This window comes from Euleptes europaea, chromosome 8 (assembly GCF_029931775.1).
Source record: "Euleptes europaea isolate rEulEur1 chromosome 8, rEulEur1.hap1, whole genome shotgun sequence".
NCBI classification, from domain to species: Eukaryota; Metazoa; Chordata; class Lepidosauria; order Squamata; family Sphaerodactylidae; genus Euleptes; species Euleptes europaea.
Genome location: NC_079319.1, coordinates 56,985,977 through 57,054,807, shown reverse-complemented (window position 1 = coordinate 57,054,807; position 68,831 = coordinate 56,985,977). Strand labels below are relative to the sequence as shown.

The window sequence follows — 68,831 nt, the reverse complement described above, 5'->3', positions numbered from 1 at the left end:
TGAACTGATCTCTGTCGTCTGGAGATCAGTTGTAACAGCAGGAGATCTCCTGCCACTACCTGGAGGTTGAACCGAAGAAAAACGAGGCTCTGTGCTGTATGGTAACGTTAAAAAACAAAACCAGCACACAAATCTCAATGCAATGCAATTATATTAAAAGTGCAAGGTGACAAGTGAATACTTAGCTCTAAGATAACGACGAACAATATATATACAATATATACGCAAATATACAAAATGGACTGATGGATTCTTCTTTCCAAGGCAAGTGCACTTTAGATCATATTGTATTGCAGAATTGTCAGTTGCCCATCCCGGCAGCAAAGGGATTCTCTCCAAGAACGACCTAAAAGAGGATCCCATCCCCCCCCCACCCCAAATCCTGGAACAAGCCTATCAAAAGAACCCCTCACCGCGTCTCTCGTTTTTCTGGAGTTTCCTCTCTCTCCCCCCCCCCTCGCCCCGTGACTTGGGACGGCTTAGTTCGTCCCCCCCCCCTCCTGCGCTGCTACAAAGGCCTGGAGCGCTCCAAGTTCCCCACAGGCGGGGGCGCCCCTCTTACTCTGCACCGCAGGCGGCCCCGGGGCCCCGGATTCGGCTCGTGCGACGACCACGGCGGCGGGACCTCGGGCGGCCGCTCGGCTCAGCGGGGGGCGGGCGGGCGAGCGACAGGCACCTTAAAGGGGCAGGCCCCGGCGCCGGCCTCGCACGCAGCTCCGACCCAAGAGGGAGGCGGCAAAGGAAAGGAAGGGGGAAAGGGGAAAAAAAAGATGGCCAAGCCGTCTCCTCCTTCCTGGCCTCGCGTGCACCTCGAGGCGTCTGGCGGGGCGCGCCTACGCGGCCTCTTTCCTTAGGCTCGCCGTGTGTTACATGCCTGGCTCCTGCATTTTAATATTTGGAGGCGGGAAAGCGGGGAGGGAAGGGCCGAGGGAAGGGCCTGCCCGCTCGTGGGGCTTTTTGCATCGGATCTGCCGCTCTCGAGATGCACATTTCCCCGTCCGAATGGTGGGAACTCTGCAATGGGGGCTTACTGTGTTGAGAATTTGGATGGGGGAAATATTCATCTAGCGCTGGTTCCCAACCGGGGGGGGGGGTCCGCGAGAACTAAATCAAGGTCCGCGAAACAAAGTTATAAACCCATAGTAAATCATTATTTTCAATTAAAAGTTCTCTTATTATAATATATATATATATTCACATATTATTCTAAGTTTGATGTTTAACTAACAGTTATGATGCAAGTTCATTTTCCAATTCTCGGAATTTTTAGTTTGAACCTTGGGGTCCCTGCACCGAACAAAAAAGTCCGGGTGGTCCCTGGTCAAAAAAAGGTTGGCCAATCCAAGGCGAAACCTCCCACGCCGTTGACATCGGCTCCCAAACTCCTGCTTGACTTCAGCAGCGGCTTGGAACAGCACCTTTTGCCTCCAGGGCGAGGCCGGGGAAGGTGGCCCCTTTCCCCCCTTAGAGGCTGCGGGAGAGATGCCCGGGACTCTACGCCTTAGGGTGCAGCCCAGTCGGGCCCCTTTGCGGGAATGCGCCTGCTTTCGCACACCTTTGGCAAATCAATGGCCGGGGAAGACATGCTTTAGCGCGGTGGTTCCCAAACGTTTCGGGCCACCGCCCCCTTGGTTCCACAAACTCAACCCCAGCGCCCCCTACCCTATCCTATGAAAAGCCTTATTCAAAATAGGGGTTTGCAAGACTCACTAAAGAAGGAAATAATAAAATTTCAAAACCGTAACCGTTAATTGCACATCTATTCAAAATCAAATTAAAACTTTTTAGTCGGAATTTATTCAACCAAACTGATGACCTTGATCCAGTGGTACCAGTTCTTCAAATTCTGATAGTTTCCGCCAAATTTGCCAGCATGGGGCCATAACTTGATCTATTGTAAATTAGTGAACAACACAGTTGAAGGGGCCCACCTCTAGCGCCCCCTGCTGCCCCCTTGCTTTTTAGTGCCTCCCTAGGTAATCCTCCCCCCCGGGGGTGGTACGACCCACTTTGGGAACCTCAGCTTTAGGGTGTGAAATATGCGGGACTTTAAATGCCGTTCTGTACCCTACTTTTGTGTTGTCCAGCATCTAACGAGATGGGACAGTACAAAAGATCTCCCATGTCGTTAGACTCCGGACAACACAAAACTATGGTATATAAGCGGAGTTTAAAATCCTGCATGTTTCACACACTAAAGCATGTATTCACCTTTCGTACCCAGGATCACGCCTTAGTGCATTATAGGATTCGACTTTACCATTTACACGAGGGAGGCCCGCAGCAGAATTCTGAGGTGTAGATAAGATTGTCAACGCTGGGCTGGGAAATTCCTGGAGATTTGGGAGGGGAGGCTGAGGAGGGTGGGGTTTAGGGAGGACCCTCTGTGGGGTATAGAGTCCAAATAATCCTTTTCTCCCTAACTAGTAGTCTGGAGATCAGTAATAATTCTGGGAGTCTCCATATGGGCAAACCGTGGTGTAGAATGGGCAGTTTCCAGGGCCTCTTAACAGCATTATAGGCCCCTGGGCAAACCAGTCCACTGGGGGCCCTACCTGCATAACCACTCACAGGATTAAAAATGTAAATGGTCGATAAAATTAAAGATATAGTTATTGGTGATTCCATAATGAACAAGTCCTTTCTTACATTATACTTCAGTATTTATTCTTAATCCAAACCCAAGTTAATATTAATATTGTCCATATTTAGTAAAACACATGCTAAATATGCATTTTCCAAAAACAAATATTTATAGTTTAGTATAGTATTTATTTATTCATTGACAGCAAGTCACAACATATATAGATTAGCATGGGGCCCCTATGCTCGTGGGGCCTCCAGGCAACTGCCCAGCGTGCCCATGTGTTAAGACAGCCCTGGCCATTTCATAAGAACATAAGAAAGGCCCTGCTAGATCAGACCAAGGCCCATCAAGTCCAGCAGTCTGTTCACACAGTGGCCAAACAGGTTTCTCTAGGAAGCCACAAACAAGACGACTGCAGCAGCACCATCCTGCCTGTGTTCCACCGCACCCAATATAATAGGCATGCTCCTCTGATACTAGAGAGAATAGGTATGCAGCATGACTAGTATCCATTCTAACTAATAGCCACGAATGCCCCTCTCCTCCATGAATATGTCTACTCCCCTCTTAAAGCCCTCCAAGCTGGCAGCCATCACCACATCCCCACATTTCAGGTGGGGAAGTCACATTCTTAATGCCTCCCCTATTAATAGACTCCCTGCAAATAAAAATCGAAACCGTCAAGAAGAAATGCCATTCACATGCTGTACATGTTTATCACTTACAGGGAATTATTAAAGTACAGGAACTTTGGAAAATGTAATCCCCAGCCTGCAGTCTGAATGGCATGGTCCCGTATATCGGTTTCCCACCTCTTCCACCTCATTCACCAGCTTATTCTAGACCAGGCTTTACACATCCACAAACAAGGATTAGGGTTCCACAAACATGGGTTCCAACATTGTTTGTGCGTGTGTACTCCTCCTCTAACTACCTTTCTGCAGAAGAAATAACCCACAACATTAAATGAACTTGACTGGGTAATTTTGCCCTTTCAGATGGATAGCTGAGTTGTAGCAAAACAAAAGAGAACCCACTGGCATTTTAACGACTAACAACGTTTATTTTAGCATGAGCTTTTATAAGTTAGAGCTCAGTTCTTCAAATGCAATGGAAAGAAAGAAAAATTCTCTTAAATTTATCCAAAGAATTAAGTTGGGTACGGGGGAAAGAGGAAGAGTTTATTATTTATTTATTTATTTATTTATTTATTTAAAACATTTCAATGCTGGCTTCCCACTTGATCAGGGTCCCCAAGGAGGCAAATACAAAAACATTAAAACATTTGAACAATTAAAAAAAAACCAGTGTTGCACTTACCTGTAACTGTTGTTCGTCCAGTGGTCTTCTGTGCAGGCACACATGGGTATTGCGCTTGCGCAGGCCAGCCACGGAGACGATTAGTCAGCTTTTTGGAAGAGTTCAGCTCCCGAGGAGCGCTCCCTCCCCCTCCGTACGTGGCTGAGCCCAACGGTTTTTCCCACCCAAACGTCACGTGAAAGGAGGGGCAGGGAGCACTCTTCCCTCAGTTCTCCAATCGCCGCCACGGGGAGTCCATGACTGATGCGGAACAGCCCACAGCGGGGAGAGGAGGGAGGGATGTGTGCCTGCGCAGAAGACCACTGGACGAACAACCGTTACAGGTAAGTGCAACACTGTTTTTCGTCTTCGTGGCTTCTGTGCAGTCCCACATGGGAGAATAGTAAGCTCACATAATAAGTGGAGGTGGATGAGAGCTGTTCACTTAAATAACGATTGTAATACTGCTCTTCCCACAGATGACTCAGCCCTGGAATCCACATCCATAGCATAATGTCGAATAAAAGTTGATGGTGTAGACCAAGCAGCTGCTTTGCAAATGTCCAGGATGTTAAGGTGTGACGAGAACGCAGCTGAGGTGGCTTGTTGAATGGGCATGAACCTGGATGGGACACTGTACCCCCGCCTCTCCGTATGCGATTCTTACAGCAGAAGTTACCCATCTAGATAATGATTGGGTGGAAACCATTTTCCCTTTATGAGGACCTTTAAAGCAAATAAAAAGATTATTGTCTTGTCTAAATGTCTGAACTCTGTTCAAATAAAATAACAAAGCTCTCCGAACCTGTCAGATTAGTTTGACAGGTGCAGGTTAGATCAATATCCCTTGCTAGAGGGACTGGAGGATGGGTGAGCTGCATGGTGTAGTGGTTTGGAGCGGTGGACTCTAATTTGGAGAACCGAGTTTGATTCCCCACTCCTCCATGAGTGGCGGACGCTAATCTGATGAACCGGGCTGGTTTCCCCACATGAAGCCTGCTGGGTGACCTTGTTAGTCACAGCTCTCTTAGAGCTCTCTCAGCCCCACCTACCTAACAGGGTGTCTGTTGTGGGGAGGGGAAAGGAAGGTGATTGTAGGCCAGTTTGATTCTTCCTTAAGCGGTAGAGAAAGTCGGCATATAAAACCCAACTCTTCTTCTAAGGATAGAAGAAAAGGGCCTGGAAAATCATGTGGATGCAGCTATCACTATAGTTAATTATTTGTTTTATCTTATAAGTGTATGTGTGTGTGTTTGGTAGAGTAGCACACAGAGCATAGTCATGTTGCTCTTTGTATTTCTGATCATTGCAATTGTGGCTCACTGCAAGCCACAGATTGAGTACCACCAATCTAGGTTATGGTGTTTTAACTGTTTTTTTAATGAGCTGCCTTGATGGTATGTCATACCTAATGGAAGTGTATCAGTGCCTTAAATAAAATATTGAATATGCATCCATGCCGCCCAGCACAATGAATATTTATTCAGAACTAAGTTCCACTGTGTTCAAGGGGTTCTAAGTATGCATAGGATTGAAGTTTTTGCTGTTCAGCAAAATTAATAATTTTGGTTGCGCTGTTAAGGCCTACAAAAATAAGAGGAAAAGAACTCTGCCCGTCAAATGAGTAGTGAGTCTTAAGGCCCTTTGGCTGAAGTGACTGTCCACCGCAGTATCAACCCTGGAAAGAAAGGTGGTTCATGGGTTACTTGCCCTTCTAGGGGAACACTATATCACCAGAAGAACCGTTTGTTACTTGGAGTTAGAGTTTTCTTCTGGTGATATAGGGTTCCCTTGTGCCAGCAGCAACAGTGTCAATACAGAGATTTTCTATTGCCCAGTCTCTTTAATCAAGGCTTAATGGTATGTTATTTACCAGGTGGTGACATTTACTTCTTTGCCATAAAGAGCTTCAGCTGCAAATTTCCACACATAAAACCTCTATCTATTATAAGGACAGGATGTTTTTCTCCAGGCCTGTTGCCAATCCTAAACTATACAGAAACTTATAAGGCTCCTCCCTAAAGCCAATCAGCCTGAACAGCAATGGATTTGTTTTGAAATCTGACTGCCCTTCATAATGAGTGAGGAAAATAATCAGAGGGTGTGGGAGAGAAGTGCAGGTTAGCTCCTGTGGCTTCTGTTCCCAGTTTTCTAGTTGTGGTATGTGTGCCTCAAGCCCCATCAGTCTTGGACATAATGATATCCCAAAATACAAGGCCAATTTTGGTAATGTCTTATTTCTTCTGTCTATTCTGTTATATTCCACCAAGAGGAGTCAGAACAGGTTCTGAACTTCTGCCGTTTCTTCTCTGTCATGAATGCTGCTTCTATGTCAGGAAACACAGCACACAACACCTATCATAGCAAGTACCATGTGAGGATTACACATGCATTCATTTTGAGATATGCATGCACTGGGAAGCCACAGCCAAGCTATCTATGTACATGCAGTGAAAATACAGACAATGACCACGTAAGGGTTTTGTGCTTTTCCCTACATGCCAGTGCTGTGCAGCATTGTGACAGAAAGATCAGGTAAAATGTACAGCACAGATTTGAGTGTAAACAAGTCCAAGAGGGTGCCTTTATGGCTAAATGCCAGCGTCACAGATGCCAGATTTTTACTTGGTTTTAATTTCCGCAATCCTAATCCTATTGTTTATTGTATGTCCCATCCAATTGATTGCATTGATTTCCACTGTTTAATTTGCCTTGAGTGTCAGTGAGAAAGACAACCTATAAATAAATAAAATCAATGATAGAAAACAAACGAAGCCTTCCAGAAAAAGGGAAGAATAAAAAACAGCACAGGCTTAGGAAGTACAAGTGTAAATGGATAAAGGAATTTGAGGAGCAAATCGCTAAAGGAATAATAACCAACATTTCTTTAGAGACATCATGAACGCATGACAATCCAGGGAGATATACCTTAGACAAAAAAGCATTTTTCTCCTGGTATCTACTAACTAGGACTCACATGAATGGCAACGTATTAGCCACTTCCTGGGGCCCTAAAATACATCATCATACTTGTATCATGCTCATCTTCACAGGAAATCAGAATGGGCACAGATAACCAGAACCAATGGGTTTAAATTAAATCAAAAGAGTTTCTGTCTAGACATTAGGTAGAATTTTCTAACAATTAGAGTGATTCCTCAGTGGAAGAGGCTTCCTCGCAAGGTGGTAAACTCTCCTTCCCTGGAGGTTTTTAAGCAGAGGCTAGATGGCCATCTGTCAGCAATGCTGATTCTATGACCGTAGGCAGATCATGAGAGGGAGGACATCTTGGCCATCTTATGGGCATGGAGTAGGGGTCGTGTTGTGTGTGTGGGGGAGGTAGTTGTGAATCTCTTGCATTGTGCAGGGGGTTGGACTATATGACCCTGGTCGTCCCTTCCAACTCTATGATTCTATGAATTTTTTTACTCATTTTGTCATAATAATCCTGTGAGTGATAGGTAGAGTGATAGATTAGGTAGAGTGATAATGATTGGCCCAAGGTCATGCAGTGATTTTCGTGACCATGGGGAGGGGGATCTGATCTGAATTTTAATTCAAGTCCAATGTTCTATCCCATAGTTCTTCAGTACACATATTCCATACCATAATGGCAAAAAATTTGTTAGTATAATACGAACATATTAGTAGTTGTTTAAAAATTATAAGAAAAGTGCTCAGAATGTACAAGGACTATCTTATAAATGGAACTTTCAAATATTTATTTGTCAAATTGTATAAAACTTCAAGGATGAAAATTTCACCATCACAAGGATTCAACCATTTGTTAGCATGACCAATAGAATTTATTACACATTGTATTTACAACTATGTACATATGCTTTAATAGGTAGATATTAAAATAGACAATGTACAATTTAACAATTTTTCATCGAGTGGCATTTGGAAGGGGTGGGGTGGGGTAGAATAGGCTCATTTTGAGACCAGCATGTAAGAGCAGGTTTATAATCCTTAAATTTTTAAACAAAAATATTCTCAGCATAGTAAGTTACAGGCATGGAGTTACAGTAGCGGAGCAATAAATGTTTCTGGGAAGTCAAGGTGAAATCCATTAAGCACTTCTGCAACATACACTGAAATGGACACTCATGCAAATTCCTCTGAATGGAGTTTGTGCAGATGCAGTGCTTGGTGGATTGGCAACCACATGTTGCTATCGTTTAGGTACCACACACTAAGGAAAGCTTGAACTGAACTAGCATGCAATACTGCTCAGTTTCAAACCTTTACAGTGATGGTGATGAAACAAGCAGCTAAATCAAACACATGCCTTTTAAAAGAAAGTTGCCTACACACTACACATAAGGAACAACAAATTTGGTCCAATAAAACATTAGACAAAACAGTTTTACAATTAAAATATCTATCTTTATACAGGATTGAACATTAAATACAAGAATATTTACATTTGCGCAATATGTATAAAATAAGTTATTTTAAAAAATGAAAAAAAATTACATCTTTTTCCAAAAAGAAAACTGTACAGTTAACCTATAAATTATATAAGATGAATAGACTCACTTCCCACATCCCCACAAGCTTGTTGTGATTTCTTTCACAGGTTGATGTTTTTTCTGCAGGAGTTTGTTCAATAATAAAAATCATTAAAGTAGACTTTAAATAACAAGTACTTTTCAGTGGCTCTCTTGTAACAGCTGCCAGCGCTGTTAAATCTTCAGTGAAATATTGTTGTTGTATATAAATAGATCTGCTGGGAAGGAAGATGCCTTTTGGGCTTTAGAAACTAAAGTAAATACCATTTATTACTAAATGGTATGCATTTACAATATTGAATGTGATTTTGTGAAACATTCTGAAGGAATACACGGAATACAGGAAAAGACTGTATTCCATATTATTCCTATATTTTAAACAAGTAATTACATTTATGCCCAAACCTTAGGCAGAAAGTCAAGAGATGCTAATTGTCATATAGGTGTCAATTCAAAGTCATCATTAACATCTACAAGAGGTACATAGAACTCCTGAATTTCATAAATGCTGATGGATTTGTAAGTTGCAGGATCAAGTTCCTGTAGTTTAAGCTGCCATTCCAGTCTCTGTACAGCATTTAAAGCTGCTGCTTCGTGTTGCTGCCTCATCAACAGACATGTCTATTGCAAAATAAAGAGATGAATATTCAGTTATTCTTACCTATTTCAATGTGAACTACACACTTCATTCTCTAAAGCAGGGCTGTCCAACTTGGCAGTCCATGAGCTAATCAGACCCATAAGATCTTTTTGTCTGGCTCCTTTGACGGACTATTCTAAGATGTCCTAAGATCTGGAAGAAGCTAAATAATTTAGAAATTATTATATTTGGTTAATTCTCAGTAACTACTTATACTAATTAATGTTCATTTCCCAAATATAATAATTTCTACATTGTTTCCCATGATTTTATTCCAGACCCAATTAGATATTTCCTGAAATTGCACCTTAGTTAATGAGGCCCGAGGTAATTATGTACAATGGATGCTCCTCTTTTCACCAGATTTACAAGGCTGAACATGCCTGTGTTAAAGATCTACTTATTACTTACTTGTTTATTACTTACACATCTAATTAACTGTATTTATTTATTTATTTTTATACATTTTTATTATTTTTATAATAAAAAATAAATAAAAACAAAATCATAATGCAAAAAGAAAAACAACATAAAAATACAAAATCACAAAAAGAGACTTTTACAACCAATAAAATTACAATACATAATATAATTTGTAGAATATATAGTGCCCTAATCCACCACCCACCTCAACAGTGTACCCACCACCGTTGGACTTCTGGAGAGGCGTTTTAACAGTGTTTAAACAATCAGTTATTATTTCTAATTTATACCAAAAAATATTAATCTATAATTCATTAAATATACTTATAAAATTCATTTTCGCCGATTTATCCCAATATACGGCGGCTTTTAACCATATTTTTTTAAACTCATCCATATCTTTACCATGTAAAGAATCTGTAAGTTTAGCCATCTGCATATACATCCATAATTTTTCTCTCCAATCTTTAATTGAAGATTTGTTTGCTTCCAGTTTTTAGCAATTATAATTCTTGCTGCCGCAAAACTATATTGACATATTCACCAGATTTACAAGGCTGAACATGCCTGTGTTAAAGATCTACTTATTACTTACTTGCTTATTACTTACACATCTAATTCACTGTATTTAGACCTGATATTTAGCATTCATAGCAATGACAAGATCAAAGAATTCCTAAAGTGTTTGTAAGTGCTAAAGTGCATGCATCAGGGTTTATCTGTATTTCCCCTTGCTTCCTGCAACCCCTTTTAGTAAGAGTCTGCATCAACAGACTTCATACAGTTAGGTGTAAATTCACATAAAGTTACATGTGCTTAGATCCCACTGAAAACAACGAGATTAAATGGATTTACATTTCTCTAGACCAGCGGTTCCCAAACTGTGTTCCGTAAAGAGATTGGAAAGAAAAATCATTCAGTTTAGTATATAGGTGCTATGTGAAAATTAGTGCTCCGTGGTGACTTTCTCTCCTAAAAGTGCTCCATGACTCAAAAAGTTTGGGAACCGCTGCTCTAGACTATGTTCTTGGCTGCTATGCTGAGAACAGCTGGTCTTGAACTCTGGCAATGTTCTGGCGGGCACAAAGCACACTAGTGATTCTGAGCTCCAATGGAATACTGAGGGGCAATTCCATTGATAAAATGGGCATGCACTCACAGAGCTGGTCCTGGTAATGCATGAAACTGAAAAACCCAATCCTGAATAGGAGCTTTATGTATGCACTACAGCTCCACACCATTTAAAAAAAGCTTTTAAAATAAGATATACATATTCATTTACATTTGAATCTGTTATAGTCCATTGATCGGGCAGAAATGTGACAAGGGGCTGAGAGTTTATTGTAGTTTTCTGGTGTAGGTAACTTTGGAAAAAGGTACAATAAACACACTTACCTTTAATTTGTCAAATTTATCATCCACATCCTGTAGCCATGACATAAACTGTCTTGCATTAAATCGATCTCTAACAGATGTTTTCCCATCATCAGTCTGTAACAAAAAAACCCTCAAACATATTAGAAATTATAAGCAACATTAATTGTATGGCAATAATATCCCATGTGCCTGCTACAAAACTTTCCTTTGATTTCTAAACATTTTGGAATTATAAAAAACAAAATGGATTTTTATAATTCCTTCCAAGAAGAATATTTTGAACAAGAACCTGCAATTTTAGAAAGTGAACTGAAAGCTGCACTCAAAACAATTGAGATAAAAAATCACCAAGGGTAGAAAGAATTATCACAAACACAAACCTTTATTGGCATAATTACGATGCCATAATCATAAATCCATATAAAACACACTTAAAGCATAAGAATTATCAATAGAGCTATTTCAAGCTGCAGAAACAAAGTCTGTCAAATTTTAACAATATGCCAACAAATATGGAAAACGCTCAATCTATATTCCAATTCTGAAAAAAGGAGATGTCAAAGACTGCAGCAACTGTCAGACCATCACATAAATTTCTCATGTGACTAAAATGATGCTCAAAATGTTACAACAAAGACTGTTACCATAGATTGAATGAGAAATGCCAGATATTCAAGCTGGATTCAGGAAAGGAAGTGGCACTAGAGATCATATTTCAAATTTACATTAGTTACTGGAGCATACAAGAGAATTTCAGAAGAAACAGCTTGTGTTTCATAGATTACAGCAAAGCTTTTGGTTATGTGGATCATAAAAAGCTAAGGTTGGTTTTAAAAGAAATGATTGTTTTGATGTCCAGAGTACAGATTGCTCAAGAGGCTACAGTTAGGCCAGAATATGGGGAAACAAAATGGTTTCCAACTGGCAAAGGTGTCAGACAAGGATGTATTTTATATCCCTATCTGTTCACTCTATATGCAGAACATATCATAAGGAAAACTGGATTAGATATAGATGAAGGTGGAGTGAAAACTGTGGGAAGGAACATTAACAATTTGAAATATACAGATGACAGAACATTACTGGCAGAAAATAGTCAAGAAATTGAAACGACTCCTGATGAAGCAGAAAGCGCCAAAGCAGGATTACAGCTGAACATCAAGACAAAAATAATGACTAATGGGGAATTGCACAAATTTAATGTTAATAATGGAGTTACTGTTAATGCCAATAAAGGTTCTGTTTTCTGTTTTCTTCTGTTAATAATGGAGACTGAAATGGTTACAGATTTTCTAGTTCTTGGCTCAATCATCAACCAAAACGGAGACTGCAACCAAGAAATCAGAAGGAGACTGAGACTGGGAAGGGCAGCCATGAGGGAGCTAGAAAAGATCTTTTAAGTGTAAGGATGTGTTGCTGGAGACCAAGATCAAGATAATTAATATTACAATATTCCCTATTACTATGTATGGGTGTGAAAGTTGGACAGTAAAGAAAGCAGACAAGAAGATAGTTGGTTCATTTGAAATGTGGTGTTGGAGGAGTGTTTTAGGGATACCACAGACCACCAAAAAGACAAATCAAGCCTACACTCTCTCTTGAAGCTAAAATGACCATACTGAGGCTATCGTACTTTGGTCACATTATGAGAAGGCAAGAGTCATTTGTCTTCTCATAAAGACAATAAATGCTAGGAAAAATTGAAGTCAGCAGGAAAAGAGGAAGACTCAACATGAGATGGATTGATTCTATAAAAGAACCCATGACCCTCTGTTTGCAAGATCTGAGCAAGGCTGTTAACGTTAGGACATTTTGGAGTTAATTCATAGGGTTGCCATAAGTTGGAAGCACCTTGATGGAACTTAACACACATACATGTCCATAGATCTCATGTCATGTAATTTCACAGAGTGATCCTAATAATATGGGAAAGGGGGAAATATATGTATCCATTTTTCTACACTGTATATAATAGCATAAATCTCGACAAGCTCCCGCCCCCAGGCCCCCAAAGGTTTTAAGTTTCTCCTCATAGACTGTTCAATCACAATTTGATAATTTTGACTGCCCTCTTTGGTACTTAAATGATATCCTTTCTGAGATGGGGCAACCAGAGCTGAACAGAGTATTCCAAATGTGGCCATATCATAATTATTTAATTAAAGTATTTCAATACCAGAGTTTTCTTTTCGATTGCTTTTGTAACAATCCCAGCATGAAACATGGCACCCTGCCATAACACTGTTCAATGAGTTGGCACTTCAATGAGCTATTCAGCACAAACACAATACTTTTTTCCTGGCTAATTACAGCGGTTCACACCATGTCAGTTTACATGTTAAGTTAGAAATTTTTGCACTGATGTGCATCACTTAGTCACACTAAACCTCATTTGTCATATTATCACCCATTCATCTACTCCAGATAAATCCTCTGGAGCTCCGCACAGTCTGCTTGAATTTTCAGCACACTAAATAATGAACACCCACAAACTTGGCTACCTCACTATCTTTGACTCCATATAGTTTATGAATTATTCGAATGGCGCCAGTCCCAATACAGGTCCTTGGTAGAATTCAACCGCTTATTTTCCTCATCACAAGAGTTGCTGTTTATTTCTACCTTCTGTTTCCTATTCTTTAATCAAAGTTAAAATCCATAAAAGGACTGTCCCTGTTATCCTTGCAAAGGGGTAGCCATGTTATTATTATAGCAAAATAAAACATTAAGTCCAATGGCACCTTAAAGACTAAGAACATTTATTTCAGTACGAGCTTTCATGAGATCAGGCTCACTTTTTCACATATATGGGCAAATCATATTGAGAATTCTTACAGGGCAGGGAACAGCTAAGGCAGAGAGCCTTGGTATGAATTCCACCATGTATTTTTCAAATGTAAATGTAAGGGGAAAAGGGAAGAGCTGAGCTAGAAAGGTTAGGTGTCAATTCTAGTCACAGATCAGCAGAATTAGCAGTTACACATAATGGATGGTAAGAAGCCCTATACTGGCTTGTTTCAATCCAAGTGATGATGAGGAGGAGAAGAGTTGGTTTTTATATGCCGGCTTTCTCTACCACTTAAGGAAGAATCAAACCAGCTTACAATCACCTTCCCTCCCCCTCCCCACACCCTGTGAGGCAGGTGGGGTTGAGAGAGCTCTAAGAGAGCTGTGACTAGCCCAAGGTCACCCAGCTGGCTAAGTGTGTAGGGGTGGGGAATCAAATGCAGTTCTCCAGATTAGAGTCCACTGCTCCAAACCACCATTCTTAACCACTACACCATGCTGGTTAATGCTCTCAAGAACTCCAAAAGGTTTGTGAGGCAGGACTTCCTTTTGCAAAAGCCATGATGAATCCTCCTCAACCAGACAGTTCTTCCAGATGCTCACAATTCTCCCTGAGCCTTTTTTAAAACCAGCATTATGTTGGCTACCTTCCAGTCCTCAGGAAATGACCTATTTTAGTTAAGATTGCAGATGTTAGTAGACACCAACAATTCTACATTTTAACACCTTAAGAACTCTAATGTATGCAATCCAGACCTAGTGATTTTTCAATTAGACCCAGATCATATATTTAATATGTATACTCTATTCTTGCAGCATTCAGGGCACCTTACAACCAGTTATATAGCAATTAAAACACAGTAATGATATCAAAAAAGAGAAACACGTCATAATTAATTACAAAAGATCTGTGAAGCTGGACAGTATGGCACGCTCTACAAAAAATTAATGAGGTAGGAGCTCTTTTGTCCTTTCTCCAGTTGCCATTCTGCAAAGAGAGGGCCACAAACATTAATTATAGCTATACAGTTAAGCTGAATAAAGGACACTAGGGTTGTTGAGAGGATCTAAATTGGCACATGTGCATATATGAGAGAGACATTATGGTGTGACCTGTAAGTCCAAAGCCACAAAAGGTTATATATGGAAAAATCAGCAATGTGAACTGAACCTTGGAGCATACTGGAAACCAGTGTAATAGCTTCAAGATCAGCTGAATATAATAGCTTCAAGATCAGCTGAATATGTATACATTGTCCAGCCAATAGGCAGGTAGCTACATCTTGCATCAACTGGAGCTATAAAGTTGTCTTGTAAGGAAGTTCCACAGAGCACACTGTTACAGTGGCAGGAATCTGTGTAGAGAGATCAGTTGAGTCTAAGGGAACATAGGCTATGAGCCAAATGCATACGGAAGGTATTCATAATAACATTACTATCTTCTCCATTAATCATTTTTCCTTTGACATCAGTTATCCAAATCGCAACACCAAAAAGAATAATTGGAATAATTTTTAAGTTGAAAACCTGAATAGCCCCTGGGATATATTTGCCACCTTTGGTATGGAAGCAATTGACAATAGCTCCAGCCCCCGGTTTAATTTTGTTGGACACTGCTTTTTGATGGGCATTCCAATTTAGATTATGGGGAAAAAGAATGCCAAGATAAACAAACTCCTTAACTTGGTCAACCTCAAAGCCATACCCAGCGAAAAGGAGGCATTTTTCTCCTCTTAGAGAAGATCATAATCTTAGATTTGTGATGGTTTATTTTAAGAGCTTCCCTAGAACAGTACTCAGAAAAGGTTTGTAAGGATCTTTTCAAACCAATTCTTGTGCGGGACATCTCCATTAATTAAATAGGATCTAATCATACCCTTGAGATTTTAACATGAGTGGAGAGGATTGACCATATTCCATCCAACAACAGGCAGCTCAGTTCCCTCTATGGTATCAGTACCGTCAACCAGAATCACTTGTTCTGCCTAGATTTAATTTCAGCTTGATCTTCCTAATCCACAAGTACTGCATTCAAGCACAGATTCAGGTAAAACATGACTGCTTCTGGATGCTTAGTCAATGACAGCTAAACTTTAGTGCCATCTGCCAACCTCAAAGATTTTACATCATTTACGTGACCTCACTTACACATTATCTTGCATTGGAAATAACACAAAATTCCTGGAGAAGCCCCACGAAGTATGTGCCAGTGAATTGACTCTACCTTCCCAATGGAAACTTTGAAATCAGTTAGACAAATAATATCTGAACTGATCAGTAGGCCATTCCCTAAACGCCTATCAAATGCTCTAGTTGGTCTAAACAGATGAAATGTTCAATCATATTGAAGGCAAGTAAAAAAAAAAATCTATCATATCAAGTAGGGAACAATTTCTCGTGTTTATCTCAAGATGCAGGTTTCCACCAGCACAATTAAAGCTGTCTTTGTTCAATAACCATATGAACATAGATTGAAAGGGATCAAGGAAAGACGGATAATTCACAAGTACCTACCACTGTCTGCTTGATCATCTTGCCCAACAATGGGAAGCTAAAGATAGAATACTTGACCAAGCCTCCTTTAACCAAGGCTTTTTCTTTCTGTAAAGCATTAACTACTATTTCTTTTAGAGCCTGGAGAAATTTCCTTCAAGCAATGGAATGTTAATAACCCTGCTGAACAAGTGCCTCAAATATTTAATGTATTTAAGCAACTGTAATGAATAAGGATTTTATTTGCACGTTGGTAGCCTTCATAATCCAAAGCAACCCGTCCACATCAGTCAGAGTGAGCAATCCAAAATAATCCATGTAACTGCAACAAACAAGTACCATTCTAACTTCTCAAATGCCACAAAGTATTCTAGAATCTCATGGGATCTATAAGTCTCAAAGGGTGCACCATCATAAATAATCTTTTTTCAAAGGGAGAAAGATACATCACACTAAGACTTGAGTACATACATTATGATCTGACCATAACAGCATCAACTGAATTTTACCAGCTAGACAGCCAGTTTCCTGTTCTGTGAGAAAGGCAAATGAGCACCTGCCTCTATATATGTACAAAGCCCAATACAATGGGGGACTATTCGATGGTTGCCATGGAGGCCATGAAGTCCTGGACATGATCCAAGAAGGCTCACAAGCATGGTTGTTGAAATCTCCCAGAATTATAAATCTAGGAGTTGCCAATACTAGGTCCAAGTTCATCTCCACCAGTTCAGCAAGTGAACTGGTTTGTGTGGAAGATTTCCCAGGCAGGTGGTTGTTAAAATGTGCTCTTCTGTGCTTTTTTGGGGAGTATATTTTCTTCGTTTGGGGGAGTATATTATAAATTGTTTTAAGTTAGCACACAAAGGTAGGATTCAAAATGTGATGGAACGTGCTGCCAAGTTGCAGCTAATTTATGGCAACCCCTTACGGTTTTCAAGGCAAGAGACAAACAGAGGTGGTTTGCCTTTGCCTGCCTCTGTGTACCAACCCTGGACTTCTTTGGTCATCTCCCATCCAAGTACTAACCAGGGCTCACCCTGCTTAGCTTCTGAGATATGATGAGATCATCTATCCTGGGCAGGTCTGGGCAGGATTAAGAATATATAATAAACACAAGCAATAAGGAAGACATTACAAAAAGCAGTGAATATGTGCACACACTTCCCATACCCCCACCCACTTTCCCCCTTGGTACAAGTTATTCATGCTTTAGAAGGGTAGGACTGGGTGAGGATATGAGGCACAGATACACAGATATTCCACCTCCCTGTTGTACTGCCTATGTGGCCATGCATGTGCACACACACACACACAAGTGGAGTGAAGCATACACAGGGATCTATTAGAAGAAATTTTATACTAACAGATTCTGCACTTGTGGTGAACTTTACTGGGCTCTTTAATTTTTTTATTACCACTTTTAAAAAGAGAAAGAACAGATTATATAAACACAAAAGGGGTAATTCCAAATAAACTGGTACAAGTCTTAAACTGACATCTACTCAAAACTGTCACAGAATAAACTGAAGAACAGTGACTAACAGAACAATAGTAAACAGGTCTACACAGAATCTTACTCAGGGCTACTCAACGGGGCTTTCTCCCACCCCTTTCTTACTTGGGTGTCCATGGGCACATTGTACACTTCAGCATCCAGCAGTACTGTGCATGCACTGAATGGCAAAGTCTGATTAGCTAGTGTTCTTGCAGCTCGATAATGGACACGCAGAACTTCTTGCTCATTGGAAACAATAAGCTTTTCCTAGGTAAACAAAAACAAAACATGTAGACTTAAATATTATCTAACTAACACAACCATTTGCTGATTCAATCTTGCCTATCTGAAGTATGCTGATTTTGGAGACACAATCTCTCTCTATGAATTGGTAATAAAGCATGGCACAATTCAATAATTTTTATATAGAAAATTCTGTGAAATTTTGCTTCAGGAAATAAAATTTACAAAGATTCTTTAGAACAGTGACTAATTTTTTTAATTAAACATAAAAGGATATTTAGTATTTAAGTAATAATGTTTCAACTATTTTACAACAATCTTAAATATTAATTAGAACATAAGAACATAAGAATTTGTATAAAAGATACAATTTTGGAAATCCACTTTTTATAAAGGTTCTTAAGTATTTTTGCTAAATACCTGTGCAGATTTTTATGACTTGTCAAATCAGATACAAAGAAGTCAAATATATATGTTTGTTTACTAATGTTAGGAAGTTTGGTGTAACTGCTCTGCTAATACAAATCACAGGGAATTAAAATGGGCTTTTCACAGCTGAATCCTCTAAGGGTTAGAATTAAGTTAGAAATCACTTTAATATCAACCCTTTGGAATTATGGATTTAGTCTTAGACTACCTGAGACTCAATATCTGCGGAAACACAAAGAAGCCCCATATAAATATGCCTTATAGTGACAGATGCAACTTCCACACAAATTCTTTACTGCCAGCCATGCCATTATGTCACTGACACCATGCAAAGTAGACAAGGCACAAGACAGAATATTTAAATAACAAAAAGCACAAAATTTCAGAATCCATCAGTTCCTGTCAACATGAACTTCATGCAGAATTCTATATATCTTAATTTCTAAGAACCATTAATTAATGCAATTCTACAGTTCAAAACGTATTCAATATAAACCTTAAAGTATACAGTTGCTTTTCATTTTTTTCACACCATATCCTCTGAAATGTTCTGTGGATTTTAACTTACTTAAATATATTTTTCTAGTTTGTACACTATGATGGTACTTAGGCACTTGTCGTTTTTAAGGTTTAAGTTCTTTAACCTCTTATTACAGTGCCAAGTTAATTCTACCATACTGTCAACTGAGGAAATGTTTTATTTTCTTATCATTTCAATATGTAATTTCTTTTTTCACCCTTTCTTCACCTTTCAAATTATAAAACTTTAGAAGTAGAACTTCTCAATCTTTATTTTGTAGCATAGAAAGTCAAATATATTAATCAAGGTTTTGTAGTAGACTTACCCTTTCAATACTGTGTTGTAAACGAAGTTTCATCCTTACAACCTCTTGTTGTCGAAAGAGCTCTTTAAGTGGATCTGACAGGGAAGGAGGTGGCGTGATCTGTTGAAGGAATACCCATGAAACAACCATTTTAATAACAGACATGGTATATGGATATGAGCAAAAATATTATTAAATCTTCTCTAGTTGAACATCAGCATTTACAAGAATAACAACATACACAGTCTTGAAATACTGGAATCACTCTTCCTTCCTCCAACAATTTTTTTAAATTTGCGGCTAATATGCCAGATAAAACAGAAACTGACCATACAGAGTAGATGTTTACAACCAAGGCCAACAAAATTAGGAATCACCCAACAACAGAAGTGCTGTTCTACCTGCACAAATGTTGTTGCATTAATGGAATAGCACTTTTGGCTACAACCCAATGAATTTGAAAGTGATTTCTAATAGACCCTTTTGTTAAAAAGTTTAGTCCAAATAGGTGCACTTTGGGATTTCTGTTTAACACTTTTTGAATAGCAATATTACTGAAGTATTAGGCAGAGAACTTTCTGGATGTTGTTTGTGCACAGATGATATCACACAAATTCTGAATGGACGACATTAAAAGCTCCAACACCAACATTACTACTGTAGCTTATAGAGTAACATAACAGAATACAAATTAGCTTTACTTTAAAACAAACAAAAAATAACAGGAAATAAATTAATATGCTGTTCAATAAAATTAATCACAGTACAACAATGCTCATTCTGTACTAGGAAAACATGACTTTAAAACGTTAACCTCCTTTTAAGATCTGCTGTACAATTATACAACCTGAACTAGGACCAACTCACAAAGTCCCCATGGTGGACACATGGATGTCATGAGGATTCTGGGTAAGAGATGCACCTAGAAGTCCGTGGTGGGAGTTTATGTTCCAGGCATGCACTGGACCATGGAATGCAATTAAAAGAGGCTTCAGCCTCCCCAACCCCCAAAGGAAAATACTGGCCTTTCTAAGGCCATTTTAGGTCAGGGAAAATGGGAGGGAGGGGATGCTGAACTCTCTTGAGTTCCATAGTCTTGCACATGCCTGGTAATTAAGCTCCCAGATGGGAACTCCCAGAACACATCTGTACAAATTCCATACGGGGGACATGTAGACTTTATAATATGTGAATTGGTCCCAGAGACCTTCATGGGATCAAGGATGAAATATATATACAACCAGTGGAACTATTAGCTTTAGCGAACAAATCTAAATTGTTAGTTTAAAGCAAATATGAATTACTGTTTACTTGTTCCCTTTCTCCGTATTTCTCTCTCTAGGCTCTTTGCCCCAAAGTTTCCTTTTATTCTTTGATATCTTCATGGTCTTGACCACACAGCTTTTCCTGTCTCTAGGAGTTCTGATATAGTTTAATTCCAAACAAACTAGGCCTCACAGAAGTTTCTAGTGAACATTTAATGTCACGTTAGATTCTCCCAGCGGTCAAAATATTCATTAACATTTCATACACCAGTGTAGCACATTATAGTATATTTTGCCTTTTCATTTTTGTGGTTAGTTTTGCCAATCTGTCTTCTACAGATAGGGTGATGGTGATAGCCAATTTAATTCATGGGGTGAGTTCAGTAGATGAATTTGCATTTTATAAAATACAGTCTGAAGAACCTGCATATCCTACAAAACTAAGATTCAAGATTACAACAGAATGTCATAGAACAAGAAATACTAAGGTTGTAAGGACGTCTCTTCTTATTTTACTGGCCTGTTCTCTCACTATATTGTTCAACAAATATTATTCCCTACCAATACACCTCACAAGTTTGTTGCTTTTTTTTTTTTAAACACAGAATGGAGTGGGGCATGGGGAGAGAGGTGAACAACTTTCAAAAGAAATTCCTAATATTAAGAAGTTCTCAAAGCACTTTTTTTGCTATACTTCAAGCCTAGCACCACAAATGAAAAAAAGACAGAAATGTATACCAGCAAACTTGACCACAGGGTCAACTATCAGTCTTGTCAAGTTGCTGCCTCCTGGCCACTCTTACTGCTTCCTCCTGCTGTTCAACTGTGGAAAAGTAACAGGGCTCCATGTAGTCAGATGCCTGTGGCAGGAAGAGGCATGTCGCCTGACTTCCTGCACAAAGTGAGAAATTTGCCTATTCTGCTCACACAAATCAGCAGACTAGAGAAATAGAAGAAGAGGCTTGAGAGAAACCTGTCTTCACGTGGCTTCAAAAATGAGGAAGTGTTGCAGCATCCTATCACCTCAGGCACCTACCTGTGGAGTATTTGATTAACTTTTTCCAGCTGTTAGAACAGTGGCAGCAGCAGCAAGAGGACAAAGGACAGAACTAGCACTGGATTAATTGGAAGTAGCACCTGCTTTTCAACTGTGATACCACTGAGATTTCACTTTTTATTTTATGTCAGTCTTTTCCCAAAAGCCTACGGAGAACATGTTGTCCTAGTAATGCTTAAACCATGTAAGGCAGGGTTCCCTAATGTGGCACTTGCCAGTACTTCCCTTGGTACCTGCTGAGCTTTTCAAAAAGTAAGTGGGGCCAGTGTAAGATAGGGTTTTGTTAGTAAATGATGTAATTCAAATGAAAGGATTTTTCCACTGGAGGAACAATAAGCATCTGGGCTTTCCTTAGTCAGTGTGTGGTTCCATTCCCACTTCAGTCTTTCCTTCCCAGGTGGTGTGAGGAGGGAAGTATTTGGCTCCTCCTCCCATGGCAGCCATTTTGGGGTTGCCCTCACCACCTCGTCTCAAAATTCAAAAGGTGTCCACAGGCTCAAAAAAGGTGGGGAAATCTAATGCAAGCAATGGGACTGAACTGATAAAAGCATGAGATTGTTTGCTTACAGATTTTTTTGGGGGGGGGTAGGAGACCAAGACTACATTACTTGTGTCTATCTTCTTGGGCTTTCTCTATACTGTTACCATGTCATATTACATGCACTTTGCTTTTTATTTGTTAAAAAGTAGAAGACGTACAGGTATCTCCCTGCAGCAAGGCTATTCTATCCCTTCTCTCATCTATTACATGAAGAATGAATATTGCACTACTATAACAGAAAAGTGAATATACACAGTTAACAAACAAAAGGTTGAACACCATTATGTATATACAGGCATTTAAAAGGTTAGCAAGGACATTAAAGTTTATTATAAATATTTAGTCACTTACAGTTGGAATGCATATCTTGCTTAAGGGGTTGCCATCTAGGAGGTACGATCCATTGAAGGTCACATATTCATCATAATACTGAGGTGCTTGAGGAATCACACTACACAGTAATTTACGTTTCTCTTCTATTCTCTTCCTTATGTGCAAGTATTCAAAGTATGGATTTGCTCTTTCTGAACTGTATGGCTGAATCTCTTCTAGTTTTAGAGCATCTACAATAGCTGCCAAAGATTGATGAGTTTTTTCTTTAGCCTGTATCAATGACGGATTCACTTGAACAGGCTGAGGTACACGTGATAGCTTTCTTTTCCGTGGATGGTGTGTCTGAGCATCGTCTTCCTCAGTTAATCTGATCCTGCCTTTTGTAGAAGCAGAAGAGTCAGAATCCCTTTCTGATATCTGGGAGCAACTAATAATATTCTGCTTACTCTGATTAGCAAGCATATTTGCTCTGTTCCTTGTAATTCTCTGAGGAATTTCATACTGTTCTGCTTTATGGTCTTCCATTGTGTCTTCCACTTCTGACTTAATGGTTGGACTATACTTATGCACTTCGTGCGAAGTTAACTGTGCATGGCTTTCCAAACAAGGCAAAAGGCACTGTTGCAAGTTTTCTTCAGCTGCATTGCTTTCTGTGCTATCTATATTAAAAAGTTTTCCATTAGAATCATTTGTAATCCCTTTCAGTGCTCTGGCATTTAGCTCTTGAAGATCTAGGTCATCTTTATTATTAGTCATATGGGATGAAGAAATATTGTCACTTTGGGCCCTAAGATCAATCATGCTACTACCAAGTTCATCAGCTTGTGATGTCTTATAAATGAGTTTACTGACTACAGACGAACTAGCATTAAGGTGCAGGCGAGGGTCATTTGCAGTAAAATCCTTCTCAAAATTTTGTAAAGTATCCTTAGTGAAACATTCAGGATACACAGTGATGAGCACATCTGCCTTTTTATTGTTTGAGAGAAACAAAGCTTTTTCTACCTTCTTTTTACCATTACTGTCTACATCTAAGGTAGAACTGGTATTTTGAATGGCACTTTGTTGGTGTTTAATAATTAGAGGCTCTTGGCTGGTACTATCTGGTAAAGACGCATTCTTTGACATATAAAGAGTTTCTGTGATTTGTTGACTCCGAGATAAGAAGGATGACTGAACAGAGAAAAATGCTGCTTCCTCATGCGATACAGGATTTGCTATGTTTTCAGCATGATGAAGAAAAGGTTCTGAGCTTTTCTGCTCTTTTGAGGCTTTTTCTTCAGAATTACGAATGGCTGGAAAAGTTGTATCTTGTTCAAAGCCAGCAAAATTTGAACAGCTGCATTCACTGTTTAATGAATTATATCTTTCCAAAGGCACATCCCATGATTTACTTGATAGAGTCATAGTGTTCTGGCTACCCTGCTCCAAAACCATGTTACTTTCTCCTGATGGGCTTGACTGAGTAACATTTTTAATAACTGCTTCTGATGCAATATGCTTGTTGTCAGTATTTCGAGCTGGTGATGAAACAGCACTGGAATACAAGTCTGATGTATCATTTTGGAAATCCTTTTCAACCAAATTACAGCATGGGGATTCATGTTTAGGAGAAGAGCTACTATGACTCTGAACTGAGGACATAACACTGTGGTTATTTTCTTCTGTAATTCGGGACTGCTTTGAATGGTCATAAACAGCTGGCATACTGCATCTTCTTACTTCTACAACTGGCCTGCAGTCATTTAGAACAAATTTAACATCTTCAACAGATGCTGATCTAACATAAGCTGGTGGAAGCCTGTTTTGAAAAGGTGTTTTATTGCGTTCTGGCAACTCCGGTAAATTATCAGTCTCATGATGAGCTGGTGATTTGGAACTAGGTAAAAAGGGTGAGTGTGAGAAAGACATTTGAGAATCTGATCCTTCAAGCATAAAGTCTGAATCATACTCAGTTATGGGTCTTGGCGGAGTCACTATAGTTTGACAAGAATCCTCTGAGCTTGCTACTGAAATCATGGACATGGATCTGGATGTTAGGCCCATCTTTTCACTTTCTGATCTTGGGGATCTACTTAAGCTGTTGTCTGGTAGTAATACTGGTTTTCCACCAGCACTATTTTTTACATCAACAGACTGTGACCTATTACTTGTAGACTCTTTCAGTTGCTTTTCTTTCATACAATCTGACAATTCTGAGCTTTTCGAACGAATAAGCTCTTTGTTTTTTGTTTCAGTAAGTGGGTGTTTCATTTTTTCTTTATCTTTTATTTTGTTAAGTTCTGAACAGGATCGATTCTTCAGTCTTTCTTTTTCTTTTTGTTTTATTTTTTCTTTGTGTTTCCTATGCCACTGTTCAATTTCCAGATCTTTAAGGCTAAGCATTCTTTCAAAGCTTGTCTGCATCAAATCATCATTTAATAATCTCTTTTCTTTAGGCCGAGCATCTTTAGGTGCTGATGCAGGTTTACACTTAAGCTTTTCAGTTTCAAGCTTTAGCTTAATGAGGTTATTTTGCTGTACTTTCTCTTTGTGTTTGTCGCGTTCTTTATATCTGTCTATATCTTTATCTTTTTTATCTTTCTCTCTTCCATCTGGAGTTTTCAGCAATTCATCTTTTGGCTTCTCTTTCAAAGACAATGTTTTTTCAATACTGCATCTCCTCTCTTCTGGTATATGCCTTATATTTGAAACCGTTAAGCTATCCCGCTCTCTGGGTTTTTCTTTTTTTTCAGTCTCCTTTTCCTTTTCTTTGTTTTTACCTTTTTCCAGCTTTGAATATTCACCTTCCTTTTCAGAAAGCTTTCCTTTCCTTTCAATACAAGGTTTTTCTTTGCATTCAGACAGGTGTCTATCATTTTTTTCTCTGTCATGCTTTTTTTCAACCTTCTCCTTGTTTTTTTCTTTGTCATCAAACTTTTTAACAGTATTAAAGCTTTTTAATTTGTCATTTTCTTTGTGAGTTTTTTCTGTTGGCTTTTCTTTTGCCTTTTCTAAATTTTCACTCTGCTCTTTTTCTGACTTATGCTCATATTTCATTTTCTTCTCCTTGTCTAAATTTTTTCTGTCTACTTTTTCAGAAGCAGAATTTCGTTTTTCTAGTTTCTCTCTCTGTTCCTTGATGTTTTTTTCCTGTTTTTCAATGTCTATTTCTTTTTCTCCCAAAGAAACACCTGTTGTTCCATCTCTAATACTTAAACTAAACAATTCTGTTTCTTTGTCTATGGATATACCTTCTTTTTCTTCTTTTATATCTCTTACTTTTTCATCCTTATCATTTTCTTTTTTATTTTTATCCTTCTCTTCTTTAAAGTTTCTGTCTTTCTGAAAGTTTCTCTCTTTCACCAAAGCTTTTTCCAACTTTGATTTTCTCTCTGAGAGTTGAGAGTCATGGTCCATGCATGACATATCTTCTGTCTCATCACTTTTAAAAAAGTTCTCTTTCCAAAATTCTCTATCAAACTCCATGTTCCTTGGGACATCCTTAGAATTCTCCCTGTGTTTATGTTTTTCCTTCTCCCCATCCTGTTCTTTTTTGTGCTTGTCCTTTTCCCTTTCTTTGTGTTTCAATTTATGCTTCTTCAGAGTTTTTCCTTCCTTGTCAATCTTTTTCATCAGACTTTCAGAGCTTTCAAAAGATAGGCTGTTATCTTCCTCTTTAAATTTAGGACTAGATTTTTCACCAAATTCTGAAATAAATTCTTTTTGATGCTTACTTTTGTCTTTGTGCTTGTAGGGTTTGCCACTAGAACTTTCCAATAGATACTCAGAGTCTGTATTTTGATCATATCGAACTAGTTCAGATTGCGATGATACATCTGATCCTCCTGGGGATAAACATGTTTTAACATTTTCTTGTTTAAGCGGTGTTGTCTGCTTTTCAATTAACCCACAGGGATGCTTCGGAGATCTGCCAGCATTAATGTGGAATAAGTGCAGTGAAGAATCTTCTTTTGGGCTGAAAGACTTTCTGAAGTTTTCCTCTTCTCTGGTTTTGTCTAAAGATTCTAATACAGAAGCTACTCTTGAATTTTCTTTTTCCAGCTTCAGTTGTTGATTCTCCTTATTCTTGCTCTGATTTTTTAGTTTTCTTTTCACTTTTCCTTTTTGTTTATATTCACTGAAACTATATTCTTTTTTTACCTTTGTATCAGAATTTGAAGTTTCTGTGACAGAACAAGGAGCTGAAATGATCTTTTTGTCTTGAAGAATATCTTCATCTGAACTCTCAGAACTTGAATATAAAACTCTGGAGGACTTCTGTTTTTTATTTTTGAATGATTTTGGAAATGTTATCTTTTCCTGGTTCATAAATAAGTTGCTCTGGTCTACCTCTGATTCATCTTCTTTTCTCAAATCCCTCCTGGGAATATGCCTCTCATCGATCATTTTCTTAACTTCATCTTCATCATCATCTTTAAACTCATATTCGTCAAGAGCAGATGAAACTGGTGCCTTATTAGGAAGGTGCTTGCTGTCGTTTACAGATTCCTTCTCTGTCTCAGAATCCATATTCCCATCTACACTAGAAGGATTTATAGAAGGTGTCTCCTCAAGCTCTAAAATAAAAAATGAAACATGTTTATTGTCTGCTAAGTATTAATTTTCTTAGTATTTATGACAATTGTGGAGAACCCATATTTAAGTTTTATCCATCTTTAAGTACTTGTTTTTATTTTGATTAGTCCAAATCATTGTGGAACATAATACGACAAAAAAGAGAGAGATTTGAATCTTGTGGCAGAAAGTTACTTTTATCAAGTGTAGAAAAAACATAGTATTCAAGAGCATTGAGAAGCTATGGAAATAAATTTATTGGCCTACTCTGTATTTATTGTAATAAAAATACCATGTTTACAGATTTATTTTAGGAGGAAAAACCTGTCTCATCTTGCTAATTTTCTATTATCTTGACAACACCCCTGGATTTCAATCATTAACAAAAATTATAAACTCAGATTTCTGCTTTTCCTTCTGGTAGCTACTGTTTATTTAATTACATTATTTATAGCCCACCTTTCTCACTTGGACTCAAGGTGGTTATTAAAAGTGAATCCCCCAAATTTTCAATGCCGTTATTGGCTACTTCGTCTCATTCTTACTGCTGTTATTTTCTAAGTTTGCTGGAGACTGGCTTTTAGAGATTATTTTAGTGTTTAGAACAGTTTTATGTATCTATTTATGATGCTGTGAATCACCTTGGACATATGTATGGAGAGGTGGTATATAGATATTTTAAACAATAAAGCATCAATAATGGCAGTACAGAGCTGAATTGCTCAAGTATGAAACATCACATATTAGAACACCAACTTTCTTGCTCTGTATACAGAATTAAAACAAACAAAACAAAAACTCAACACACAGCAATGATAATGGGTAAAGTTTAAAAGTTAAAAGGAGATAGTACTGCAGAGCAATTATACTGTAGCCACAAGAGAAATATAATAGCAATGATGCAGTGTGAATGCAATCAAGTCGCTATTGGGAAAACAGTGAAAGTCTTCCATTTTAAAAATAGAACTACAGTTATATGATAGTACAGGATGTAAAAACAAGATTACTATTTACTTAGCAAATCTGTATGCTGCTTCTCCAGAACCTGCTCAAGCAGCTCACAATTAAAACAAACAGCACAAGACAATGGAACCAACACACCACAAGCCAATACAACCAACAAAACACCACAAGCCAAGTCATGTCACACTATCAAAATTGCAAGTGGAAAAAAATGGGTCACCCATGGAGAATGTAATATGTCACTAAATAATATAGTATAAAATATATTCATTAGAATAACGTAGAAAAGCCCACAAGTTCCTTGCCATATCAACTCTTTTGGTTCTTCGCCTATCCTCAACAAGACCTTTATTTTAATCTCCCAGCATATATACTGTCATAATGTATTGTGTTAAACAGAACATGTTTGATGAACAGGAGAGAAGATAGGGAGAAAAAGTTCCAATCAATTCTTCTAATCCTCCCATCAATCACAGTTCAGTGTCTAAAACTGAAATTTGTTTGAAGGGTTCCCAAACTAGGAAGCTTTCAATTGCAATCTGTATACAAGGAAAGGAATAAAGGGAACAAGAGATGAAACGCGGGAGCACAGCAAATAAGCTATGCTCATGCTTGTCCAAGCAAAGGTCTGTCATGACTAGAGATATGAAGGCCTGGGGAAAAACTGGAAAAAAATGGGGAAAATGTTTTTTGAGGGTGGGGTGGGGAGTACTGAAAGAAACTCGTATGACATATTTTCTCTTTTAGAATGAGGGAAGTGCTTTTACAGACAAGGGGGCCATGCTGTAAATATATACAGGTTTTAAATACAAGATGCATTTCTGCATCTAATCTTCACGAGAGGAGCATGCAGGGCTTACATTGCTTCTCAACAGTTGTATGCCTTCTGACTTGATGTGGTTGACCTTTGAACCTCTCCCTCAAACCACTGTGACACATTTACCCACAGACTGCATAACAAGTACTTTATTGCCCTACCTTGCAAGAAGGAGAAAAAGGATCAGAAGGAGATGGGGCAGAAACTGCAACCAAAGCCTCAGAGGAAAACTGAAAGTTTCACTGAGAAAGCTCTCTCCAACCAGATAGCAAAACTAAGGTACATGTTCTGAGACAGCATAGGGCACACCAGCTTGTAGTTTTCTCTCAAGTATAAGGTATATTTATAATTTTGCTGAGGAATTTATAAATTTAAATTCCATAAATGTATCAAATATTGCAATTTTATACGCTAACTATATAATAAATGTTGCACTTTGTTGTTAAAGCAGGTTTGATAGATTAGTCTAGGTTTGATAGGACAGTAAGTACTGCAGTTGTATGCCTTCTGACTTGATGTGGTTGACCTTTGCACCTCTCCCTCAAACCACTGTGACACATTTACCCACAGACTGCATAACAATTCTCCCCCCAAACAGGAAAAGTCCCGGGGGATTTTCCACGGCTTCAAAATTTCTGGAAATTTTATATCTTTAGTGCGCTGGGGTGGAAAGAGGGGCAATAAGATGGGAAGTATATCAGAAAAACACTGTCCCTTCCTTACAATGCTAGATCTGCCTTTACAAGGAATAGGAGCGTAAGCATTGGTTTATCCCCCATTTCCTGTGAGAGATGGCCAAGCTGCCTAATATGAAGGCAGTGGGCAGATTTCTACGTCTTCTGAGTAACTCCAGTATCTAGATTAAAATAAAGTTTTGTGCCTTTCAACTGAATCTCAATTTGTAGCCTAGTTACTTTACGCTATGAAGCGCAACAGAACAACAAAAACCAAACTAGCCTCATCTTTACGGCCTTAGCCGCAGTTCTGTTTCTCAGTTACTCTAGAAAAGTTGTCTTCAATCCATCGATTGTGACCTTCGGATCTGTCAGGTTGTGAGCCTCTAGAGACAGGGATTTTTGTTAAAGGAACCGCTACTGAGAAGAAGGATGTCAAGGTTAGATCACTTGGTGGCACAGTGGATTCTCCATGACTATGACGCTTAGCTTGTTCCTCAATATGGTATCCCTCCTGGAGCTCAAATTGTATTCCCTCTGCCTGGCTCTCTTGGATTGCTTGTCCCAGTCCTGACCGTGAAGCTGGTGAGGTCTTGAGTCTGGCTTTCCCTCTTCCTGTCAAGTGATACTGATGTCACATAACTTTCTTTCATGTGCTTACAATTCAGTAGGTCCATGCTGCTGCCTAGCAGTTAAAACCATGTCCAAGTCTGGAAAGAATGAAGACCTCTGCTCTAAAGGGTGTCAGGATAGTTTAAACAGGCTCTTAACACATTTGTGAGATGCATTTATTTATTTTATTTAGGTATTCATATCCAGCTTTTCTCCTCAATGCAGACCCAAAACAGATTACAACATTGTTCACACCTGCTTTTTAGCTACATAAATGCAAACAAAAATTGATTTCTGACCTGAGCAACCATCTTCATCATCAGAAATAGGAACTTCCCTTTTCAATAACATCTCCAATTCTTCTGTATCTGCTACATCAACTGGTCTCTCTCCATGCTTATTTGCCTGAAATGGATTTCCACCATGTCGGAGCAAGAGCTTCACAATCTGAAACATCAGTTATGTAAATTTGCTTTTATATGGTTTTTGGCTCTACAAATACAATCTCAGGAAATGAACAGATTGACAGTTACATTGTAAGCTTCTGCAGGCAGGGACTTGCCTATTTTTTATCCCACTGATTCCAGAATACTAGTACTGTGTTCTAATCTATTATTGCCTTTGTGAATTATCACTGTGCATCTTGTACACCCTTAAGCTTTGCATAGTAAGCACAGACTGTACCATTTACATTTCATTGTCTTTTGATCTCACTACTTGTATTTTTCCCTGTATCCCTATATAACTTTCCAAAAGGTGATAAACTTCATGGAACTGATTAAAGGGACTCTAGTCCATAAAAACCTATGCCTTAAACAAATCTGAATGGGGTTCGTCCTACAAATCCATTCCACTGGTGCATTCCCCCAGTGCAAGAGAATTCCATTGACAAAAGAGCTTATTTAGTTGGTGGAACATTCTCACAAAAGGTCCCACTGATTTAACTGCAATAGTTCTAAAACACTTTGTGAATTATACCTAAAACAAGTAAAAAAGTATGCATTACAAAGACATACAACTCTCGTAATGTAAGACTATGCACACTGTTTATGTTGAGCTAGCTTTGATTGCTAGGCGTATTAATGAAGGGTTGGGGGCTACATGAAGAGTACATACTTTTCTGTGTCCACTGCTTGCAGAATCATGGAGAGGTGTATCATCATCCAGTCCTTGAGTGTTCACATCTGCCCCTGCTGCTATCAAAACCTTAGCAACTTCATAGTAACCAGCATTGCATGCTTCGTGGAGTGGTGTCCAACCTATAGTAAAGGAAATCAGGCTTTAGTTTTTTGTTTTACTTACAGTATTGTAATCTGTGTCAAACTTTCTGTATTGTATAAAAATAAATTTAACAAAACACAGAACTACTAGGTTTTATTATGAAATTTTAATTTAAAAAATAACTATTAACCATTAAAAAACTTAACAAGGATAACAGTTCACAGAAAACACTAATTTTCACCCCATCTCCAAAGACTGAGCTACACTTTCAATCTTCAGTTTATATGAAGCTATTTTTTTGTGCCTGCAAACAGAGGCAATTCAAATACCACCACAGAATGCACTACTGAGTGGTTTGGTTTTAACAACTTCAGTTCTATGAATGTTGAGGCCTTGTGACATACACCATGGCAGGTTCAAGTTAATAAGCAAGAGGCAACTGTTTAACATGTTTCTAAGGGCTACAGACAAATCAGGAAATGGTTTAGCTACACATTTGTTCTATAAACTGATGATAAATACTCATTCAAGGTTTGTATAACATATGTTTATGAGATAATGTTTGTTCACCATGTTTAACATTCTACAGTAATCAACAAGATGGGATGAATCCAGCAACTGTCAATGAAAGGCTGTGCTGATGAAAGCTGTCAGAAGGAGGATATGCCAATTTCCTTCCTTCTGCTTCCTCAGTACATCCTGCCAATCCACGTGGCTATTTAATCCATACAAGTCCTTTGACTCTGGGAATCAATTCTCCCACCTTCAGAAAGGACTGCTGGGGGAAAGGAAACGAGGGAAAGACACACAATCCCTGAGCCTATGGGTCAGTGGATCCAGTCCAATGGATAAATACGTATTTTGCCCAACAAAATATGTTCCCTTAAGATACATGGCTTTCAGTTTGCAAGACACAACAAACACTGTTAATGATGTGACATTTTTGGAGATCACTCATTCATAGGGTTGCTGTAAGCTGGAAGCATCTTGATGGCACTTAACACACACACACACACAATACACTTTAGATTCTTTCACACATGATCCTACCCAATTCCTTCTCTACAATCACTGAGATACTTTTAATTGTTTTTTGAACTAGCAAAATAAGTACTTTTAAGTAAATTCTGCTGACATTTACGGGATGTACTTTCAGCCAAATGCACTTCTGATTCAAGTGCAAATATACTGAACTGTTTCTCAAGTACACTGAAAATTAAAGGAAAATTTGGAGCTTCAGACAACTGATAAATTCAGAACAAATAATTTAACTATTAAAATTAAAGACCAGGCAGTGGCGGCATTCAGATGTCACAAAAAAAGATTCTAAATTATGGTTTGATTAAATTCTAATTTGCTGGCAGGTGCTAAACTAGCATCACAAGCCACAGTTTGTACTGTAATTGTTGGTAGTAATGTCAGAATCCTGAAATTCCAGTTTGTTCAGTAGCACCCTGTTATATACGAACAAAGGAACAGATTTTTTTGTACTCTCCAGCTGCATTCAGTTCTCATCAATGGCACTTTCCCCAAGACACTTCCTACCTCCTGCCTCTGCTTGCCCATCCACCATGCCAGTGATGACTAATGAAATTGGAACAGGCTTTTAAGACTTCAGCCTCTCCAGAGGAGAAATTGAAAAAGCAGCAGGTAAGGATCTAGCTTAATCACATGATTTGATTCAATTTACTAATATATACAATGAAAACTGCTCCACACAAAATACGGTTTCCAGTCAAACTAAACAAACTACATTCTGCCATTCTCTTGAATCCACAGAGAACACTTCCCCTTCAACCCCTTCTCCCTTAATATCACAGTATGAGACAAAATTGCTACCCCTGGGTTGGGAAATGGATCCCAAGTCCGCCCTCTAGAGTAGCCAGGAGATCTCCTGGAAGATATCCCATCCCACCTGAGCGATTGCAATCCTAGTGAGAGATTTATGTTCATATTATCCTCCAATGCTTTTATCTGAGAGAAAACAAGGTAGAGAACTAGCAAAAGAGGGAAAGGGAATGAAGGTTCTAAAAAGTGGTGTTAGAACAAAAAAGGAATTCAATTAAGAAACTAGACAAAAGGGGGAGGGGAAAACTGAGGCTGTAATTCTAAGCACACTTACTAGGAAGAAAGCCCCACTGAACTCAGTGGAATTCACCTGTGATATAAGAAATCAAGGGGGAAATTTAAAGCACAGCTGGGCATTCTGAAAGATCAACATGGATATACATTAACTGAACAAGACGAAATAAAGAAAATATGGGAACAGTACACTGAAGAACTATACAGGAAAGATGAAAGGACAACAGAAATTAAATTATTTCAAAGAAGAATCTTTTGAAGAACCTGCAGGTTTTGAAAATGAAATGAACGCTACATGAGAGCAGTTGGGAGAAACAAATCACCAGGAGTAGATGGGATATCAATAAGAGATATTTCAAGCCACAGAAATGGAGTCCATTGAAATCTTAACAAGAAAATGTCAACAAGAGGCGGATAAAGGGAAAAAGATCAAATTTATAAATCTTTATCCCCCTCTTTACCTTCTGTATCCCTTTATAAAAACAATAAAAAAATTAAGAAAATGTCAACAAATATGGAAAACAAAACAATGGCCCATCAGACTGGAAATGCTCAATTACATTCCAATTCTTTAAAAAAGGAGAAATTAAAGACTGCCCAGGCTAGCCTGATGTCGTCAGATCTCAGAAGCTAAGCAGGGTCAGCCCTGGTTAGTATTTGGATGGGAGACCACCAAAGAATACCAGGGTGGCTGTGCAGAGGAAGGAACTGGCAAACCACCTCTGTTAGTCTCTTGCCATGAAAACCCCCAAAAGGGGACGCCATAAGTCGGCTGCGACTTGAAGGCACTTTACACACACACAAAGACTGCAGCAACTGTTGGACCATCAACTTAATTTCTCACACAAATAAAGTAATGCTCAAAATCATACAACGAAGACAATTACCATACATGGAATGAGGAATGCCACATATTCAGACTGGATTCAGGAAAGGAAAAGGCACTAGAGATCATATTGCAAATTTATGTTGGTTACTGGAGCATACATGAGAATTTCAGAAGAAGATCAGCTTTAGTTTCATAGATTACAGCAAAGCTTTTAACTGTGCAGATCATAAAATGCTATGGTCAGTCTGAAAAGAAATGGGTCTGCAACAACATCTGATTGTTTTGATATGCAGAGTATAAGTTGCCTATCAAATTGTTTTGATAGGCAACTTATACTCTGGACATAGGGTTGCCAACTTCCGGGTGGTGGCTGGAGATCTCCTGGTATTACAACTGATCTCCAGGCAACAGAGATCACTTCACCTGGAAAAAATGGCCACTTTGGAAGGTGAACTGTATGGCATTACATCCCACTGAAGCCCCTCCCCTCCCCAAACTCCCCCCTCCTCAGGCTGAACCCCCCCCCAATCTCCACGTATTTCCCAACCCGGAGCTGGCAACCCTATCTGGACAAGGGTCTATGGTTAGGACAGAATACAGAGAAACAGAATGGTTTCCAGTCGGCAAAGGTGTCAGACAAGGATTTATTTTATCTCCATCTGTTCAATCCATATGAAGAACATATAATAAGGAAAGCCAAATTAGATTTATATTAAGGTGGAGTGAAAATTGGTGGAAGGAACATTAACCATTTCAGATATGCAGATGACACCACATGACTGGCAGAAAATAGCGAAGACTTGAAACGACTCCTCATGAAGGTTAAAGCAGAAAGTGCCAAAGCAGGATTAGGCATGAACATCAAGACAAAAGTAATGACTACTGAGAAATTACACAAGTTTAAGGTTGACTATGAAGAAACCGAAATTGTTAAAAGGTTTTCTCTTCCTTGGTTCAGTCATCAACCAAAAGAGAGACTAAAACCATACAACCAGAAGGAGGTAGAGACTGGAAAGGGCAGCCATGAAGGAGCTACAAAAGATTCTTAAGTGTAAAGATGTGTCACTGGCAACCAAGATCAAGATAATTCATACTATAGTATTTCCCATTACTATGTATGAGTGTGAAAGTTGAACAATGCAGAAAGCTGAGAGGAAGAAAGTTGATTCAATTGACATGTGGTGTTGGAGGGAAGTTTTACATATACCCTGGACCACCCAAAAGACTAATAAGTGGGTTCTAGATCAAATCAAACCTGAACTCTCCCTGGAAGCTAAAATGACCACACTGAACTCTCCCTGGAAGCTAAAATGGCCACACTGAGGTTATCATACTTTGGTCGCATTATGAAAAGACAAGATTTGCTGGAAAATACAATAAGGCTAGGACAAGTGGAAGGTAGCAGGAAAAGAGGAAGACCCAACATGTGATGGACTGACTCAACCAAGGAAGCCATGGCCCTCAATTTGCAAGACTTGAGCATGGTCCCTCAATGGCCCTCAATTTGCAGGACAAATAGGACATTTTGGAGGTCAATAAAGCATAGTGTCGCAATAAGTGACTTGACAGCACTTAACACACACACACATTTTGGCTTGCACTCTATCTACCCTTAACCAAGAATGGGGAGTCGGAGGCTTGGCATAACCTAGGTTTCTTCTGTGCCTCTTCCCCCTTCCTCCCCCCATTATTGCAATCAAACAGGAAGTGGGCTACAGCAGGCTAGTAATACAGGGTTGCTCAGGATGCTATTCATGGATTCTGCTTGGAGACAGGAAAAGAGGCAAGAAGTAGATTAATAAGGTTTTATAAGCAAATGTGCTATTGCGTATGCCTGGTAGACCAACTGGGTTTTTCAAACTGCACTGTAAACAAGTGCTGACATCTGAATGCAGCAAGAATTAAACTACTTGTCAAACTTACCTGCAAAATCTTTTACATTCACATTTGCTCCAAGACCAATTAACTCTTTAACTTGCTTAATATCGCCTCTAATTGCTGCTGTGTGTAAGGGGGTTTCCCCACGTTCATTTCTCTTGTTAACTTTGTCTTTTTGTCGTGATGAAGAGCTTGGAGTTTTCTTTTGTGCTGGCGCTGTCTGTAAAGGATGATTTAGGTTGGGATCTACAAAATAAATTTTTAGATATGAAATATATTTTTGCCATAGTGAATGGAACTCACTTCACTAAAACCATTTAACTATCTAGTTCGTTTGAAATTTAGATAATTTAGATAATTAATTAACATTGCACCCAAATGGTGAGACTTTCTTCCCATTAAGAAGTTTTGGAAGCTTACCAGCTGTTTTAAAAAAGTTGCTGTGAGGAAAGCTTCAAATAGATACGCTTTCATAACGATAATTTACAATAATCACACAACAAAACGGACTTTTAATATATCCAGAGAGGCCAAAGGTGCATGGAGACAAAAGCATTCTTAAAAAATAATAAACTGTCCAACAATGAACGTCATTAGAGCCGAACAGCACTACATTATTAAATAAGACCCCCCATTTCTCATACATCAGACAGTATTTAAGAGCCCTATGCATTTCCTGAACTATGAAACACAAGTGCCTGGGGAATTTTATTTCTACAGTGCACTGCATATCCTGAGTTCTATATGATCAAGTTATGGGTGGGGGGGGGGAAGAGGAAAAGGCAGTGGGGCAGCAAGAATTGTCCTTCCTCTTGGTTGTCTGCTAACATGACATCACTCTCCAACAGCAGGGCAGATAAAATGGAATAAAGTGAAAGAAGGGAGCGACAATTCTGGAGGCCAGGACACCTAGCATACCAAGGAACTCCTGACATCATCATCAAGTGTGCTACAGTGTTGCAAGCTCTCTGAGCATTCTGAAACTTCCTTATGATAAAATGGACTTTGTCCATTTATATGCAAATAGCTTAGCTTGTCTGACCTTGATTCCAATGAGAGATGGGGGAGCTTGCTTATCTCTAGTAGAAACTGACAAGGCTAGTGAAAACTAGAGTGGTCCACAAGTACTGGCAACATGACCAGTATAAAAGGAAATGTATAATTTATAAGTGAGATGGCAGAAAGTAAACAGGGAAATGAATTTGGATTATTATATAGATTATCTATAGAAAATCATACATGAAAGTAAAGTAAATAAAGTTATATAAATTAGAAAGCAAAAATAGTGGTATCTATATATACTGGCGGCAGCTGATGATGATCATGCAGCTTCTGGCTCAAATAAAAACATAACAGAGCAAGAGCCTCATTCCATATATCAAACCCAAACTACACACTCCTGCATACTTAGTTTGCCTCAGAGCTCTGGGGGACAAATAAGGTTTAACCTATTTGAAACCAGCTCTTTGTTCTGCTGTTAACATTTTAAAAGAGAAAATGCTCTGGGGCAAATGTGAGTCACACAAACTTTATGCATTTTATGGATGAAAGGAGACAAGTGACCCTCCTTTCCTCTGTACCCTCAGGTATACATAAAATATGCAGTATTACCTGGACTGTTGTCTCTAGCAGTCATCTGCATAAGAAGAGCCATCTGTTTGCGTTCTGATAACGGATAACCAAAAAGAATGCTAACAGGCGCCGTTTTCTTATTTCCAGCTTCTTTTTTCATTTTCTTTTTCTCTGGAACGTCCTTCTCTGGAAATAGCAGTACATTTGTAAGTACACTGAAACAATGCAGATTACCATATATACAAGATTAAATTATTGACAAAATACAGATATATTGTTTGTCGTCACAACATCTGGAATGCTCTGTGAAATCAGTATGTGTTTTTCTGCTTCAGCTAGAAGGGCAGGAACATCAAATATTGTCTAAAAAACATTTAACAGGCTTAACCCAATGTGATGTAGGGGTGAGAATGCTGAATTTGGATGTGAAAAAATTAGGTTGAGATCCCCAGTCAGCAATAAAGCACAATATTCAGCCTTGGGTAAACCACACTCTCTTGGAGGCCAACCTACTTTACAGTGTTGTTGTGGGAAAATATCCTACTTTTAGGACCAGGTTAGAAAGATGGCAATCATATCCAGGTCACCACTTAATTATTACAAAGCAGTGTGGGATGCTTAATAACATTAGAGACAGATGGAAAGAAATGCTGAACTTTCCCCTGCTCTACGTTTCCCCCATAAAAACGACTTATCCCCAGCAACTATTGGCACAGGGAAAGAGCTTAGCACCCTTCTTCACACACCCTTAAGTGCTTCAAACTGCCCCACCATTCTTTATAGCCATCCATATCGTAACATTCAGTATGATCTCATTGTGACAGAATGTTGTGCTACAATTGCATGCAACTTTGACCTACAAATATTGGAGGAACGGACATGAACATAATTAAGTGACACAGAATACCTTTATAAGAATGTAAACTTTGTACTATCTTCATATTCCTTATGTTTAACAAGCATATATTTTTATGGAATCATTCATGTAAAGTAGACTTAACATATCTGCAAACACTTGCACACTCTTCATTGTTTATGGAACCAGAATTCATACTTTATTTTGGTGAAAGACTGCTGCTCAATGGTTGAGCACATGCTTTGAATGTTGAATGCCCAAGATTCTCTGACATTTCTAGTTATCTCAGGTTAAAGGTATATTGTTTAAGGAAAGACCTTTTTCTGTCCAAAATTGTGGAGAGCCACTGCCAGTAGAAGAAAAGGTTGAGCTAGATTGACCAATAGTCTGACTCGGTATAAGGCAGCTTCACATATTTGTATTTTACTAGTGAGAGATATTCATGATGAGATATGATAAAGAAAGTGTGCTTATGCATGGTTTACAGATTTCAACAGTCTGGTGTATTTTCTGGAGAAAATAAAGTTCTGATGATGCTTTAAGGTGTGCCAGAGAAAAATGTACTGATTAAACATATATTTCTTTTCTGGAAGAAAGAGCCTGGAACCTGGAAGATATCATGAACAGCCACAACATGCAGATTGATGGAGTTAGCATTTTTTCCATTGAACAACCCATCTGCAAGTTTTTGCCCCTGTCCTCTGAAGGGAAAAGCCTGAATTCTGAAATATATCAAACAGCCAAGCCCCAGAAGAGACTATTATATACTCTAGACATCTGTAAAAACTTACAATCTACAACAAAGATACAACATAAACATTGTAAGCTGCCTCAAAAGCCAATCATGGCTGTAAAGTGGAAGACAATACATGAAATTTTTGAGCTCCAACCATGACTCTGTGCTCTCTGAAGTACTTTCACAAATCAAAGTCAGTAGTTTCTATATTTTATAGCTGTGAGCACAAATGCAGTGTGTATGTATGTGTGTGGGCGTGCTCGGTAACAGAGCCTCTGCGTTGCATGCAGAAAGTATCAGATTCAATGACAGAGTAAGTGATATGAAACCCTGAAAGTCACTGTCCGTTAAAGTAGACAATATTGACTATGACAGACCAGTGTTCTCATTCATTTGTCAAAAGGACATGCATGACGACTGCTGGTATAGACTCCTCAATGATTTCCCAGATCACAAACCTTTCTCCATACAAATTAACAGAAAGACTACTACTCTACTAAAATGTTCCATATAACATGACCAGGAGAACTGTTGGGGATGATGAAGATCATAGGGGCAGGGGCAAGCCTCATCAAAAGTATTTCTCCACTTTTTCTTGTATCTCTTGTAGTTAGCAGTCATTCTTACCAACATGTCACATTTTTTTCTCCCTGTCTGTGTACATATCTGCCTATGTGTCTTACAGGTCACATTTGAGAAAGATAATGAATGGTCATGATCAAGACCAGGCCCTTCCTCCAACAAGCGTAATACAATCTCCGTGTGGTTTTTTTGCCTATGGAAAAGATTTACTCCAAGATATCACTAATTAAATAGGTAATTACATTGTTTTGTAATGACTTACATTACAAGCTAATTTAAAATAGACATGTGCTCTTTTATGAGTTTTCAAAGATGTATAACATGAAAAATATAAATAAATAATAGTAACACCTGGCTCCTCCCTGCTTGGATATCAGGATATTAAAAAGCTTGCATTCTGGGAAGAGGGGGATAGAGAGCCTACTGTTCAGACAACTGCCACTATCATCAGACGCAGAGCAGCAGCTGATTCTTCCCTGCTTGGCTCTCAGGACTTTAAAGACATCTTGTCTCAGGAGCAGGGATGAAAACATTAATTTAGAAGTGGGGACTAATACACTGGGGACTGGGTATTTTTTAAAGTGCCACTTTAAGGACTTTACTATTTGTAAATGAATACTCAACTACTGAACCTTCTTTCAGTCTTATTTTTTAGATAAATGCTACCTAAAGTTTCTACAGATGAGGTTTCCCTAGGTACTGTTTATAAACAAGCATTTAGCAAAAATGGTTCTCATTTTATTCTTTCTGTTCGTTCTTTTGCTTATTCTTCTCGGACATCCCACTTAATATTCAAAGAACAAATCTAGATATAAGCTTTTATTTATAAGTGTAAAGTGTATTACATGCGAGATCAACTATGGATTTCCCATGTTTAGGCTACTGGTAGTTCTCTTATAATACTTTATAAATTGTAGGGAAAAAAATGATTGGCATAATTTGTTATTTATGTACTCAAGTGATTTGTGTCCAAGAACAAATTTGTTTTATACAATTAACTTTAAATCATCTTAAATCATCTCTTCAGTGCTTCCTGAAATATACACAGAACACAATCAAGTGGATGAGATGAAAACACTTTATAGTATGGACCCTCTGAAGCACAAGGCTGCTCACAATGAGATTCTTTCACTCTCTCTGCTTCTGACAATAGCTCCAAGACTTCTAAAACATTGATGCTGGAGATTGCAGAATCCTCAAGGACAAACAAACTGGGGAGTCAGAGTAGGAACTGGATGAAATCACCCTCCCGTTCTTCTGCCAGCAGTACTTCCGCTGCAAGAAATTCCAGTGGTTTCAAAGCTAGTGCTCAGTTCTTCCTCGTTTCACACCCCCAGCATATTGCTTTTGGTTAACAAGGGTCATGTCCCCTCCAACATCAGTTTTCCAAAGATCTCAGGGGGTTATTTGGGGAAGGGAGAGAGCAGGAAAGCATGTCATCCATGAATGCCACGCCATTTATACTTTCTTTAGATCTAAGTCTTTGGGAATTTTTTTTTCATTTATTACATTTGCAATGTTGAGTTTATTTTCTGTTTTACATGAAATTGTATTCACTATGAAAACATTTTTATCCTAAAAAGATTTAGTACTTGGTAACTGCCGCCTTCCATCACAGACATGAGCATATTTCACATGCCTTCTTTGCAGGACACTTTGGGTTCTCCAATGACAGGAAGCATACATTATAGTTATATTACTAGAGGTGCTGTTTGTACCCAGGTCACTGTCACATAAAAGAACAAACGAAAGGTAGTATAATGTTGTTAATAGGAATAATTCAACCACAGTAAGTGCACCTGATAATTAATTTACCTGAATATGTCCTGTAAGTAGGCATTAATCTCTCCCCCCAGCTTTCATTTGCATGTCCTGGATCTGAATCTACAGAATGAAGAAGACATGGGAGAAAAGAAGGTGGAGGAGAGCAAGAGAAACGAAGTGGGGCACAAAAGATAGAAATACTGTCATACCACATAGGATTTTTAAAAATTATTTCATAGCTTCTGTATGCTAGCTTTTCAGAAATCCTTGAATAAGAATTCCTAATATTGTTAAGTAATTAAGTAATAAAAGCACTATGCTGAGATCAGCTGACTTCAAGGACAAAATACTATATAAAATACATGGGCAGAAAACACATCATCATACAGTATCTCCTGCTTGGTGCTCTACTTCAGAGCTGCTTCACATGAAAGCCATTATCTCAAAATAGAGAAGGTTAGCCATAGCTAGACAAACATATTATGATCGTCCGCATTTGGGTCATGGACACTTCTACTCCATGTCCAGAGTCTTTTTCCCATTAAGCTGATTTTGCACAAAATCCATCACAGACATTTTGCATGGGTTCAAATCCCAGCTCAGTGGCTGACTTTGAGCTAGACTCCTCTCCTCTGGGCACTTGCAGGTCAATCTGCATATCGGGGGGGATTTTTGCACCTAAAAGCTAGCTGTACAAGTTTCCAGCCTGTGGCTCTGCCCTCCTAAACCCATTGTCTGACTAAAAGACGCAATATAACACCTTAGATCTTGTCCATCATTAAGACACCACAAAAATTCCTAAAGATCTCAGTTCTGCAGTTTCTCCAAATGCCATTAAGAAGGTGAGTATTTCCCAGGAAGGCACAAAAGCCCCAGAAAGGCCTGCAAACTGAAATAAGTTTCCCAAACTCCTTATATGCTGTGCCGATGTCTCCCTTATGACCAACATTTATGCAGAATTGAATGCTGCACTATCCAACTACCACTGTCCACACAGGCCTATATAAAATCGTAGAGTTGGAAGGGACCACCAGGGTAATCTAGTCCAACCCCCTGCACAATGTAGGAAATTCACAACTACCTCCCCCCCACACCCCCAGTGACCCAGAAGATGGCCAAGATGCCCTCCCTCTCATGATCTGCCTAAGGTCATAGAATCAGCATTCCTGACAGTTGGCCATCTAGCCTCTGCTTAAAAACCTCCAGGGAAGGAGCACTTACCACCTCCCGAGGAAGTCTGTTCCACTGAAGAACTGCTCTGTTAGAAAATTCTTCCTAATGTCTAGATGGAAACTCTTTTGATTTAATTTCAACCCACTGGTTCTGATCCGACCTTCTGGGGCAACAGAAAACTCGCCACCATCCCCTATATGACAGCCCTTCAAGTACTTGAAGATGTTTATCATATCCCCTCTCAGTCTTCTCCTCTTCAGGCTAAACATACCCAGCTCCTTCACTGAAAAGACAGCACGGAGTAGCAATGCCTGTATTGTGTGGATACTCTTCTAGTGGCTTGACTTGAAGATTTAATATAACTAGATATCTTTGCTAACCAGTATTTCAGAATCCTCACCTATAAATTTCTGTGTTTTTAATGTTCTACAGATGTTGCATGTGTTTCACAAAGCAATGTATCTAGTCATTTAAACATATAATTATTAACAGCACCTGAAACTACATACCTTTCCCAAGCACTTTTTTCTACTTCCTACACTGCCAGTTTAATATTCACACACCAAAGGAAGACAGTGTGAAAAGACAGGTGCTTCCTTTTAACTCAAATTCTTCAAAAGTTATTTATGGGTTCTTTGCTACTATAGATGAGAGCTTTCTGTGATTCATACTATTGTGTAATATCATCTCTTTGGATATTTCAGCTAGGGCCCCCCTAATCACATGCTCTTGGCAAGTATCTGGATGAAGCCCTGCCATCTGTAGAGATGTTTTACATACTGTACAGAGCCTAAATATTGACATTAAACTATAAAAATTACAAAGCACTTCAATGAGGTCTAGTCCTTACATTGCCATTTCATACTCAGAAGCACAAAGAAGAAAAACAAACTAGAACCATCACAAAACATTTTTGATACGTTAAATAAGTAATGTGGAGATAACCTTAGTGTAGCTTTAAAAATCCCCATACAACATGTGCAGATGGAAAATATAGCCCCCACACACATATTATTTCCCATCATGGCCCTAAACTCAACACAGCTTCATATACCAATTATACCAGGACACCCACTCGGAATTGTCCTAAACCTCCCACCACTTCAACAGTTACTGGTAGCATGAAGAAAAAACAAAGTGGATGGTGAAGAGCTACAGGTGGAGCTATCAAAATTGGGCGAGTGGGCAACAACAGGGCAAATGAAATTCAGTGTTGGTAAATGTAAGGTGATGCAGATTGGAACAAAAAAAAAAATCCTAACTTTAAATATATACTGATGAGTGTTGAACTGGCTGAGACCAAGAATGCAAAGATATAGTGGATAGCTCAATCAAAATGTCAACTCAGTGTATGGCAGTGGTGAAAAAGGCAAACTCCATGCTAGGAATTATTAGAAAACAATAAAACAGCCAATATAGTAATGCCCTTGTATAAAGCCATGGTACAGTATCATTTAGAATACAGTGTATATTTCTGGACACTGTATCTCAAAAAGGGTAATTGTAGAGCTGGAAAAAGTATAGAAGAGGGCAAACCAAGATGATCAACGGTTGGAACACCTTTCCTATGAGCAAAGACTGAAGAACCAATGAATTCTGACCGTGAAAGCCTTCGACAAAGACTGAAAAGTTTAGGACTTTTTAGTTTAAAGAAAGAAGGCTGGGGCGGGGGGACCCGTGAAAGAAATTTATAAAATCATTCATGGTGTAGGAGAAGTAGATAGAGGGAGATTTTTTCTCCCTTTTCCATAACATTAGAACTCAGGGGCACCTGATGGACAATAGGTACAGGACAGTCAAAAGGAAAACTCAACTACAGCACAAAAAGGGGCAGTGAGTTGTCATAGCAGCTGTGACAATCATGCTGAGAGCCAATACAAGGTTGTTGCACAGCATGTATGGAAAGGAAAAACCAGAAAAAAGTTCAAAGAAATTATTCAGAAAACTCCCAGGGGTGGAACCTCTGTTGCCACAGACCTGCTTCTACATTCACAGCAGCAAATAAAACAATACGGAGAATCCATCCTGTTGGGAACTTTGCTGTTTGCTGATACCATGGAACGCATTACTGTCCTTGTACCTTAACTCTCCAAAAGGGACAGAGTCCAGGACAGACTCCAGCCAACAGGGGTATATATTTTTTTAAAAAAACTTTGAAGCCATACAGGGGGAAACATCCTCTATTTTCCCCGCAGAAAAAATGAAAATGTTGTATAAAAATGAAATATATACAACACTTACTTAGCAAGCCTAAATTTCTGTTTTAAACAACACAAAATGTATTAGTCATAACTCAGCATATAAAGTTGTATTATTTGGAATATTAATTAAATCTAAAATTATAAATGCAATTTTGCGTGCAGAAAACTAAGGCAAATACATTTAAATACTAGACAGAGAGTACGCTATAAAAGACTGCACCATATGCCATTTTGCTGTACAAGAAGCAGCAAAAAAAGGGGGGGGGAGAGGAAGAGAAAAGACAAATTTTGTAACAAAGAGAAGATGGTGTGTTATTTGGCCAGAAACAGCCTAATCTATACCATATTATAATGAACAATTCAACAGTGCATTATTATGCATATAATTACGGACAAAGTTAATGGAAACAATATAAATAAATAAATAATCTTGGAAATACTGCATTGGTCCACAGCTAACAGTGTGCATATCTAACAGTGTAAGTTATCTTACATATACATTTCCATACTATACATTTGGGGAGGAGGTAAAATCTTGTCCTAAAAAGCATTCCATTCATTCCAAAAGAGAAAATATCTCATAGGGAGCTGTTCCCCCCGCCCCCCCCCAGTGCTCCTCCAAAATTCCAGTTCTTTCTCTGGGAAAAACCCCTGAAATTCTTCCAAAATTATTCCCCACCCCACCCCGGTCGCATTTCCTCACAGGCCTCCACATCTCTAGTGTGGAATAGGACCAACAGCTGCAGTGACCAGTGTGTGTTGTGTAGAATTCTTGATTTAGTCAGGTTTCTTCACAGTTAACTGACCATCACGATTAACCACCTCATAGAAAAGAAGGGATAGGGACAGCACTGTCCATGATTCTGTAGTCTGCGGAGCTTTCAAAGGCACAAGAGCATTTCAAGGGACAAAGGAGTTAGCAGTTCCTTTCATTTACCTTGCTTTTGGGTATCTATGCCTGATGCTGTTCAATAAGTATATGGATTGTGTCTGAGCTGTTCAGTAAGTATATGGATTGTGTCTGGACTGTATCTCTGTTTCACAGTGGTTGGATGCATAGGAATCTGTTCCTACTCCCACCTGGTTACTAACTTCAGCTGTTGTTAGCACACTGAGACAAGATGGAGTGTTGATCCAATGTTTATAGAGGTATGCTCTTGCAAGGGGGAAAAGTGATATCCTCAGGTTGCATACTCTCCCAATTACTGCTAGAGGTTTATAAGCCATACAGGTTGCATGATAGGGTGTGGGGAAGGATGGAGCACAATAGTTACTTGGATAAATGGGACCAAGTAGTAGCAATGATCACCTTTGCAGCAGGGAGTTAGTACATGGGTGGATCAAAATATCTGGTGTATGGGGCTGCCAATCAACATGAGTAGGCCATCCCAGGTAACTATTTCCCATGGTACAGAACATCAACTGTGCCTGGAACACCATGCTTGGGCTGTCTACTAGATATCCCTATGTGATGCTATGTGCAGAGATCTTGAGGGCCTTCTTTGCAGTTCTCCTTGCTCTGCTATATATGGCTGGTGATAAGCCAGGGTTGCTGAGGGCTTCATACTAACCTCCTGTGTGCCCAGTTGGCTGTGTAGTTAGAGTTTGGTACCAACTGTGTGAGATGTTGCTTTTTGTCTGACCTCTTCCTTCTGTTTTACTGCTAAATAGGCCTGTTGTTGGCCAAAAGGTATGTTCTACCTTCTTGCCAGCCTTGGGTGGGATTGGGTCACATGGACCTTGCTTGCCACAAGTCTCAAGAATATATTATCTCTCTATTGAAATCAACAGGATTTAGAACTGCTTATATCTGACTGAAGATATTTACAGAGCAGTAAGCTGTGTACCACCTTCACTTTGCTCATTACAGGTCATACATGACATCAGTAAGACAAAGTTAATTTAGGTGCTTCAATTAAGAACAGCAGCTTAGATTCTCACAAAGGATGCAATACTGGAAAAACAATAGAAAGAGTAGCTAAGAGGATCTCTATAGCATGAACCATTTTGATAGGTACTTGATTTGAATCCCGTCAGGTTGCTGGACTGGTGACATACCAATAGGATAGGAGCAAGCACATCACTATTATTACAGCTTTTGAAACAGGTTACTGTAACAAACTTGTTATCACCATGATGAGTTAGAGAAAAATAAAGACCATCCTACCTGTGTCTGAATTTCGATCTTCATTTCTAGATGGACTAACATTAAACTGAAGTTTACGCTTCATGGAAGACTTTTCTTTCATTTCCTTTCCCACATCACTCCTATCCTGTTTTGCAGTTTTACTGTAGGAGGCAATCTTGTCCTTGCTCTGATATAAACATAAAAGTTTAAGTGTCACGTTTATATAAGAACTACAAACAATTATAAAGTTGACAAAAAAAATCTATAAAAAACCTAACCAATCACAAAACAACTTTTTGTTTCACAGATCATATCAGTTTAAGACAGCTAGACTTTACTACATAATGCCTAGAAATACAGAAAGAACAACAATGGAATGCTAAAGTATCTGGCATCCTCTCATGCTGTTTTCATAGATAAAAAATAAAGCTACTAAAAATAAAGACCAGTGATGCTGAAAACTATTTGAAATCACATTTCTGTATTAAGGAAATATATTAAACATAAGACAACTCATAGTCAATTCATATATAAATATTTCACTGAACTCAGAAATAAAAATTAGCAAGTGAATCAATTCCAACCACCACAGATGTAGCCTTCTGGCATACCAGTCTGAGGAAAAAGGACCTTTACAGCTACGTCTGAGTGTGTATGTACACAAATACATGAATTTTAATTCTCTCTTGCATACACACATGTAATCCTTGCTGTTAAAATACTGTGATAACTTTTCAGTTTTGATCTCAATTGTAGCTTCCAGGGTTTGATTACACTAAAGGTGCTGTTTCTATTTGAAAATGTCCATACAGTTACAAGTCTTACAAACCCAGAAAGAAACCACAATTAAATTTATCTAATCTAATAAAAGGCCTAGAGTATCTTTGCATATTTCCACACAGAAGAAAAAAAATGAAGGTGGGATACAATATACTAGTCTGATGATATATTACCAGACAATTAAACTGAAATCACTTTTGAAATGGTTACACAGCGACAGAAATATGTGTTGGTATGTGTTAGAACAGACAGTGTTAAAGCTCCACTGAGATAATTTTTTTTTAATGAAAAAATATATAACAATGTGAAAAAGACACTGGAAATCCCCATCAGATTGCAAAGGGGTGCACGGCCATAATTTCTTCTGTGATGTTGCTCCTGCACAGAACAATCCTACTGCCAGATTTTATCCTTGGAGAATGAAGGGAGAGGAATGCTTAAAAATGAACTCTGTGGTTTGCCATCCATCAAGAGTACAAATTTAATAGCCAAGAGAATGGCAACCTTGTCCATCACAAGCGTACATGCGCAAAAACAAAAAAAAGTGGGGACAAGGTAAAACGTTCTTCAGTAAAACAAATACAATGGCGAAAGAGGCGACACGCAGGCAGAAGTTCTGAATACACCGCCAAACTGCGCAGATTGACCACGAGAATAATTTGCTATAAGTGAATGGTATGGATGCGGCCTAGGTTAGGAGAAGCATTTTATTTTATCTAAGTGTCTCCTACAATTCTTTATAGCATAGTAATACCATAATTTTCTACTCCATATAATCCCATTTGGCTCATATATGTTAAAGGTTTCAATGGATTAACTGGTTTTAGATGTAATCTTATTCAAATTTCTTTTTATACCTTTCTTCCAGTTGGCTTCTCCACCATGGTGCTATCACTGTCAGAATTTTGAATCTGAACTGCTTTTGCTGACCCAAATCTGGGCATTTTATAATCCTTTGCTAACTTTATTTTGCATCAGTGTGCTCATTATGTATCTGTCAAAAAGAAAGAAGAAAATGACTGTATAGGTCTTAACTGCATATATGAAATTATTAAAGCACATGTTAGAACAAAATATTTTCCAAATGAGTTTAATCAGTTCAGTTATAATATTTCAAGATTGCAATAAATCAGATCATAATACTGCCAATATTTTAATTTCATTATCCATTATCTGTGTTAATAGGAAGCAAATGAGTGAAAAGGATAAAGTTTTGAGAGCTGCACACACAGTTTCTATCTTTGTAACTTATTTTAGGATAACTTCTATATAGCAGTTTCGGAAAGGTCAAATAATGCCTGCTAACATATGGAAATGCACTACCCCAAATCCCCTGGTTATATACAGTAAACCCAGACTTACAACTCACATGAAGTTACCTGTGGGGAGGGGGAGGAGAATGTCAATACTGGGCTTACTGTGTGATCAGAGGCTATAATCACTATGCAGTAAATCTTCAGGCAGCTATTATATGTTTAGAAGTTGACTATGTCCACGTTATACAGTTGAAGTTATTGAAGATACTGTTGAAGAAATATTCTCACATGGATGTGAAACAGGCAATTCAATGTCTATACAGGCAAACAAATGCCCATATCACATCTATATAGCTCTTGTTTACCCACCATTACTACAACTTCTGGACTATTACAAGTTTGCAAAAATCCAAAACACTGAATGACAATTATGTAAATTAAATAAACTCCACTGTACAGCCCGTCACATTTTCCCATAGGAATAAATGGGTCTTGATCCTGTGACCTGAAGAATTGCAGGAAAACAGACTACTAAGCTTTCTTACAGCAACAAGCCTAGGCAACTGAAGTGACACTGTGGCCTGGATCCAGTAGGTGATAGTTGTGAATGATTTCCAGTTCCCACTGCATGCCTCGAACTCCCCCTCATGCTGTTCCTGGAAGTCCCCCGTCTCCTAGAAGCACTGGTGGAGGTGGGGATTTTGGGCTGAAGTGGGAGGTGAGAAAGTCCTGCTCTGCTGACAGAAATTCCTTCTATTGGAAATAACCAATAGATCCTAGCTAATTATCTGAGCAAAAGCTTCTAGTTTAGTTCCAATATACCAAATCTGATATGCCTATACATGATAAAAGGCATCTTCATAAAATAAATCTTGGCTTAATGAGTATCTCATATATTTAAATATTTCCCCAAATGTACTTAGGCATACCATTAAACAGGTGAAAACAGTGCATTGTCCCTGGTGACCAATTTCTTAGAACAGATTTTGGTGATTTCCCAGAAAGCATTCATAATGGTTTTGCAGACATTTGTTCTGTTGTCACAAATCAGTTGTTAACAAGAAGAACTTAAATTCAGACCTCTCACCTGAAGAGACCCACATCGGGCTCTGTCTTTTTGGTCATGCTAGAATAACAGAACAGAAGCGAACACTGGAGGTTTACTGTGAAAGGTCTGTGCACTCTGAGGTAGAGAAGACATCTTAGAATGAGGGATTCCCACTATTTTGTCAAGGAGGCAGGTATTAACTTCAAATTTGCTTAGACGGGGGTCACCCTGCTCCTTAATTTGGTAACTTCCCAAAGCTGTGTGTGTGTGGGGGGGGGAATCTGTCTTACGGACAGAAGTGTAACTATAAACTAGGCTAACATGTCACAAGAGAAAAGCAACCTCGAAGGAACTATAAGGTGAGTGATACAGATATACAGTACAGGCTAGCTGGAAGAAAAATATTGTATTTTTATACATATATAAATAAAGATGTCTGTCAGTTAGGTGCGCCTCTTAAAGCAGGGTGGGGTAAGATGTCCTCCCTATGTCAGAGTAAAGGAACTGCCATGTTAAGTCCCTTCCTAGCAGACAGCCTCTGCCTCTGACACCTACATGTAAAGGTCACTGTTGTCAGGGGGGGAAACTTTTAAGCATTAGAAATTTAAAGGAAACTTCCCCAAGAAGTATAGTTGAAGTTCCTGCAAGAGCTGACAAGCTAAATGTAATTGCTTCGATTCAAACCTGAACTACTGGCAGATTAATCTGAGACACACCCTTCAAAAAGCAGGTTACATGGGGATGCCCAGTTCAAGTCACTTCATCCACATGTTGCAGGATAGCAGACAAGGCCAGCATAAGATGCTAGCCTGAACTTTAAGCCTGCTTTTGGGAAACAATGCACTTGCCGAGCTGGAAGTATGAAAGGGTGCAGCTTCCTCCTCTGACACCAACATGTGTAGGCTTACCAGCTAAGATAATAGATTCAGGATGTGGATTATTTCCTTGAATAAAGCTAAATTTGGGTTACCTGAACTGAATACTCTAACCCAAATACATATTACCACTCAGTTTCCATGTGGTGAGGTTAAGCCAGGCTGGGTGTGGATGATGCATGGGTTAGCAAGTCTGGAATCACCAAGATCTTATACAGTCCTGAGACAGACATCCCCACTAGGCCAATGTGACCAATGAAGACATATGCAAATCAGAGTGGCATTCTTCAATCAGAGTTTCCTCAGCTTCAAAATATGGGGGAAGTAGTAAGAAGGCCTAAAGTAGTCCCTGAAGCCATGGGGATGTTAGTGGGCTGATTTGCTCTCAGAGTTTGGTACCTGGAGAAAAATCTGTCTGGTGTTAACAAAGGATAGTTATATGCAGATGGATCTCAATATCACCATTCAGAAATGCTTGTGTTTGATTAAAGTGTTTAGGAATTTTAAATCCAGTACTACCCTCTAGACGCAATTCTTTTTAGGAACTGTGAAAATATGGCCTAAGTTCCTGAGGACTTCTATAAAGATGGTACTGCCTCTATTGCTCTGATGTTGAACAGATGTGAATAGCTTTAAAGGTATGGTGTTTCTCTGCGTGCCAAGACCCGAGAGAGCCTACAAAATGGTTGAGAAGAAGCCCTGTGAATTCTAAGGTATAACTGTATTTGGCAATTTTTCTCACCCATCTGACTATGGGGGGCAGAATCCACACATGATGAAACAGTTGAGACTCAACTGGGGCTGGCATTAGTTGTGATGTCAGAATCTCTTGGATTTGCTGCTCGTGTTGTTGCCCTGACAGAAGACTTTGGCCCATCCTGTCATCTTGTCTAGACTTGGACCAAGTGAGTCTATGAGCATTGGTTCTGAATCAGGGAAGTATGCACCGGGTACAAAAGAAATGAAAGGGCTGGTTCCATTGGCATTGGTCATCCTGTTCATTAGCTGTAGGCATACCTTCTTTCTTCTCTTTAGTTTCCACTAAAAGTTAATATTTCTAAATTATATTTCCCAAGGAAGCCAGGAGGACCTTGTATCGCTAATTTATAAGCCAGGATTTCAACCATAGTTATGGCCAAGCCACCGTTACAGAGAACATTGCTCTTGAAGAAAGCCTCAGCACATCTAGGCTGGCATCTGCTGTGAAGATAACTGGCCTTGAGGAGTCTGAATGCTCCATGCCTAGCATTCAGCTAGGTACCAGCTGCAGCAACATGCACCTACACAATAGCATTAAATCCTAAGGATTCATACAGCCTCCAGAGGACAGTCTGATATGTGGTCTGTCTGATCCTTGAGGGAACCTTTGCCATTCTGGGACACAAGAGCCCCTGAGATGACTTGCAAAGGGTGTGTCCATGAGAGGAACCTCTAATATATCCATGGAGCTATTAGGTAATGTGTAAACAAATTTTTTAGCACAAACCAAGTTTTGTGTAGTAGAGAAAGAAGGTTGCCTGCTCCTTTTAAATCTGTCATTCGATGAGTTTCAGACAGGGAACCACTTTTCCCAACCCTTGAAGCATTAGAAAAATTTCCTAGTGCCCTTAGTACCACTTAGAAACATCCTCCTTCATCTCATTAGGATTTTCAGACAGTCCCAAGCCTGTGATAGCTTTGGCTAATAAACCCTGATAATCATCTGGATTAAAGAGGTTGCTTTGGTTCAGCTAATCCCTCCTCAGAAGTTTCTACCTCTTGGACTAAGGCCTCTGATTCCAGGGTCTGACAATCTACCAGCATAAAAGCACTTTCTTTTGTGCAGCCTTGGTTGATCAGCTTCTGTGCCAATCACTTAGCTGAGCTCTTGGGGCTGTGCTGCTGTCAGAATTCCCTGCTTGAATGGGGGGATGGTTGGGAAGCTCTGGTCTAAGCCTTTCACACCCTCTGGTGGCTGAAGGCAGGTGGTTGTTCTGCAGGAGCATAAATACTTCACCAATCTATTGTCGAAGGCTTTCACGGTCAGAGTTCATTGGTTCTTGTAGGTTATCCGGGCTGTGTAACCGTGGTCTTGGTATTTTCTTTCCTGACGTTTCGCCAGCAGCTGTGGCAGGCATCTTCAGAGGAGTAACACTGAAGGACAGAGACATTGTCCTTCAGTGTTACTCCTCTGAAGATGCCTGCCACAGCTGCTGGCGAAACGTCAGGAAAGAAAATACCAAGACCACGGTTACACAGCCCGGATAACCTACAAGAACCAATCTTCACCAATCGCTCTTCTCAGTCAACCTGCCACTGGGGAGGGGGTGTTTTAGGAGAGGTCTGTAGTTTGTGCACCTACAGCATCTCTGGAAGACATCCTGGATCATCATAGGGCAGTCTTCCATGGCTATTTCAGTGTTGAAACACTATCCCCTGTAGTGGAGGGATTTCCTGGCAAATTTTGACTACTCTACCCTGTGCTGATTCTCAGCCTCTGAGCCTTGTACTCCTCTCCCCTAGCCTATGTTCCTTACATGAGATTCTTAAAGGATATCACATGTGTTATAATGGGGATCTGCTTTCTTAGCAGACGAGAGATATCCATCACAGACAGCCTCTCGGAGATAATTAGATGGAGCAGGCTGTGGGTAGAGCTTTATTTTAAAAAATTAAAAGGTAGTAAGGATTAAGAACAACTGAAGCAGAAGTGAAGAAAAGAGAAAAAGATGTAATGGGAATATAGTCTTGGGGGAGGATGTCTTAATTAGAGCTCCTGCATAATTATGCAATCCTTCACACTAGGCAGGAAATGAACTAAGGGTTAGTTCGGGGGTCCCAACGTGGTGTCTGTGGGTGCCATGATGAAGTGTTCTCCCCCTCAGAGAGCAAAGGACTAAACTGCGACAACAAGAAAAACAGAGAAAACATTACCTAAAGTGGAATCTCACCAATCTGTTCCAGCCTGTCAGCACTATCCAAAGTTGAGGTCAGTTAATCTTCAGGTGTTGTGAAATAACCAAAACGGACCTAAAAAGAAATTATAATTACTAAGACAAATGAACTAATAAAGAACTAGGCTCAGCTAGACTGACACATGCATGATCTGTGATTAGATCTGACAATATGGCAGCTACTGGGGCCAGGGAGAATATGGACAACGAACACAAAATTGAGGTGGGAAGAGGTTCCGCCTTTTCTATCTCCTGCGCCTTCCCAAAGATAAATCCTCACCCCATGGCTTAACACCAGTGTGTGCTAGGGAAAGTCAGGTTGCTTGTCTCCCTCGCCCCCAACTGGAGTTAGTAGGGAAGGGGACTATCCAGGAAACAGTACAAGGAAAGGGAAGATTTGGAATACCGTGACCATGATCAAAACATAATATCCAATAAAACTGCTTTTTTTCTAAAAACATTTAAGAATTCAGAAGATCCAGTCAGAGATCTATAGAGGTTTACCTAGTTCAAATCTGATACAGTTAGCATTCTTTTCTGGAAAAAGAAATATAATGAACAATTTTTTCCTTATGTTTTAAATACATCTAGGTACTAGCTTGGATCCAGCCAAGATTTCTGCAGGCACAGGGGAAGACATTTTTCTCACCCCTCCGCTGTGGGAGACCTGATTCTCTGACATGCTATTCCTGAAGGTCCCAAGGAGCAGTATCTTGGTATACTCCAGGAAGGAGAAATCAGTGAAAATTAACCTTCACTGAGCCCATGGAGATCTAGGCAGTGTCCAAGTCATTATATTATGTATTTATAACATACACTAACTCCCATATGAAGCCTCCAGTTCCCTGAGAACTGCAAATGTGCCTCTGCTTAAGATAATATCTTATACAAAGCCACAAGACATTTATCATAAACAAGGTCTCTACAATGGTTGCTCCAATACTATGGAATACCCCCATTATATCTCCTTAACTCATCTAATTTAGGGACAGGTGAAAACTTATTTTTTATCAAGTGTTTGGGCACGTTTCTATAAAAACGGAAAATCATGACTAATTCAGGGTTGGTTGTGATTATTTTACTGTAAAGTAGCATATTAACCTAGTAAATAAAGTTTCCAAAGTGGTTCACAATCACAACTCAAAATAAGAATAATTACCCGACAAAGTTTACTAATTAGATTAAAATACAAACATGTTGAAAATAAAGCACTGGTTAAAATAATGGATTATCCTCTGCTTTTCAGGGGGAAATGTTAATTGAAAAATAACTTCATAGCAATATTTTCCAAATTAATATATAGTCAACATTTGATGTCTTGCACTGATACATGCAAACTGATTCTACTAAAAAAATTGTGTTGAAGGCAGGGAGGTACTATGAAAAATTATTTCAAAGTTATTTGATTTGTGATGGCTTATTCACACATGCAAATCTCCATTAAATGCTGCATTTATTAGTGATGAGCATGATAACAGGCAGATCCTTCTATGCCTACTGGGCAGACCAGTTCTGAAACACTGCTATTACCTGAAGTTGCTGCATCATGGATATGCTAGTTTTATGTCCAAGCAATGCAACTGCAATTCTATGCACTTACAACAGCAAAGCAGACACAGAACAACCAAAAGATGCTTCAACATACAAACAATAACGCTGCTCACCAGTAGCATCCCACTTTAACAATATGAAAGGCACCAATTGACATATATATATATGACACTATGGTATCACCATAACCAGGGCACACAAAAAAATCATATAGCCACAAATACCACAGTACTCTCCCTTGATTATGTGGTAGTGAACAGAAGGCCAACTAATTATACCAACAGCAACACTCCAGGACTCCCCATAGTCAGTAGTTCCTATGAGATGAGTGATATGCCTTTCCTTTTTCAGTATTCACCTTGGCAGTGTGCTTTTACAAAACCTTCCCTTGACATTAAGCACTCTTTCTTCAGCGTTCCCATCACTGATGTTGCTTCCTCCCTCAGTCCCCCCCCCATCGTCACTACTGCAGCCATGACAATCCCCGGTCCAGCGAGGCTCCCAGCTTCTACTGGGGAGCCTGCTGTGGCTTTCTGCTGCTTCCAACCCGGGCCCAGCGAGGCTGCCAGTGTCCTCCTCACCTGAATTGTTAGTGTGTTGTCTGAGCATGCACAGATAATTTTTTAATTGGAGGATTTAAACCCCCCATTATTATTATTTTTAAATTCAGATTTTTCTGCAGACCCAGGAGGCTCCCCAAGTCTGCAGCAAAACCTGTTGGGGGGGGGTCAGTTTCCCCCTATCTGTGGGTTTAAGTATCCGCAGGCAGGGGGCACACTTCAGAATTATATATATAGATGGATACGACTCCAACCTGAATGCCCCTATGTTGGGTTGCATTTCTTGGCCATACTAGAATATGACTAATAGGGTCAGGGAATGAACCACAATTCTTGCATGCATAAAAATAAATATAAAAGATAGCAATTAAAGCAAGAAAATTTATTCTCCTCTGAAGAGCAGAATGAAGAAAAGGAGGAAGAGATACTCCAGAATAAGAGCCTGCCATGCAAAATGCACTGCACTTATTTTTAAATGACTTTCCAGAGTACCCTCTGGTTCCTCTCCTGTTGATGTGGTATTGGCCAAATTTCTTGGGTGTCGTGAGAAGCAGGGATCTAGATACTGAACAGACACAGATCCCGGCTGAGTTGGTAACAGAGGCAGAGGTGGGGCCCTCTGTCTCCTCTGAAGTTGGCAGTTTGCCTCCGTCGGAGTCAGAAGTTCCCACTCCTCTCATGATTAACGATGAGGAGAGTCAGCCGGCAAGGATAGAAGATTCACCCCCACGGATAGATAGGCTTCGGGAAAGATTACGCAAAGACTTAGCTACCCGTTGCAAGCAGGCACGGGAGTATAGACGGACACAAAGCCCTGAATACGGAGAGGAGCCAGGCTAGGTAATTGATGGGGCTAATGAGCACACTACCGGAGGGCCATATAATCCCAGGCTGTTGAAAGGTGTCTCCGTGGAAGCAACGATTCACTTTCCGGACTGCTTCGCATCCACTTCGGCTCCTGACCCTCTCTCCAACCTTGCATTCCTGGCACTCTGACCCTCGGCTTGATTGACGACTCTTCTTCTGGACGCGTTTGGACTCCTGTTTTGATCTCCACTAACTCGACCTTGGACCGCACGACTACCCAGCCTCCTAGCCCCACCCGGGACCTGACATTGGGCTGGAGTGTTACATTGCACAAAACATACACCGTTCAGGAAGAAGAAGAGAGCAACACCCCTCAAAAGGGCCCCTCAGATCTGTGATACATTGAGATACTCATGAAATTATATTCTTTGCCATAAAAATCTGTCAAAACCACCAGTGTACTGAATATGTCTGCTCATCTCAATAACCTGTGGTAGAATGATACAAGTGCGATTTCCTGACTTCTAGACGTCTCAGGAGTTTTCAACAGACGGACCATCTAGTACCCCATTGTCTTAGTTATCTTGAGATCTGTACTCCAGCGGTTCTAGACCCACCTCCCATTGCAGTTCTATAAAGGTGGCAATGGAGCTTTTGTTTTGTGGGCTAAAATGAGCCACTGTATCAGCTACTTGCATCTACTTTCTAAATAGCTTTTAATACAAAATGGGTTTTCCTACTGCTTTTTTAGTCCTGATTTGATTGCTTTTATTGTGACTAATTGTTAATCATTATATGTAAAACAAAATCTGACCAGTATATCATGAGCTGCATTTGTTGTTGTTTTTTGAAGAACTACCATCTCTACAGGGTCATCCTGCAGTTTGACACAGAACCCATGTTTGTTCCATTTTCTAAAATACAAATATTAGGACCTATCAAACACAATGGATATTTTTTCCATGTCATTAAAACAGCCTTTTGCTCTGTAAATTCTGAACGTTTACATGCTGATCCTATTATTACCCAGAATAAATCCCGTATCACTTAGTGGGACTTCTTTCAAATAAATCTGCATAGGACTGAAACTACAGTTTTAACATAACATTTCTCTGTATCCTTGCATGTATACAAAATAACCCCAAACAGAAATCTGTTTTAAGTAGATACAAGTCTGCAATGTTCATGAGCTATACAATCAAAGGTTATGGATTACATTCCCAGGCTGCGTAAAGACACTGTTTAGTTGAAAGCCAATATGCTTTAATTGTTGTAGCAACAAGCTAGTATGCATGCTAGTTCAGGAAATGCATTCATTTCAAAGTAGAAATTTAATATGTCATTGATCTAAACTGGCCCTTTTCTTTAGTGATTTAAATGATAATTTAACTCAGCGTTTAAAGTCAACCCACCCTGCTCAAGGCAGAACCCAAGAAGCTGACATAGTTATTTACAACAAGGCCAGTGATTCATCTCTGACTTAATCTTATTTCCCACAAAACAAGCAGATACGTGTAAATATTCATAACAGGTGAAGAAGGCGGAAAATATGACAAAAATAAGTATTCTTTGCACTTCTCCACATGATACCACCAGGCTCTTTGCTAGTTGCTTCCATGCCGGTCAAACGAGCACAAGGATTCCTGTATCAGGAGGACTAAGACCAATTATTTCTCTGTGCCTTCTTCTCCAGACAAAGACAGGCAGAGACAAATGGTCCTAAAGGTTGGAAAGGAGTGGAAAGCAGGCCTATTTTTCCTCTTTCCCTTTCCTGAAAGCCCCTATAGCCTCTCCCCTTTTCTTGCTTCCTTCTCTCCTTCCCGCCTACCAGCCAAACTACCTTTATCTGCCTCGTTTCCCTTCTTCCCTCACCAAGCAGCCTTTACCCAGGGAAACTATGATCCACTTCCATGGTGATCTATGATCCAGGGAAACTATGATCCACTTCCACTGGGATGGACCCCGTCAAATGGTGGGGAACCTACAATGACTTGTAAGGGCTACCTCATTTTCCCATTTCCCCTTCCCCACATTATTTCCTCTTCCCCTCCTCCAGGCAACCCCATATTCTGCTTCCTTCTCTCCTTCCCACCCATCAACCTCCTTTTACCTGCTCCCTATCTTCAACTATAGTGTCTTCATTTATCCCCCACCTTTCTCCACAATGTGGATCCAAAGGAGCTTGCATCATTGTCCTCTCCTCTATTTTATCCTCACCACAACAATCCTGTGAAGTAGGTTAGGCTGGCAACTGGCCTAAGGTCATCCAGTGAGCCTCCATGGCAGAGAGGAGATTCAAATCTGAGTCTCCCAGACCCTAGGCTGAAACTCTAACCACTATACAATATAGGCTTTTGTGGGGTGGCTGTTGTTGAACAATAGCAACCAGCCACTCCTGGGTGAGTTATGCAAGTCACATGGTTGCTGCTGTGCCTGGCTCCACAAGTCCTCCCTAAAAGGCCAAAGCAGCCCAGGAAAGGGCCTTGCCACTGTAAATGTATATATAAAGTACACACAGAATCAGCCATGAGAACTAGATAGATCAATTACTCAGTAATCTCAAATCATTATCAGATCTGTCAGACTGCCAGAGATTCCCTTATTCGGGCCTTGTATAAAGAGATATATATACAAGAGATATAAAGAGATCTATTTTTGCTATCATTGGAAAAAGTCTTGGATCTCTACAGTTCTTTAAAGTTCCTAGCAAAACCTGCAAGAACAGTTGAAACTCTGCCCAACAAAAACAATTCTCACATGTCTGATCATTAGTTAATTTTGTCCTTTGTATCTATTGCTATTTAATCTAATTTATTTTTGTTGGAAACATGCCTTAAAACATGTAACAGAGGGCTCAATTTTTGATATCCTTCAAAGTTCAATAATAAACCCATCTTTTGGAAACAAAGCTACCAAAGACTTCAGGGATACTTCTTAAAATTATTATTTATCATTGTCTTATTTTCTATATAGTAAATTGCATTAGAAGTTTATTTTTGTGTTTGTGTGCGATGCTTTCTTATTTAACAAAGATCTGCTTCCATAAATCTTAATTTGCACTTAATTTTAAAAGTAGCTGATATTCGTAATTATGCTTTATAAGCATTCTGACCTTTCATTTAATTAAGATTATTCCTCCGTTTTTTCTTGGACAACTTGTACCATCTTTCTGCAGGTTAGGGATGGTAAAACATTAAATGATTGATTTGGAACATTTTTAATGCTCTCTCTTGAGGAGAAATTGCTTGAGGAGGCTTACAGAATAAAACATTAAACGATAAAGATTCATTTACTGTTTATATAGCGCTGTAAATGTAGAGACTTTTCCAGCACTTGTAAAACTGGCAGTGTTACCCGCGTATTCCAGGACTATCTAGGCCTGTAGAACATACGTCTTTAAGTACTGGCATTACTATTGTACAAGACTGACACAAAACATGTTAAAAAATAAAAGTCAGTAGTAGAGCTGATAATATGTAAGACTACATATATGAGCTTGATTGGGAGTTGTTAATGCTTAAATGATAAAATTTGAGTGGTTGCTTTATTACATTACATTTACATGCATATTTCAGGTAGCCCACTAACACATGAACAGCCCATTCCTGAGCCTAAAGGACGAAAGTCCTTAGGCTAGGATGCCAGGAAGGGCCTGTGTCGGTGTTCGGGCCCCCTGTGCTGGCGCCCGTGCCACTTATGGCGCCCAGGGTGGCACAGATGCCAGTGGGGGGTCCAGACACCATCCTCCTGGCGCTGCCGTAGCAGCGCCACCCAGGGACGCTGACACAGCCTTGTGCCAGCGTCGACAGCGCACCAGGGCGTTCCCGCGCCAGGCCAGGGGAGGAGCTGCATTTAGGCAGCCTCCTAAGCCCTTTCGGCCCAGGAACACCCCTTTCCTGGAGATACGCCATCTTTTGAGGTGGCATATCCCCATGCAACCCTATGGAGTGGTTGCACAGGTTTTCCAGGAAAGGGGAAGTTAAAACCTCCTTTGGAGGCAACGCGGTTGCGCTGCCTCCAGTCACTGGCACAGCTTTCCCCCTCAGGAATGGGCTGCCCATCACAGTACAATAGTATGTGAATTTACTCCAGTCTAAGGCCACTGAAATCAGTGGGCTGACTGGAGTAATTCTGTACAGAATTATACTACAATTATGTTTAGCCAGGCTGTGTCTCACACAATCATGATACAAAAATAATGTGATAACAGACTTTTCCTCCATCATTCTAGCACATATATGGAGAGGAGGGGCAGCGGCAATCCTAATTCATGCCGGCAAATTCTGAACACAAACTAGGGAAGCAGTTTTTCCAGTTATTCCTGCAACAGTTTTAACAAACCTAGATGTATAGTACAGCCTGATTTGGAATACTGTGTGTAGTTCTGGTTGCCATATTGCAAAATAGATATAACACAGCTGGAGAAAGTGCAGAAGATTCAGGTGTTAACATAATTCAGGGATTACAGCATCTCTCTTATTAAGAAAAAGGAGTCTTGACAAAATCTAGTAAATAAAAGATCCAGCAAAGTGTTAAAAAAAATGGGAACTGTATTATATACATGTTAGTAAGGTTTGCATAAATAGTAAGAAAACTGGTTAGTTTTAAGATTTAGTATTACAAAAGTTAGTTATTAGGCATAAATCTTATATGCATTATATTGGTGATGAAAAAGTTTAGACATAATATATGAGACATCATGATTGGACTGTTATAAAAAGGTAGTCAGCGAAAACAGTATTTTAGACTTTTATATTACGTGATAGAATTTATGATTTTATTATCATGATATCATTATATGTATTAAGTGCACCTCAGCAAAATATGTGTTGTTATATTGTATTGTATTGTAGTGTATGGTGTTGTGATGTGACATGTTGTGTATATGACAGTGTTATGTATTGTATGCTTAATTTGAATTATATAGTTTAATTTTTTTTTAAAGAATCCAAAAAAGAAAGAAAGAATAAGGAGTCTAGGGCTTGTCAGTTTAGGGGGGGAAAGACAACAAAGTGGAAATATGATAGAGATTTATAAAATTATGCATGGGGTAAAGCAAAAGGATAGTGAGAACTTTCTCCCATTCCCATATTAGATCTTGGGGCACCTGACGAAGTTGATGGACACAAGGAAGTACTTCTTTACTTAATGAGTAATTTGAAATCTACAGGCAGTGTGGACATTGTGATGGCTTTAAAAGGGATGAGACAAATTTACAGATAGGTGAATCAATGGCTACTCATCATGGTGGCTAAATGTAACTGCCACATTCACAGGCAGTAAACCTCTGAATACCATTGCTACAAGGCAATAACAGTGGAAGACCTTGGCCTCTCTGCCCTGTTTGCCAATCTGTAATTTGTTGAACTAGCTAGACCACAGTTCTGATCTCACAGGGCAGCTCTTATGTACTGTACATAGCATAAAACACCCGTAATTGGTTTAACAGTTACATTTCTACATGCATTAAAATATTAAGTTATGTATCTTAGATATTAGACAAAAAACACATTGAGAGTATTTATTACTCTCTCACATACATACACCTAGGAATTATGATCCAGAGCCTTTGACAAGAGCCACAGCTAAAGACAACACAGTGGCTCAGCTGTAGCTCAACCCACACAGTACTTTAACAGTAATGCCATGCATCATGAGCAGTTCTTTTCTGATGAAAGCTGGCAATGTTACACTGGCAGTAGTAGCCCCCTTTTGCCAGCATAACACTGCTAATGTTGTGTGACTTGATCACATCATTCTGTAGTGTTGGCAGTGTTTCTGGTGGGCTAGCACAGTATCTGTATAGCAGTTGCCAGAACCCCCTGCACTACACCCTATATCCAAGCTACTTCTCATGAGTGACTTAGGCCTATTAACAATGCAGATAAGTGTTTCATTGTCTTCCTTAGACAAGGAAAAGCATACTGGGGAAAGCTTCAAAATGTTTGTGAGCACAAGGAAGATCAGAAAAAGTGACTAGAGCCACATATAAACGGTATTTCTTAAAAATGTCGCCCTCTTAAATCTACCCCCCCACTAGAGACATGTGACAAATTCTTCTAGCAAGAACTACAAGTTACTAAAGGAGTTGCTTCATCTAGATAAGAACATTCATCCCAAAGACAAGATGAACCTTTTGAATGGCCAAGTCTTATTACCACTAACTGTTAATCCTTACATTATAAAGATAATTGGCAAAAGGAGTGGGAAACAGTTTTGATCTCCACCCAATATTTTGCCAATATTCGGCATCTAAACAAGAATTATATACAAACTTAATATTTAGTGTAAGAATATAGTTTGGAAATTTTAGAAATGGCTAGGTTGCTTAAAAATAGCATACATGCATTTGCCACACTATAACATGTCACATCCACTCCACCAAGGTATTCATTTTTCACACGCTAGTCTCTATAGGCTTTCTTGCTTATTAATAATTTATTTACTTTTTGTATTTATAGCCTGCCTTTCTTACTGAGATTCAAGGCAGAACACTGAATTTAAAAAGTGCAGTCATACTACATAATATAGCCAAGGAACAATGAAGTTGGACTAGGACAGAATTAATAGACAAGTGCAGACCCATGACATTCACTGGAGGGAGCCCATCCATTTTGTCCACCCCCATTTTTTCTCGTTTGTCCTGCCCCCCATGGACACTTTCCCTACTTTTGTGTCCCCCCCACTGTTTGTTATTTCTCCTTCTACCTACCCCTGACTTCTCCTCCTGGGGTCTATCACCCATCCTACCATCTCCTTTGCCAGCCGGTGGGCACGCCCCACTGCCTCAGCAGGCTTCTCACTCAACAGCCAGCCAGCCACCTGCCTGCCTGCAATGGTGGCAGCAGAAGCTTCCTCTCTTCTCACCTGCCTGCATCTCTGCTTGACACTTCCTACTACCTTGCTGTTTTCCCCCTTCCCTCCTCACCACTCTGCTCACCCCCAATCCTTGCCACTCAGGCCAACCATCTTCAGTGCTCTGCGGGGATTAAGATTGGTGGTGGTGGGAGCATCTCCTATCCTTCTCAAGTTGCCCACAATTGCTCCTCCTCATCCAATATCTCCCACTTTTGGTCAAAAGGGTGGATGTTGCTGGGCCAGTAGAAGAACGTGCTCTGGCTCCCTCCAGGAATCTGTTATGGATCATTTTATTAACGTTATTTATAGTCCACCTTTCTCACAGGGACTCAAGACAGATTACACATAGTGAGTCAGTACAATCAACGTAATGGGACATCCAGTAACTAATGCATTAGGATATAATTGGATATTATTTCTGGAACCCCCAGAAAGAAACAGAAGCATAGCATGAATGTTAATGTGACACATTAAGCAGTACAGAAATTACATAAAAGGATTCTACTTACAATATGTTACACACAGCAATACAGACCACAGTCCCAATCATTTACCCAAGTAAGTTTGAAGGATCACTGCAGAGGACTACAATGTGGTTCCATTATAAAGGCATCTTCCTATGTTGTTCCGTTCTACTACAGTACTAATTCCTTTATAAAATGCCCTCCTGAATATTTCCGTTTTACAGATTCTATGAAATGATAGACGTGTGAGAGCCTTCATGACCTCTTTCAGCAGGCAGGCTCCTCCACAAGGTGGGTGCCAATATAGAAAAGTAATGGGCAACTGCTGATCTTATCTATTTCCAGGATGGCACCATCAGAAGGCTTTGCTCAAGTGAGCAAAGCTGACACAGTGGAACATAGCAGGAGGAATGGTCCTGCAAGTATGTGAGTCCAAGCCCATTAAGGACTTTGTATGTGATGACCACTACCTTAAATTGAACCTGGTAAATGATCAATAGGCAATGAAGTAACTGCAGAATGGATGTCACATGCATGCCCCACCTAGCAGTAACCAGGATGTGGTGTTCGGTATCAAATGGAGTTTCAAATTTAGTTTAATGGCAGGCCCAAGGGGAGTGCATTACAATCCATGCCCTATTGCTAAAAAAAAGAATGCAGAGCTGGAGAAAGCGCAGAAGAGGTTAACCAACATGATTAAGGGTCTGGAGCATCTCTCCTATGAAGAAAAGCTACAGTCTAGGGCAGGGGTCCCCAAACTTTTTGAGCCTGCAGGCACATTTGGAATTCTGACAAATCATGGTGGGCACAGCAACAAAATGGCAGCCAAACAATGGCTGCCACAGGAGGCGGAGCCAGCCACAAAATGATTGCCACAGCTTAAGTTCAGTAACACAGTGTAGTGCTGTGGTGGCAGCTGCTGCCAAGGCAACATTTTAAAATTTCTGCACTGCCAATCAAATATCCAATCGTCAATCAGAAGTTTTGCTGGGCAAAAACCCTACCTTGCCTCACCCACTTCCTAAAAACATTTGATGGGCACCATAAAAGGTGTCCATGGGCACCATGGTACCCACAGGCACCATGTTGGGGACCCCGGTATAGGGCTTGCCAGTTTAGCAAAATGTTACTTAAGTAGAGACACAACAGAGGTTTAAAAATTATGCAAAGGGTACAGAAACTGGATGAACTTTTTCAAGGTAAACATAGCATAGGATCACAAAGTCAAAGATACATTTAAAAAAAAGAAAATATTAGCCACTAAGAAAATCAAATCACAGGATACAGTAAGTGTATTAAATTTCTAATACAGATAGCAAAATATTAATGCCACAGTAAAATGCGCTAAGAGGTATAATTTTGAGCCATGGCAAGCTTTAGTCACTCATGTTTGAGAAGAGTAATTTCAGACAATTCATAAAAGAGGAAAGGATAACACAGGAAAGAAAAACCTGGTTCAGAAGAGCTGTACTTATTAGCAAAAAGTAGGCCTTGAAAAGTGTACTTCTGATATCATGCCATAGAATAAATATAATAAAGAAAATATATTAACACCTGCTCTGAAACAACTGCATTAGCTCCATATTTGCTTCCAGGCTCAATTTACGGTGTCATTTTTAAACTTTAAAGTCCTTCATGGCTTGAAATTCACACATGTAAAGAATCAGATCTTCCTGTACAAAACCATGCATAAACTGCACTCCTCATTCAACCCTAATGGTCTTCTCCCACTGATCCTATGTGACTCCTTTAGATCCAGATGGGTGATAGCCATAGATGTCAAATTAAACAACTTGGGTTTTACACCCCCAGCTTTACTTCAGTTAGGGTGGGAACAAGCTAAGTTAATTATATCCCAAAGGATCAAAGACATCGAGAGACAAACAGATCTAGCAAGGGCGCCTCTATTCACTGCACCCCTCCATACTAAATACATCCTAGCACAGCAGCCTATCTCCACTATTTAGAGATAAATAATTATAGAAGGGCCTTTACCCTGGCCAGACGTGCAGCCTTACCATCTGCTTTGCTTGAGGGGAAATATAAGAAGACACCCTGGGAAGAGAGATTCTGCCCCTGCAAATCAGGGGACTTAGAACTGTTGAGCATGCCCTCCTGAACTGCAATTTCTATACATTACCCCGTTCAAAGTTTATTGAGCCCCTCTTATCGAGATTGAGACCTGACAGGGCAGGTGAAAGGTTTGAGATGCTCCTACAAAGGGGGTAATCCTTCAACCACTCTTCAGGTTGCGAAATTTTGTTTAGCAGCAATGAAAATTCGTCGCCTTAGAACAGCGCAATTGACAGATGTGTCCCAGCTGTAATTCTTTTTTAAAATGTTTTAAAAATGTTTTAAGACTCTGACTGTAATTCTTTGATTGTAAGAATCTATTAGTCCATGCTTTCCGTTTTATCATGTTTTGACTGGCTAAGTGCTGCAAATAAATTATCTATCTATCTATCTGCACTCCTCAAGTAAACATCTACTTCTGGTACTACCTGTAGTTCCTCCTACATTCAACAAAGTTTTTTTCAGACATGGCACTGATTCCTTGGAACAAATTTCTGCAGGTTTGACAGGCACCTTTCCCCCCTATTTTCTGGAACGCACGCAAGGCTATTTATTCTCTTGCAGAATGCTTTGTCTTGAGACTGCTCAAGAGATTTCACTGGTGGAGAATATTCAAGACTGCTAAGGGAATGACTTAATTATTTGATTGCTGCATTTACAGTGGTGCTTAATTTGGTTGCATCTTTTCACCATATGAGTTTTTAAATTTTTCTTTCCTATATTGGCCACCTTGAAACTTAACAGAAAAGCAAGGTACAAATATTCAAATTAATGCATACATTCTACAAATATATTCAGAAGGCTGAACAAAACATGAGGGAAAATCTAGGTCAATGATAACTTCATACACCTATTGGTTTTGATCCTGCCTAGATTTCTGCAGGCTGCAAAGGGGGATTGTCATCAACACCCGCCTGATAAGGCAGCCTAGAACACCTCCGAGGCAAGAAGGACCCCCAAAAATACCTTAGAGGAAAATCAGAGGCCTCCCACAGGACAGGGATCACCTACCCTCCTTCTGCCCATGGAAATCTAGGCAGAACCCAAGCCACAAATCACAAATAAATTCAGAATGGTGATCAGAAAGTAAATAAATTAATAATCTATTTAAATAATCTTATGACCCATGAGATGTTGAAGGAAAGCCATGGCTCAGTGTTAAGAACACCTGCTTGGCATGCAGATGGTCCCAGCTTCAATCCCCAGCACTTCCTGTTAAAAAGGATCAGGTAACAAGTGATGCAAACTTCATTTACCACACTGTTGCCCAGTCACCCAATTTGAAGAAACCCTCTTGCAGCTCTTCATAATCCAGAATGGTAAAACCACCATCTGCAAACTTCGATGTGCGTGTGTATAAGTGCCATCAAGTCACTTCCGACTTATGGCGGCCCTATGAATTAATGCCCTCCAAAAAGTCTTACACTTAATAGCATTGCTCAAGTCTTGCAAACTTGAGGGAAGTGACTTCCTTTATATAGTCAATCCATCTGTGCTGCCCCAACAGAAAGGTTGGTAGATAGAAAATGTTTGTATTAGCTAGCCCTTTAAGACTTAGAATCTTGGGAAATGTAGCCCAGACCAGGGGTCTGCAAACTGCGGCTCCCGAGCCGCATGCGGCTCTTTGGCCCGTTGAGTGCGGCTCTCTGAACTTGGTTCAGAGCCCCTGCTCTCGCGCCCGCTCGCACCGGCAGCCGGGCTGCGGAACCGGCGCGCCTGAGAGCGAGAGAGCAGGCGAGTGGGTGCGCTGTCTCTCCCCCCCACCCCGCCGTGGAGAATGGCCGGGTCCCCCTTTACCTTGCCCTCAATGGTTGGGAGGCTAAAGCCTTCCCTCCCCTCTAGCTGCGCGATTGCTGGGCGGGCGGCTCGGCGGTTCCTGCTCCCCCCCGCCCATCAGCTGTTGGGCGGGGCGGGCTTCCTTTGGTAGACCTGGCCTCCGGCTGAGTCCCATTGGGAGGCCATGTCTACCCACTGGCTTTCTTGGCGGTAGACCTGGACTCCGAGGAGGGGAAAAAGTCCCCCTTCAGAGGCCAGGTCTACCAGTTGGCTTCTATGGGCCTCCGGAGGCCAGGTCTACTGCCAAGAAAGCCAATGGGTAGACCTGGCCTCCCAATGGGACTCAGCCAGAGGCCAGGTCTACCAATAGGCTTTTATGGCGGTATACCAGGCCTCCAGACGAGGACTCCGGACGGGGAAGGGGAAATGGCAGGGACCAACTATTTAATTTTTATCAATAAATAAGATCACTATTAAGTATGATATCAAGTTTTATTCAGTGTACCTATAGTTTAATTAAGACTTAAACCTTTAATTAACGTTTATTAAGTTAATAAACAGTGTACCTACCTATATAGTTTAAGAAATTTGGCTCTCAAAAGAAATCTCAATCGTTGTACTGTTGATATTTGGCTCTTTTGACTAATGAGTTTGCCGACCCCTGGTCCAGACCAACAGTAGGTCAGGTGTGTCTGAGCTGAACACTGATTGGCTATCAGAGCTTCTTCTTCCCACAATCCCCCCTGGCCAGTGAAAATCTAATCCTTCATTCTACTGTGACCATGGCAGAAGAGAAAGGAGGCTCCCCAGTTCATCTGTTTTTTTCACGAACTCTAGACATGTTCTGCATCTACCTGTCCTGTTCAGCGATGTGTGAGTTGAGAGATTAATCCTT

At 39.6% G+C, this 68,831-nt stretch overlaps 1 protein-coding gene across 2 annotated transcripts; it reads right to left on the bottom strand.

Moving 5' to 3' along the window:
• Positions 1–8,499: 8,499 nt before the first annotated feature.
• ANKRD12 (ankyrin repeat domain 12) lies at positions 8,500–53,899 on the bottom strand. 2 transcript variants are annotated; one of them, XM_056854770.1, is made up of 13 exons: positions 53,828–53,899; positions 48,593–48,729; positions 46,995–47,142; positions 41,505–41,573; positions 37,555–37,701; positions 35,989–36,189; positions 31,050–31,192; positions 30,233–30,380; positions 22,329–26,869; positions 19,136–19,234; positions 17,742–17,885; positions 10,859–10,954; positions 8,500–9,021 (listed from the first exon to the last, which is right to left on the bottom strand). In XM_056854770.1, the coding sequence occupies exons 2-13, from the start codon at positions 48,677–48,679 to the stop codon at positions 8,836–8,838; spliced, it is 6,009 nt and encodes a 2,002-aa protein (XP_056710748.1). In that variant the 5' UTR covers positions 48,680–48,729; positions 53,828–53,899; the 3' UTR covers positions 8,500–8,835. The 2 variants fall into 2 exon arrangements, with proteins under 2 accessions (XP_056710748.1, XP_056710749.1); XM_056854771.1 differs by lacking the exon at positions 41,505–41,573.
• Positions 53,900–68,831: the final 14,932 nt, after the last annotated feature.

Excerpts from the sequence above, each read along its gene's own strand:
- ANKRD12 (XM_056854770.1), bottom strand. The coding sequence starts at position 48,679 with ATGCCCAGATTTGGGTCAGCAAAAGCAGTTCAGATTCAAAATTCTGAC. Across the intron at positions 26,870-30,232 it reads TGATGAAGATGGTTGCTCAG|AGCTTGAGGAGACACCTTCT; the intron begins GTCAGAAATCAA and ends TTTTTATTTTAG. Across the intron at positions 10,955-17,741 it reads ATGTGCCCATGGACACCCAA|ACTGATGATGGGAAAACATC; the intron begins GTAAGAAAGGGG and ends TTTTTGTTACAG.